The following is a 72,089-nucleotide window of genomic DNA, read 5'->3' on the forward strand; positions in this document are numbered from 1 at the left end:
AAACAGCAGCTACCACTAAGCTTCGGCTTATATCATTCTGCTATAGAACATGCAATAAAAACATTACTAAATATGATCAGTTATGCTTACTGTGGCAATTTTTCAAGTAATATAACTAACCAAAACTCCAATTTACAGTGCACCAGTTGCTGACTAGTGTTTGTACATATTAAAACCGAGTTTTACACAGTTACAGCCAACTGGCTGGTAGCACTGTCAAGCATTAAAATAGTAAAGAGAACCCACATAATTAGAAAATGTACTACCATTACTGTACTCTAGAGAAAGATTCTGATCTCATGATATGCATGATGGAGGTGGGAAGGAGTGGACTGCCTAACAGTGTTATCAGGGGCCAAGACAGTAGTATATATACTGTACATCAGGGGTGTCAAACTGCATTCCTCAAGGGCTGCAAACAGGTCATGTTTTCAGGATTTCCTTGTATTGCACAGGTGATCATTTAATCACCTGCACAGAATGATTCCAGCACCTTGTGCAATGAGAAGGAAATCTTGAAAACACGCATGGTCTGAGGCCCTCGAGGAATGCAGTTTGACACCCCTGCTGTACATCACATTAAAGCCTTAGGGGTGGTGTATACATCGGGAGAAGCTCCCATCGCATACAGCAGATAGGCAAAAACAAGCATCTTTTTGGCCTTCAGTGGGCTGGTGTACCATTTATTTTTGTTGTAATGAAAAGTAGTCTACTATGCGTTTCTGCGCCTTTTAGCAAGGAGGTTGGTCTATAGATCACATACAGCTGTACACGCTTACAGTAGTATATCTTGTAGGTACATATCAGCAAAACTCTGGAAGTTCATGTCTGATGGAAGGCGTTAACTTGATGTTAACAGGGCGATATAGCTGTTCCATCAGGTTTTCATAACCCCTGGTATGGTGCTTAAAATGTCCCAGAATTTGTTTTTGAAATAACTAATATTTAATAACATTAAGAGAAGCAATAAAATGCGAACAAACTGAAGTTTATTTTGATATTCAAAATAGAAAGAAGGAATAGAATAAACACGTAAAAACCCAATATTATTATCATGTTACAACAGGAAATATTCTTGTTGGGAAAAAAAAATAAAAAAATCTACAGAAGTTTAGAAAAAACAAATCCGGTACAACTTCACAGTGATTAGTAAAATTTTGGAATGACAGATATGCTTAGTAATAAGGCTTTATGAGGTGGTCAGTAAATTTTCTATTATTGGATCCTTTTACATGGTCTTCACTGTGCATGGACTAGTGCTCCAGCTCCTTGGCCATATCCAAAACCTTTAGGTCCAAAATTCTTTGCATAGCAAGCTAAAAAACAAAATTCACTTAATTTATTATCTTTTCGCCCAATTGTCTGCTGCAAACTGAAAAACAATGCATGACCCAAGACTGGTGACCCAGTAAGGTACAAAGTGGGAGTGTGAGGGACGAAGACATTAAGTTTGCTCTAAGAGCATCTGAGCAAGTCATAGATGGTGTCCTTCCTATGGTATATAATTGTAAGCATCACAGTCATCAGTAAGGCAAGAAACAAAGTTTATAAGCATGCATACACAAAAATTAGAGAAGGTGTATCCCATGTATTTCCCCCATGCCCAGCTTCCTTTATAAGCCATTAACATCCTGTGTCTTCTTTTTATAGCCTTGAGTTTGACAACACAATAGGAGGCCACAGCAATCTTCCAGGAAGCGGACAGGTTATTCACAGCAGTCACTATAGAGCAGGATCCTTTGCCATAATTAAAGTGTCAGAACACCAGCCCTTCCTCAAGAAAACAACAGGCTCAGGACAAACACCAATAAAAATAATTCACTCCACACAGGCATTACCCGATAACTTGTCTGTACCACTTAAGCTCTAGTTTCCTTGTGCGGTCCATTCATACAATGGTAATGGCATGCAAACAATGGGAAAATATAAATGCTGACATTCACGCCATCTCACCTTTGCAATAGATTTCCCCATCCTTTTCAGTCAAAGTTGTAGATTCTAGACTCTTGCCACACTTTGCACATCTGAAACAATTCTTATGCCATGGCTGCAAGGGAGAAAGTGATTAGTGAATGTAAAAATGGAAAAGGAATTATGAATAAATACTAGATCTATGAATAGGACAAGTGAGAGACCAGCTGCTCAGATGCAAAACCCCAGATACAGTGCCTTGCAAAAGTATTCGGCTCCCTGGAACTTTTCAACCTTTTCCCACATACCATGCTTCAAACAAAGATACCAAATGTAAATTTTTGGTGAAGAATCAACAAGTGGAACACAATTGTGAAGTTGAACTAAATTTATTGGTTATTTTAAATTTTTTGGGAAATTCAAAAACTGAAAATAGAATTAGACTTACCAGTAATTCGGTTTCTAGGAATCTTCCACGACCGTCACCTTGGAGGATGTCTCCCCGCCCTAATGGGGAACAGGAACACAAAGAGGTTAAATAACCCTCCCCTTCCTGCTAACTCCAGTGTTTTTTCTGGCCATAGTAGCGTGAATAGTTACCACTAAAGTGCAGGAATCATCCAGTGAAATATCAGATAGGGAGGGAAATTAGTGCTATCGTGGAAGGTTCCTAGAAACCGAATTACCGGTAAGTCTAATTCTATTTTCTCTAGTCACCTTCCACGACAGTCACCTTGGAGATATACCAACGGTAATTTCTTTAGGGAGGGACCACGGCCTGTAGAACACGTCTGCCGAAGGTCAGATCCCTGTCGAAATTCAGCCTGTAATGTCTGGTGGAGGTATGAACAGAAGACCATGTGGCAGCTCTGCATATCTGTTCTGATGAGGTGTTTCCTCTTGCTGCCCATGACGTGGAAACTGACTGGATAGAATGGGCCTTCAGAGAGATCGGCGGAGGGAGATCTTTGGCCGCATATGCAAGACAGATAGCTTGTTTTATCCAGCTTGCAATCGTTCTTTTAGCCGCCTTCTTCCCTTTATTTTGTCCTGAGAATTGGATAAATAGATTCTGGTCGACCCTCCAAGATTTGGACTGCTCCAGGTAATGGAGAACTACCCTGCGGACATCCAGGGTATGGAAGTTTTCCTCCTTCTCGTTGGAAGGGTTTGGACAAAATGAGGGCAAAACCACATCCTGACCCCTATGAAAATCTGAAACGACTTTGGGCATAAAGGCAGGGTTTAGTCGTAGGATTAAGCTGTCAGAATTTATGGATATGAAGGGTTCTTGAATTGACAAGGCCTGCAATTCTCCTACGCGCCTAGCTGTGGTAATAGCGACTAGGAACACCGTTTTAAGTGTTAGGATTTTAAGGGGTAGGGAAACCAAGGGCTCAAAGGGTGGCTGAGTTAAACTATTGAGTACTAAATTTAGATCCCAAGGAGGGATCCGACTAGGGAGACTAGGACGTAGTCTACTTGTTGAAGTTATGAATTGCTTGATCCAGTGGTGGCCAGCTAGATCCTGGTCAAAAAAAGAACTAAGGGCAGATACCTGAACTTTCAGAGTATTCGGGGAGAGCCCAAGATCTAAATCCTTCTGGAGGAAGTCTAAGATTTGAGAGATGTTGGGGTGGAAGGGAATTTCTTCCATACTTTGTTATAGATGGCGTTAGTCACCGGTTTCCTACTCTTTTGGAGAGTTTGGATAACCCTATCGGAGAGACCTCTGGCTTTTAGAATGTTGGTCTCAGTAGCCAGGCAGCTAGATTCAATTTTTTGAAATCCGGATAAAGGAGGGGACCTTGGAAGAGAAGATCGGATCTTTGAGGAAGAAGAATGGGACCTTCCTCGGTCATTCCCCTCAAGGTGCTGTAGCAGCTCCGCCTTGCCCACAATGGGGCAATCAGGATTGTTCTGACTGTCTCACCGGATTTTTTGCAGTGTCTTTGACAGCATCGGAATTGGTGGAAAGGCGCAAGCCAAGTTGAAGGTCCAAGGATGAATGAGAGCATCCATTCCCAGAGCACCCTGCACAGGGCTGAGGGAGAAATAAGTTTCTGACTTTGCGTTCTGGGCATTCGCAAACAAGTTGACCTCCGGGGTTACCCATCTCGAGGTTTAAGTTAGGAAAACCTCCTGGTTCAGGCACCATTCTCCAGGATGTATGTCTTTCCTGCTGAGGAAGTCCGCTTTGGTGTTGTCTGAACCCTTCAGATGTACCGCGGAGATTGAAAGGAGGTGTTTCTCCGCCCAGAGAAATATCCGAGCTGCCACTAGTTTCAGACTGGTATACTTTGTGCCCCCCTGGTGACAAAGATAAGCCACAGTCGTCACGTTGTCGGAGTAGACACGAATATGGTGGCCTTGGATTAGAGGTGAGGCAGCTAGCAGCGCTTCCTCTACTGCCTTTAGTTTCCTCAGATTGGAGGATCTGGAACTTATGTCTGCGGGCCATAGACCCTGAAAATATGTTTGATCGACCACGGCACCCCAACCTCTTCAGCTGGCATCTGTGTGGAGCACTTTCAGAGGGAGCTGATCCCAGCTTACCCCTCGCCGAAGGTTCCAGCCTTTTAGCCACCATGACAGGGCTGATTTCACATGTCCGGGAAGAGGGATTCTCCTGGACAGAGTGTTCTGATACCTCAGAGAATGTAGGATAACGCGAGTCTGGAGGGTCCGTGTGTGTGCCTGGGCCCAGGATACTGCCTGAATGCACGAAGTTAGGGATCCTAGAATAGACATGGATTCCCTCAGGGTTGCGGGATCTTTGTTGCTTGAATCGTGAGATTCTTTGGCAAAGGTCGTGCTGACGATCTTTGGGAAGGAAGGACATCCTTTTCTCTGAATCCAAGATAATCCCTAGGAATTTCTTCCTCGTGGAAGGCTGTAGGTCCAACTTTAGGAGATTCGGGATCCAGCCCAGGGACTCGAGAATATCCAGAGTTTTTGATACATCTTGGTTCAGCTGAGATATTGAAGGAGCCATAATTAGAAGATCGTCTAGGTAAGGGACCAGGCAGATTCCCTGATGACGGAGGAAGATGACTGCTTCTCTCATGATTTTTGAGAATACTCTTGGAGCCGAGGATACTCCGAAGGGAAGGACATTGAATTGGTAGTGAGTGATCTTGCGGTTGTGGGAGATTGCAAACCTGAGGAACTTCCTGTGATCCGGATGGATTGGAACGTGATAATAGGCGTCCCTCAGGTCTATCGTTGCCATCACCCAGTCTTGTCCAATTAGCGGGATTGCGGTTTTGACTGACTCCATCTTGAACCTCCGATACTTGATGACCTGGTTCAAGGGTTTTAGATTTATGATCAGCCTGCACTTCCCGGAGGGTTTCTTTATGAGGAAAAGGCGAGAGTAATGACCTCTGCCCAAGTCCTGCTGGGGTACATGGATGATCACTTGCCCTCTCAGAAGTTCCTGGATTTGAAGGAGAAAGGAGTCAAGGAGGTCTGGGGGTTGTTCCGGGGTAATTCTCAGGCAATGGGGGGGGCTCTCGAATTCCAATTTTAGTCCGAACTGTAACGTGTGGAGGATCCACTGGTTCGCGGATATGGACCACCATTGGGAGAGAAACCGTGAGAGCCGGCCCCCGACCGAAGGGTCACTGTTTTTCCTGAGTCTGCTGCTGTTGAGGCACGAGGATGTTCCTGCCTCTACCCCCTTTCGGATAGCTCCAACGACCCATTTTTCCTTTTCCCCTAAAATCCTTCAGGGAGGACTGGTCACGAGGGAGACTAAAAAAAACGCTTTCTAGTAACTTTTTGTTCCAGAAGCGATTTCTTCCTATCAGAGGCCTTATCCAGGATATCATCCAGTATTGGCCCCAACACATGGTGACCCTTAAAGGGGATGGCGCAGAGTTTGGTTTTAGAGGTAATGTCGCCTCCCCAAGATTTCAGCCAAAGAGCTCTCCTGGCTTAATTTTAGAGCACTAGGGACCGTGAGGCCACCCGAACGGACTCTCCTGAGGCATCGGCTAGGAATCCCAAAGCCTTTTGGAGAAGGGAGTCCAGGATTTCCTCTCTGGAAGTACCCTGGGAGAGATGTTCCTCTAATTTGCGAAGCCAGAGGACCAGGGCCCTGGTGACTCAAGTAGAAGCAATATTTGCCTTAAGAAGATTCGTAGAGGACTCCCAGGATTTCTTTAGGTGACTCTCGATCTTTCGATCCATTGGATCTTTTAATTGAGAAGAGTCCTCAAATGGGAGGGACGTCTTTTTGGTGACTTTAGAGACCTGAACGTCCACTTTGGGAACCTCTCAAATAGAATTATCACCCTCTAAGGGAAACCGGTTTTTAAAGTCAGAAGGGACACTAAGGCCCTTCTCTGGGGAAGCCCACTCTTGGAAAATGAGATTTTGAACATTTTCGTTTATAGGGAGCCCTTTTTTAGGCTTGGGTCTCAGGCCCCCAAACATTACATCCTGTACAGAATGTTTTTCCTCTACTTCCTCAACCCCCATGGTGCTTCTTACTATGGAGACTAGCTCATCCATATCCTCCATATCCGCTTTAGGGGTGATGTGGAGCCCTCATTGTCCCAATCGTCTCCTGACTCAGAAGACTGGACCTCTCCTGAGTCAGTATCAGTATTAACTGGGACCATCTTCCGTTTTTTGTTTTTTTTGGGGGGGAAGGATGCGACGCTTGAGCTTGGGAGAAGGTCGCCATGGAGGACTGTACCTCCTGTTTAATCAAGCTTTTAATACTGTCCAGAAGGGAGGGCTGTTCAGCACGTAATATGTCATCCGTACACGGTTGACACAGGGTCTTATAGGCAGAGGGTAGCCGGGAGCCAAAAACACCACACTTGCGGCTAGGTTTACTCTTTGGGGCAGAGACCTTTTCTCCCTAAAAGAGAGAGAGGTATACTAAGTAACCCATAAAAGACATGCCAGAACAGTAAAGGGACCAGCCCGGCTACTCACGGCAGGAGGGTGAACGCTGGGATCTGAAGATAAAGCAGAGGGTTTTTGTTGCTGTCCATGGTCAAGCTGTATACAGTCACAGAGACAGGGAACAGCGTCTTACCTGGAGGCCCAGACCAGGATATGTAGGTATTGAGGTCCCCAGCGATATTGTGTGCTCCTCCCCCTTCGATCCATAGGGAGGCTTGAACGACCCTATCTGGTCGGCGATTCCCCGCGGTGGCCACCGACCTCATGGAACGCCAGGACCGTGTGCGCTCCAGTGCAGAGCCCCAGGCCACGAACCGGAAGTGCAATGACGTCACATCCGGCACGCGCGAACCCGGAACTCCACACAGACGCCGGAGAGGGAGGACGCAGGGGATCTCAGCGAGGACCCCGGCAGCACGTCACCACCCCGCTTTGCCCCGGACAGTGCAGGAGGGGCGGGAAGGAGGGCCCGAGTCCACTGCAAGGGTGAAGACGGAGCGCAGCACATGGAGGAGGAGGAGAGGATACCGCCCGACCTCAGCTGCCCATTGGTAAGCAAATCCAGGTGCTCTGTTCAACGGCCACGACAGCACCTGCAGGACCTCTTCATGCCCCACTGGGGGACTTGAAAAACACTGGAGTTAGCAGGAAGGGGAGGGTTATTTAACCTCTGTGTTCCTGTTCCCCATTAGGGCGGGGAGACATCCTCCAAGGTGACTGTCGTGGAAGGTGACTAGAGAAAAGTGGGGCATGCAACCAGAAGTTCATTGTGGATCTCTGAATGATCCAATGTTGTTCTATATGCCTAATGATAAATATAATCCACCTGTGTGTAATCAAGTCTCCGTATAAATGCACAGAGAGCATCATGAAGACCAAGGAACACAACAGGCAGGTCCGTGATACTGTTGTGGAGAAGTTTAAAGCCGGATTTGGATACAAAATTTCCAAAACTTCCCAAGGAGCACTGTGCAAGCGATCATATTGAAATGGAAGGAGTATCATACCACTGCAAATCTACCAAGACCCGGCCATCCCTATAAACTTTCATCTCAAACAAGGAGAAGACTGATCAGATGCAGCCAAGAGGCCCATGATCACTCATGCCCATGAACTGCAGAGATCTACAGCTGAGGTGGGACAGTCTGTCCATAGGACAACAATCAGTCGTACATTGCACAAATCTGGCCTTTATGGAAGAGTGGCAAGAAGAAAGCCATTTCTCAAAGATATCCATAAAAAGTGTCGTTTAAGGTTTGCAACAAGCCACTTGGGAGTCACACCAAACCTATGGAGGAAGGTGCCCTGGTCAGATGAAACCAAAATCAAACTTTTTGGCAACAATGCCAAACGATATGTTTGGCGTAAAGGCAACACAGCTCATCACCCTGAACACACCATCTCCACTGTCAAACATGGTGGTGGCAGCATCATGGTTTGGGCCTGCTTTTCTTCAGCAGGGACAGGGAAGATGGTTAAAATTGATGGGAAGATGAATGGAGCCAAATACAGGACCCATTCTTGAAGAAAACCTGTTGGGAGTCTGCAAAAGACCTGAGACTGGGACAGAGATTTGTCTTCCAACAAGACATTGATCCCAAACAAAGCAAAATCTACAATAGAATGTTTCACAAATAAACGTATCCAGGTGTTAAAATGGCCAAGTCAAAGTCCAGACCTCAAACCAATTGAGAATCTGTGGAAAGAGCCAAAAACTGCTGTTCACAAACGATCTCCATCAAACCTCACTGAGCTCGAGCTGTTTGCCAAGGAAGAATGGGCAAGAATTTCAGTCTCTCGATGTACAAAAATGATACAGACATACCCCAAGCGACTTGCAGCTGTATCGCAGCAAAAGGTGGCGCAACAAAGTATTAAGTTAAAGGGGCCGAATAATATTGCAATCCCCACTTTTCAGTTTTTGAATTTCCCAAAAAATTTAAAATAACCAAGAAATTTCCTTCAACTTCACAATTGTGTTCCACTTGTTGATTCTTCACCAAAAATTAGCATTTTGTATCTTTATGTTTGAAGCATGATATGTGGGAAAAAGCTGAAAACATCCAGAGAGCCGAATACTTTCACAAGGCACTGTATCTGTAGACAGTCACCAGACCCACTCCCCTCCGGATGGGAAGTGTGAGCAGAACCGGATTACCCCTTTAGTTCCTTCACGACCTTGGGAATCATTTTTTTTTGCTCTCTTCCCGGAGCCATAACTTTTTTTAATTTTTCTATCAATTTGGCCGGGGGGGGGGGGCTTGTTTTTTGCTGGATGGACAAGTTGTACTTTTCAACAAACCATTGTTTTTTCTATATCGTGCAATGGAAAACAAGAAAAAAAATCCAGATGTGGTGAAATTGCAAAAAAGTGCAATTTCACTTTTTTTTTTTTTTTTCTTACTACGATCACTGAACACTAGAACTGACCTGCAAATACGATTCCCAGGTCATTACGAGTTCACAGATGCATAAGAAGAGAACATATACATGTTGGCAAGTGGTGAAAAAAAGTGTCACTATTTTCCACGATATTTTGATCACTCGTTATTGCATTTTTATGCAATGTTACAGACACCCAAAAAATTATGATTTTTTTAAAATTGTCTTGTTACGAAGCAGGGCTTCAGAATTGACCATTGCTATGAACGTGGGCCACATGGCGGTGCTCAAAACATCAGAAACCACAGGTTGTCATGTGCTGGAAAAGATGCAGGCTCAGCACCGGAGCCCGCATGGACACGATCTGTGACGTACATATACGTCATAGGACTTAATCCCTTCCTGCACCAGACCATTTTGGCTTTAACACCTACGTTTTAGTGGCAAAAAAATACCGTATTTTTAAAACTGACGCACTGGACCATAAGACGCACCCCAAATTTTCAGAAAGAAAATAGGGGGAAAAAAAAAAAGTGTCAAATGGGGGTCCGTCTTAGTCCGAATTCAGCTTACCGAGGAGGGGTTTCGGCACTGATGGAGTAGTCGCAGAGGTTGTTTGGTGGTCCAGGCTGGTGCGGTGGCCTCCGGGAAATCCCATGCCAGGCTGGTGCTGTTGCTGTGGGGCTGCCGGGGCTCCACCGGCATTTCGTCAAAGCCCCCGCAGCTCCGTTCCTGCGAAGCGGAGGCCTCCGGAAAGATGGCCACCGGTGGCCTCTGGAAAGATGGCTGCCGGGGCAGCGCATGCACAGATTCAGATCTCTGCAATGCCCCCCACGCAGCCCAGAGCCCCGCTGTCGCCACACCACAGAGCCCCGACACCACCGCACCACAGCTACAGCCGCACCAGCTGCATCAGGATCTCCGCCACTGGGACCGCCTCCAGTATTTGTAAGCATATTGCGACCACAAGACGCACCTGCATTTTCCACAAACATTTTTGTGGAAAAAAGTGCTTCTTATGGTCCAAAAAAATACAGTATATAGAAAATTGTACAACAAAACAAAGGGTTTGGGTTGCCATTTTCTGCGACCTGTGTGAGGGAGTGGTGAGCTGATATTCTTGGTGATACCATGTTGGGGGTATCTGCTCTCCAGGTTTATCCTTCAAACGATAAACTGTTCAGTATCAGCATATCATCAGGGTGAGAAATAAGCCAGCGCCATTATGTTACGCCAACACCCCGACAGTGCTGGTTTAGCTACTGAAAAATCAGCCAGCACCCCACCCCGCTCACACACAACGTTCAAATGACAAATTGGAGTACAGATGCCAGTACCTGGACAACTCATGTTGTCCGATGACCAAGGAAACTTTTTACAGTACAAAAACATTAGATGTAAATAAATACCTTTCTAAAAAAAAAAAAAATTCTTTTTAACTGGACAATTATTTACCCTTACATACAGCCATATTAAATGCTTTGGACTCAAAAGACTTGTATTATTCATTCAGAGCATGCTAAAACTTAAAACTACACACTTGTTCAGTCTCCTACCTTCCCAGCTCCCATTACTTTCTCTGCAGCATATACGGATTCACCACATCTGGGACACTTATCAGATCCTCCAAACTTCTGGGCAAACTTTGAAGGGTTAGCAGAGGCACTGGAACGCGATTGTTGTGATCTGCAACAGTCCGAAATTTTTTTATTTTTTTTTCTTCACAACTCGACTATACATTTTTTTTAAGGGAGTTAAGGAATAGTGCAACACATATACACACACCCAATACTTATTTATAATGTGGAGAAGACAGAATAAGCAATGTATTTTTCAGATTATCAGGTGCGGTTGGATTTTTTTTTTTTTTTTTGCATTTTGCCTGTCACGGTACTATCAGGGTCGCAATGAAACTCCTTTGACCTGTAGTATATAGCAATTTAGCAAAGACACCTAGCAAAACTTTGGATGCATTGCAACTGTCACTGCCAAAATCGACATGTCCTATTATCATACATCATATTTGTCATTCCATGACAAACCAGAATGGTGCCTTAGTGATCTAATGAGGAGCATCATGTAACGTGTGGCCTTCATTTCATCTTCTCCCCTTCACTCACTTTGGATGCAGTACGTGTGGCTTCAGCAATCAACATTCAGTGGATGGTGACAATAGTATGAAACAATAGTCATGGTGGGCAAGATGGTCAAAGAAGCAATCAAGGAATAGGCAAGGTCACAGTCGGTACTGGGAGGTTACACTGCTCCTTAATCCCTTATAGACAGGGTGATGATTAAAAAGGAGAAAGAAAGGAAAAAAAAACAAAACTATGCAACAGGCATTTAACCCCTTAGTGACGAGGCCGAATTTCAAAAATCTGACCAGTGTCACTTTATGTGATAACTCTGGAACGCTTCAACAAATTCCAGTGATTTTGAGACCGTTTTCGTGACATGTTATACTTTATGATAATGGTAAATTTGGGTTCATATGTTGTGTTTATTTATTAAAAAAATAACTGAAATTTGACAAAAATGTAAAAGAAAAAAAGATAGCAATCGTCAAACTTTGAATGATTATCCCTTTAATCCAGATAGTCACCCCATAGAAAAACATTAATACATATTTCCCACACGTCTGCTTTATATCAGCACCATTTGTAAAATGGTCTTGTATTTTGTTAGCATTTTAGAAGGTTTAAAAATGTACGGTCTCCTTTCCTTTCAGTACCCGGGGTTTACAGGCACGAGCGAGTGCTTTAGAACAGCTCCTGGCTGTAAAATGATTTAACCCCTTCAGATGGATTTACTTCGTGGGACGTGACAGATCATCTGAAGGTATGTATATTGTTGGTTTATTATTTTTCAGAGCGAGGGTCTTCAGGTGGATTGAGAGAGCAATAAAATATTAAAACAACCTGTGTGTTTATTTCATTAAAATACTTTTTAATAATGTGTGGTTTTTTTAACCCTTTCATACAATTGGATTAATAATGGATAGGTGTCATAATTGACGCCTCTCCATTATTAATCTGGCTTAATGTCACCTTACAATAGCAAGGTGACATTAACCCTTCATTACCCCATATCCCACCGCTACACGGGAGTGGGAAGAGAGTGGCCAAGTGCCAGAATAGGCGCATCTTACAGATGTGCCTTTTCTGGGATGGCTGGGGGCAGATGTTTTTAGCCAGGGGGGGCCAATAACCATGGACCCTCTCTAGGCTATAAATATCTGCCCTCAGTCACTGGCTTTACCACTCTGGCGGAGAAAATTGCGCGGGAGCCCACGCCAATTTTTTCCGCCATTTAACCCTTTATTTTAGCAGCTACAGCGCCCAAATTTTGCACATACACACTACTAACATTAGTAGTGTGGAATATGCAAAAAAAAGGGGATATGAGATGGTTTACTGTATGTAAACCATGTCTCATATCCTGTCGAGTTTGGGAAGGAGAAATGAAAAGCCAGCAATTGAATTACCGGCTTTTCAAATATATTGCGCTGAATTAAATATAAATACAGAAATAAATAAATATATAAATATATATATATATATATATATATATATATATATATATATATATATATATATATATATATATATATATACACACACACACACACACACACATACATATACACACATACACTGTATATATGTTTTAACGAACATTTGAGCACATAAATCCATTAGATGTCGGTTTTGCAAGCCTGCGAGAAAATATCACAGTATGGATGCCATACGGATTACATACGGAGGATGCCATGCGCAAAATACGCTGACACACCCTGCCTACGGATGACATACGGATCACTATTTTGGGGACTTTTCTGCGTATTACGGCCGTGAAATACAGACCGTATTTTGATACGCTGAGTGTGACGCCGGCCTAAGAGGTAGAGCTGTGCCCTGACTGCTTTGTTCTCCAACTACTCAGTCCACAGTAACAAGATTTAAATACTGCTAAAGGGGTTGTCCACTAGTAGGACAATCCCTTCTCATCAGGAATGTTTTCACCTGTGAAAACAACAACAATTATACCTCCCTCCTGTGCCACTGCTGTTCCAGTGATGTCGGCACTCGCATTCCTGGGGCTCTTATATGGTTATGACACATTAGCCCTGCGCCCAATTGGCGACGGCGTCACACTCCCCTCCTTCGAACGTAAAAATACTCAAGAGGAAGTGACCGCTGCGGCTGGCTACTCACTTCCTCTTAATTACTAGTACGTCCAAATGTGGAGAGTGTGACGCCAACACTGAATGGGCACAAAGCTTGTGCGTCAGAGGCAGCACAAGCGCAAGCCCCAGGAGCGGCACGGGAGGAGAGCAAGTGTTTTTATTTTCATAATATTCAGATTGAGAAGGGATTGTCCATTGTCCTAGTAGTAGATAACCCCCCTTTAGGCTATGTGCACACATTGCGGATTCGGCTTAGGAATTTCTGGTGCGGATTCTGTCTCTCCTGGCAGAAAAAGCACCTGCGGTTTTTTGTGCGGATCCGCAGCTTTTTTTTGTGCGTTTTTGCTGCGGTTTTCTTGCGGATTTGCTGCGTTTTTACCCCTGCGGTTTTCTATAATGGAATGGGTACAAAAACGCTGCAGATTCACAAAAAAGAATTGACATGCTAGTTCTTTAAAACCGCAGCGTTTCCGCAGCGGATTTTCCGCAAAGTGTGCACAGCATTTTTTTTTTTCTCATTGATTTACATTGTACTGTAAATCAATTGCGGATCTGCAGCGTTTCTGCACCGCAAAAAAACGCTGCGGATCCGCAGAGAATCCGCAACGTGTGCACATACCCTTAGAGAGAAAAAAAGTTAATGGGAGTGCTTCTTTAAAATGTCCCCATACTGAGTGTTTTATTTTTTTGTGGAGTAGATGGCTCCAATAAAAGGTCTTATGGGGAGGGGTGAAAAAAAATTGCTAGTAGGACTTTTAACATTCATTTCTATTATAGAAATACGTTACTGTACAGTCTTTTGGGGTTTCTTTTGTGTTTGCCTTGAGTTTTCCACTTCAAACTAGGCAAATCAAAAGGCTGCAAACCACCACATAAAGAAAAAAAAAAACAAAAAAAAAAAACAACTCCACACCCTCTTCCAAAATGTTTTCAGGAAATGCAAAAACTCCCTAGAAAGGAGGAACATTTCAACAGTTTCCACTAGAAAGTTGGAGTATGTGCTCGCCTCAAAATACTCCGTGTGCACATATCCTTCATGAACAATTCTGTCTGTAATTTGTATGCATTATACAATGAGCATGTCAGGTTGTGCATGCCTCTTTTTCCAAATATTGAAGAAAGATTTAGTAGTAGACAATTTAATGCATCCAGGGACCTGTGCAATAATGAAATATTGACTTACTCTTCAGGTCTAATGCCCAGTCGTTCACCCCGGTCCATATTCAGTGTGCCAGCACCTTGCCCGTAGCCATAGCCTTTGGGCCCATATTTTTTCCCGTAACAGGAACGGCAGTAAATCTCATTCTCATGATTAGCCACTGTTGTGCTATCAAGATTTTTTCTGCAAACCACTGAAATGAAAATCAAAAACTTTAACTATTTAAACAAAACATTGTGGTTTACTAGAAATGGGAAATGTAAAAGTGTTGTCCTATCTGGACAACCCCTTTTTAAATAAAGCAATCTATGCAAAATAAGCACAATATACTCACATCCTGCACTGGCTTGCATGACACTGCTGAGCTAATCAAGGCTGCTGTGTGCTTTCTACATTCACTTGTCTGAGGGTCATCTGAAGGCATGAACCTGGGACAAATGGAAATCTTAAGCGCAGACTGGCTGCAGGGCTCATGTGGCATAATGTCACGCTAGCCCCAGGAGACCTCAAGCAAACATCCCTAGACGTGCGCACCTAATGCTTCAACAAAAAATACGCTTTTAACACTGATCAACAGTGGGATATATATCCACACAAGGTGCAATATAACCAGACACCTAGAAATTACAATAAACCAACTACAGTAATAATAACAATTAACCATAGAGCAATAACGGTCAATATCATATGATAGTGGCAACAGAGTATATGATGAAAAAAATGGTAATCACTATATATAATAATGATATATAGGGAAAAAAAAACACAACAAAAATCCAGAGCTGGGTAAGCTCACTCCTAAGACATGAGAAGTTACCATATAGGAAATAAATTTTGCTATAAGTGTTTAGGCCTATAGAATGCCCCTAAACTTCATGGGGCTGGTGATCACCTGGATCAACAGTATATCACATAAAGAGATGGGCAGTGTGCATAAATGGGTGTCCCCATTAAGATTCAGAATGAATGATTACACATAAATAAATGAAAAAAAAAATTAAGTCGATATATAGCATATACGGTAATACACAATCTGATCCAATGTGTTATTTATAGCCCACCTGACCCCACAAATCATGATAACTGAATGAAGCAAAGGCTATAAAAAGGTAAAGGAAAGCTGTTGGTAGAAAGAACACAAGAGCCCTGACGAGTATGCCTGATCCCATGGGAGCAGGCTGGGAATAAAATGAAAATATTGCCAATACAGGGAATAAGCAGCCATGGTGGTTGGTAATGAGGAGGAGGATAGACCCGCTCCCCTCCTCGTTACATTATTGATGTATGCTTAATTGTCGTTACTGTGGTTGGTTTATTGTCATTTATAGGGGTGTAGTTACATTGCACCTTGTGTTGTTTCATATCCCCCTGTTTATCAGGGTTAATAAAGGCATATTTTTTATTATGTATTGGGCTCTCTTTCTTCTGACATTACTTTCTCCATACATGATGTAGCACACTTATACCTAAATTGATATTGTAGTGCGCCCTATTCACATCCATACATTGTGGAATAAATATGGACACTAAAATAGTTACAAATAGGATGTATTAAAATTAGGCATGGCAGTGAAGCAAGAGTTAATGGGTGTGGGTGGGTCAATGACTGCTGGATAACAGGGCGCCTGAAGAAAAAAAAAAAAAAAAAACTAGAAATGCATAAATCTCATTGAGGACTATAGAGATGCCAGCAATTCTACTGGTTGTAAAAGGCTTTGGGTTGGAGGGGGAAAATTCTACCCAGAACATGGACTGCAGCCTGGTTGGCTGCGGCCAGGTATATCATTCTCTGAAATGCTGCATTTCAGAGAAGTTTTAAAGATCAGCCGTAGCAACCTACCTCGTGTATATATAGGGAGAGACCCCTCAACGTTCTGCGGCACTAGGAAGAGCGGGCCGCAGTTGGCCATAGACTAGTCTGGTCTCTGGCCGGATCTTTTAAGCATAATTACTTGGAAACACTGGGAAAAATATAGATGCAAACGTACAAATTCCTTTGTGGGCAGCATAAGCCTAAGACAGAATTTGAATGGAAATGTTTCTGCTCCTTGACAGCAAGTAGAGATTTTCAAGACAGAGAAACTGGACCATAAAAAGATTAGAACAGTGGATACCTGTTAATTACACTAGGTTTCAGCGTTACATACAGCACCCATGTTATTTTATGCTGAAAATGACAAAAATAGTCAGACCCCAGAAATTCCCATATTGTACATTCAAGAAACAACAGACTTCCTTCTCTGTAGATGGACCTAGACGTTTGGTTCACAGTTAAGCAAGTTCCGTCATGCTGGTTAGGAGAATTTCATAGATTAAACTACATTTTTATGACAGTGGAAAAAAAGCAACCAACAATTATGGTTGTGAGCGCCGACCAGTATAATGGTGATATTCCACAAGTGGAAAATGTGTGCAGTTTTCGTTGAGCAGTCAGCAGAGAGCACTGAACGTTCTGCTTCCAGCAACATTTTTTCAGTGGGAAAATTACAAGTTTGGAGTCATTATAAACAAAATATAATTGTGCTAGGAGTGCCAAGTAGATGCCATGGCTCCTCACTGGTTTCACATTCCACCCCTTAAGCAGGCCTAATCCTTACAGGCCGATTGTATTAGCAGCCCACGGAACACATTACAATTCATGGTGGGAAGAGAATCTTGAAAACTTCTTTAATAAAAGAGTGTCATTTTGTGACATCATTGTAGAACTTTGTCCTTTTGCTCTTTTATCTACAGAATTGTCAATAACTCTATAGCAACAAATCCCATAAAATGATCGCATGTAGATACACACAAAGCCATGATAAAAAAGACTTACTGCAAAGGAAGCAGCACTTATGATAGCTCTTGCCATCACACTGCACCTCTTCAGCATGGTACACAGTTGAGCCACAGGCCCCACATTTGTTTCCACCTCCCCAGTTAGGCATCTTGGAACTGTAAAAAGACAAATGTATGTAAAAACCAAGCAATCGAGTACATTAAATATGCAGTAATGTTCAAAAGTTTTAGGCATGTATTGAAAAAAAAAAATGCTGCAAAGTAAGAATAGAAGGGATCGTCCACTATTCTGACAACCCCTTGTCAATCTCTAAGTTTTCAGCCAGTAAAATGACACCACCTTATACTCACCACTGTCGCCACTGGCTGTCACGCGATCCCAGCCGCCAACCAGCGCTGGCTTCACTCGCCCTTCCTTCAGACAAATCAGACATCCGGAGAAAGTAAGGTGCAGCTGCTGTCTCACTCCCTCCTGATGTTGGTTTTATCTGAAGGTGGGAAGAGTGAAGGCAGCGCTGATGGTCACACGAGCCCTGAAAAAGCCGGTGATGACATCGGAGGAGAGTGTAAGGCATTATTATAATGGGGGAAAACATGGATTGAGAAGGGGTTGACTGAGTAGTGGACAACCCACTTTCATAGTTCATCAATTAATAAAACGCAAAGTGGCTGAATATTTGATGTGCCCATCTTTTGCCTTCAAAACAGCAAAGAATCAATTCCTCTAGGTACACTTGCAAATGTTTTGAAGGAACTCAGCAAGAGGTTGTTCCAAACATCTTGGGAGCACTGATTACAGATTTTCTGTAGAATTAGGTTTGTACAAACCCTTGTCTCTATGAAATCCAAGAAAGATTTGATAATGTTGGCATCAGGGGAGTGTGATCGTCGGTTCAGGACCGCTGCAGAATCGCCTGACTCCTGCTGCCGCCACAGTATTTGTCAGTATATTCCGTCTATAAGACGCACCACCATTTTACCCCAAAAATTTTTTGGGAAAAAGTACGTCTTATAGTCCGAAAAATACAGTACACACTTAGTACAAAATAAATGTGGAAAGATTTTCCTGCAATAAGCTTTGGCTTTCTGGTACAGAATGTTATCACCAATTAAGTGGTTAGGATGGCTGCCTTGCAGCAGTGCCTTGGGGCATTGGCAGAGTTTGTATGCTCTCCTTACGTTGGTTTCCTTCATGTACTCCAGGTTTTCTCCAAAAACACACCATAGGGTTAAATGCTAGAACCTAGATTTTGTGCGAATCAATATGCTTGATGACAATCTCTACATGGTGCTGCACAATAGGTTATTCCCATAGGAATAAAGAAATTGTATACATGAATTATATTGAGTCCAAATACTGGAATGTTTTGGAAGGTGGATGAAAACCTATAAAACTTAAAGGTGACTTTGTCTGGGTTTATAGGAGTCTGGTAAAATGTAGATCACACTTCAGTTTCCACAGTACTGTGACCAAATATGTATGGTTGCGTCATGTTCAAGGGGGATTGAACTGGTCAAAGTGCAATGTACAAGATACTAATTAAAGGGAACCTGTCACCACGTTTTTGGAAGATGGGATAAAAATAGCGTTAAATAGGGGCAGAGGTGGGCGTTACATTAGTGTGTGTGTTATGCGTTTATTACCCACCTAAGTTGCCGAAATAACTTTGCAAAGTCTCCGTTTTCGCCTGTCAATCAGGCTGGTCAGGTCGCATGGGCGTTGTCTTCCCCCAGATTTGGCGTAGTTTTCCGTTGGTGGCGTAGTGGTGTGCGCATGCCCAAAGTCCGGAATCCTCTTCCAGGGGATTTAAAATAGCGCGGTGTTCGTTATTGCATTGGTGATCGGTGGGCGCGGCCATCTTCCTTTGGCCGCGCGTGCGCAGAAGCGGCGCTCTGCTGGCCGCGGCTTCAGGAAAATGGCCGCCGCGATATCCATCTGCGCACGCGCGGCATCCCGCGGCCATTTTCCTGAAGCCGCGGACAGCAGAGCGCCGCTTCTGCGCACGCGCGGCCAAAGGAAGATGGCCGCGCCCACCGATCACCAATGCAATAACGAACACCGCGCTATTTTAAATCCCCTGGAAGAGGATTCCGGACTTTGGGCATGCGCACACCACTACGCCACCAACGGAAAACTACGCCAAATCTGGGTGAAGACACCACGCCCATGTGACCTGACCAGCCTGATTGACAGGCGAAAACGGAGACTTTGCAAAGTTATTTCGGCAACTTAGGTGGGTAATAAACGCATAACACACACACTAATGTAACGCCCACCTCTGCCCCTATTTAACGCTATTTTTATCCCATCTTCCAAAAACGTGGTGACAGGTTCCCTTTAAAAAAAGTTCTGGTTAGATTGTTAAATAGAAAAATATGTCATCAATAGCACCAGTGGAAGCCTCTACACGCAGAAAGCTGAGAAGTGGATGTTGCCAGTAGGACTTTTAAAAGGGGCAACATCCAGTGCATTTTTTTTCTGTAGCAGACTTTTTTTTTTTTTTTATACCCAATATGGGAAAAGATTCCAGAGGATCAAAGGAAGACCAAAAAACCTCAGGCCACAATTAGGTCATATGCTAGTTCCACTGTTGCAATACCAGAAGCACTAATGTTAGGTTACCTCATTTGTTTAATACTGTAGGTAACATGTAAAAGGTAACTAAGCAATATAAGACATTCTCCATAAATCCAAGGAGATAACAGCCATAATAAGGACGTTTACACCATTGTCCTCTGGTGAATGGGAGTCTACGAGATTTCCCAATGCAAAGTGGTAAACAAGTCCTAATAATGATCTCCTTATATAAGGCACAGGGACCAGGTGACAACCTGCGAGGCAGGCATATATTTCGCATTAGTACGATTTGTAAGTGTATCATATACACAAACCTTAAAGGATCTTAAAACGCAAAAATTGTTGGAAACTCTATCCATAGTTCTTCACGTATAATTTCTGGCAGGCACGCTTTTTCCCAGATTAACATTCCTTTTCTTTTATATAAGCATTTGGACGATTTACTAAACAGCAGCTGACGGAGATCAGGGAAAATTGATTTGATTTGTTTTAAATATAACTAGCTCCAACTCTAAATCAAGTAGAACCGCCATGTAACTTCCGCAAGGATAAAGTATGGTAAACTTTAATACAGCTATAAACCGTATTTTATACAAGCACCACAATAATATGCATAGCTGCTAAAATATGGGATCCACAAAAATAAAAAAGGAACAGTGACCAAAACATTAACAAAATAAATATCCCACTGATGTATTTTTTTCCCAATTCCATTTTGTATCCTAGTTTCCTAGTTAAAATTGAAACAAACAAAAAAGTTCTGTGTCTCAAGCTCGGCCATGTTCCCTCTCCACTTTCTCACTGTTCTGCGTATGGCTGTAAGGCAACTGGCAGCAGCAGCAGAAGTCTCCCTGATGTGTCCTATGTACAACAGGATAAGAGCAGTATCCTTCAGTCGGATTGCCTTTATTACATGTAGGATATCTACTAGACGGTTTCAAAATCATGCGAGTATTGCTGCAGACTAACCGTTCCAAAAATTGAAATACAAAATCATTTGATGTGACTTTGGTCATAAACATCTAATTCAGGAACTAGCAAAAGGGCATCAGAAAGATGCCAAAATCACCAGTACACAGCCCATTGCAAGACTTAACTGCGGTGCTAGGCATTGCCATATATTTAAAAAAAAACAAACACGTAACCCTTATTCTAACTGGGTATATTTACTAGTATTGTCTAATTCGTAGACTGTGCAAACAGACTAGACCATCCAGGTTTGTTAAATTGGTTGCGTTTTTTAAGTGTCTAGTCTATAATCAATCTATCTATCTATGGCATCATGATTACCCCCTAATCCCGCCCCCTGCACAGTAGCTCCGCCCCCCACACATCACCACACACAATCCCGCCCCCCACCCCATCATTACACACAATCCCGCCCCCACCACATTACCACACAATCCCACCCCCACCACATTACCACACAATCCCACCCCCACATCACCACACATAATCCCGCCCCCCCACATTACCACACATAATCCCGCCCCCCAACACATCACCAAACATAGTCCCGCCCCTCCACCACATCACCACACACAATCCCGCCCCCCACCCCATCATTACACATAATCCCGCCCCCAACACATCACCACACATAATCCCGCCCCCCCACCCCATTACCACACAATCCCACCCCCCACCACATTTCCACATAATCCCACCCCACCACATTACCACACAATCCCACCGCATTACCACACACAATCCCACCCCCCACCTCATTACCACACATAATCCCGCCCCCACCACATAATCCCGCCCCTCTACATTACCACACAAGGCTCTGTCCCCACACATTACCACACGAATCCAGTTTGCTTTTGATTTTACACTGTGAATAAAATGTATTAGTATTATTCTGATTTTTGATTATTATTATTGTTATTAACTTCATTTTAAGTTAATTTACCACCTGCGTAAGCGCTATTGAATGTTGTCATTATTTACTTTAGTTTAATCACTAGCAGCGTTAATTAGATAGCAATGAGCATGCCGAGCGTTAGCTGGCTGGAAACAGCTAGTAATCTTTATATAGTGCTAACATTCTGCAGCGCTTTACAGTTTTGCACACATTAATTGCTGTCCCCGATGGGTCTCACAATCTACCATATTTTTCCAACTATAAGACGCACTTTTTCCCCCCCAAAAAAATTGTGAGGAAAATGGGGGGTGAGTCTTATAGTTTGAATGCAGGCTTACCGGCAGTGTGGCGGCGGCAGAGGTGCGGGGATGGTGAGGCGCGGTGAGCGGTATGGTGTGAGCAGGGTCCCTTCCACAGGTGAGGCGACGCCGCGGCCCGGTATCCAAGGAGAGCAGCAGAGCTGGGTGAGTCACGGCTTTCTCGGTGGCGGCGGCCATCTTCCTGAGGCCGCGCATGCGCAGATTGAGTTTTCTGCTTCCTGGGGCTTCAGGAAAATGGCTGCGGGAGGCCGAGCGTGCTCAGATGGAGATCGCGGCGGCCATTTTCCTGAAGCCGAGTTCGCAGATTGAGGTCTCAATCTGCGCACACGCGGCCTCAGAAAGATGGCCGCCGCCACCGAGAAACTGGTGATTAACACAGCTCTGCTGCTCACCTTGGATACCAGGCCACGGCGTCACCCCACCTGAGGAAAGCCATGGCGTCGCCCACCTAAGCAGGAAGCGACCCTGCTCAGGTGCACGCTGTACCGCCCACCGCATCTCTGCCGACACCATGCCTCCTGTGACCCTGCTCTGCCACCGCCTGTCCTCAGGTAAGATATCAAATTCGGACAATAAGACGGACCCCCATTTTATCTTTTTTTCTGCAATTTTCACCCCAAATTTGGGGTGCGTTTTATGGTACGGTGCGTCTTATAGTCTGAAAAATACGGTACATTCTCTATCAGTATGTCTTTGGAATGTGAGGAAACCCATGCAAACTTGGGGAGAACATACAAACTCTAGGTCTAAATTTATACCACTTATTAGTTGGCAAAGCCACACCCCTTTGTCATACGCACCTGGGGGTGGGCCAGTCCGATGGGTGTTGCAGGTTCGGGGCCTCCCATCTTCTTGCGATGCTGCCCTCCTGCTTGTGTCATGGCTCCCCGGCATCACGCTCCTGCGCAGGTGTACTTATCTCAACAGGGCAGAGCAAAATACTGCATTGTGCAGGCACTGGGCGCCTCTGAGCTTTCCCGATGCCTGCATCCCACAGTACTTTACTCTGCACTCAACAGGGCAGATAAGTACACCTGCACAGCAGCACGATGCCGGGGAGCGATGAAGCAAGCAGGAGGGCGGCAATCATAAGATGGGAGGCGCCGGACCCGCGACACCCATCGGACTGGCCCACCCCCAGGTGAGTATAAGTTATTTTTCTTCTTTAAGGTTGCATCGGGGTCTTATTTGCAGCATTATAGCATGCTGTAGATAAGCCCTGAAGGCAGTGGCCGTATCTTATATCGGCCAAACCTGGTGACAGGTTTGCTTTAAATGGCCACAGTGTGAATGCACACCCATGCATTGCACGTATATCAACATGTGCCCGGTCTCAAATTTTATTTGATTTTGGTTTCGTTTTTATATATTGTAGTAACTAGGGCGTGGCTCCCCCTTTCTGGGCAGTTCATTTTGTTTCTATTGCTTCCCATGGAAAGGCGTCTCAACAGTTGGCATCCAGGTCCTACTCTGCTCTTATCTGTTTTTACGTTTGCTGACACAGTGAGTTGAACTACAAGAGTTAGGTACACCTTGTCATAGTGAGATGGCTTTTACTTTTTTTTTTATCAAAAGAATATTAACCAAGTACCGATGTTATTTACATGTACTATTGCCATTTACTTACTACAGGGTATTTGCTCATTTTGTTTTTATCTTCAGTTCTACTTGTTAAATGGCCATCATGCATTGGACTTATACCAAACATGTGCTGTGGCTTAAATTGTTTTGCTTTTTGTCAGAGGAAGACATTCGCAGGCAGAAGTGGTCTGTAACCACTCAGAGCCAGCAGAGATTCGGCGCTGGGCAGAACAGGCAGGTAGTTAGCAACTACCTGCTTCTCATTTCTTAGCAAAAATAAAAACAGGCCTGCATAACCCCTTTAAGATCCACGTGAAGTACTGCACTTCACCAGAAACCATGATGGCAGATCCATTCAGCAACCTTAGTGGTACACAGAGGTTGTATTGGCTGGATGCAGGGAAAACAAATAAACACCAGTCATTAACCTGTATAATGTATACATTACATTCTCCTGCTTGCAAATAACTATTCTACCAAGTGCCACTTCATTTTAAAATCCTGATCCACATTGTAAACTAAATTACTGCCGTGTAGACAATATAGTTTGCAGCAAGGACGCCGTGTCATGCATACTAAAGGACTGATCACTTTGTTATGTAAAGCTCCACATAGCAGAGAACTTTTTACCAGGACTGCCACTCTGCAACAAGTGCTGGGGCTGTGCGGATACAGAAATTATTGTCAGCCATATCTGCAGCAGATATGTTATTCTGTGGGTCACAGTTTAGGACAGTTGTGATATTGATACACTTGTCACAGCCACACCCAACACATTCCTGACAACCCTACAGAAAGAAAAAAAATAAAAATAATAATAATCAAAAGCAAATAGCAAGTAACCAGCAACAGGTCTATATATAGCTAACCTGGGCTGTGGAAATAGTAAGCCATGGTTTTGCTACCTTGTCCCCACGCTCTCATGAATGGTCAATTAGTAACAAATTTACTGTATTTGAAAGAGTACATTTCCTTTAAAAAAAAAAAAAAAAAAAAGTGCCTTAGACTGGTAGACCATTAAATATATTTATTTCATATGAAAGGTAATAAATTAACCAATATTAATGATTATATATTTTTTTTCCATCTCCAACTTAGATCCCACAACCTTATGGAAAATACATGCATATTTTTGTGGCAAATTTGCAGCAGCTTCATCTACCAAGTGTGGATTCAATTTAGAAAAGAAAAAAAAAAGGGTGCTCAAGCTCTACCATTGTTTTTTCTTCAGTATTTCTTAATCTGTAAGTGATGCTGTTGTTACTACAAATTGCAAAATAAAGAAAAACCTACAAAATATATTTATTTGTATATACAGACTCTGAGGCAATGTCAAAACATAGCTAATCCTGCAGACCTACATATTTTACTGCGAGCAGTTTCCAGTTTGCGCTGCTGGTCACAGCAAGAAACAAATGGATGTTTTTGTTTTCATTTTTTACATTCTGCAGTTCTGTCCTCTGAAACCATAGGGCCAGGGTCAGCAACCTGCGTCACTCCAGCTGTCCTGATGCTCCCGAGCATGCCAAGTGCCAAAAACTGGGAGTTGTAGTTTTACAACAGCTGGAGTGCCACAGGTGGCTGACCTTGCCATATGGATTACATGTAGCACAATCTTTTGTTTTTATTCATATTGTGTATCAATGTCTCATCAAATAATCTGCAGTAATCCGAACTATAATTGTATACCTTATTGATGCTGTATGTGCGGTAAGCAGTTGTAAAAGGACCATACAATATTGAATGTTACCCAATAAGGAAGAAGGAGAGGAGGGGGGGGGGGGGGGGGGGAGGAGGTAAATAGTCATGAGCAACCAAAGTGGAATTTGTTATAATTACTGTCATGCCACCAAGTCATGAGGTTCGCTGTAGCCCCAGTAGCCATATTTTTAAAGAACAGCAACTGCGATGTAAAGAACAAGTGGTGTTCAGGCTACGGTGTGCAAACATGCTCAAGTCTTGAGACAACCCCTTTGAAGGATTGCACCAGAGAGATCACACAGTATCCCACTACAGCCCCCATTTGTGAAGAACCTGCATATTGCCACCCTGCCTGACGTTGCTATAATCAGACAGATCATGTAACGCGGTCTCCCCATTTTCACCAACGTGACGTTACGCACCCCTTGGGGACACGCAAGGTCAGCTTGGTACAGTTTTACAGACACACCCTGCCCACATGGGCCAAGGCAGGCACAGGAAGTAAGAAGATGTGGTGGACCACGCAGTCACTGGTGTGGCACCACCCTTACATGCCCCTTTCATTAGCACCAGTGAGACAGTGCCTGGTCAGCCCGGTAGGACTGCCATCAGTCCCGGTCTGTTAACGGGATTATATCTGGCTAGAAACCAGCCCCGGTAGCATGGAAAGTGAAACAGAGAATATGGACATGTGAAGCAAGATAAAAGAGCAGCCTGAGGTTAAAATATATTTAGACGCCTTAAGGGCACACTAGACAATACACTATATACACACACAATGGTTATACATATACAATGGGCAGATATGCAAATACAGGTAGTGGTAGGACAAGACATAACCAGATGGAAAATGTCAATTACCGGGTTGATGTTCACCCATGTGTGAGCTGGGCTGCAGGGGGCATGGGCTACCAACCTGGTTCCTAGGTCCTTTGCAGCATCTTACTTGACATGACCCCATTTTTGAAGTGGACCGCATGCATAACAGAGCGAAATACCACATGGCCTTACACTAGCCTTTATCCCCTCTGGGTTGAGCCTAAATCCCCTCCCCTTGCCTTTAGCAGCTAAAAATTCCAAGATGGGTCATAACGCCTTAATGGACCGTCCTAGGGAGGCGTTTTTGGCACCATTAGATCTGGCAGGGCCCCTGCTACATGTTGACACTAAACACATCTTTGCTATCTGATTCCTAATAGCCATGCTACGTATCTGCCCACCAAGTGCTGCTAGAACAAATCTGTTCCAGAGATCTCAAAAATGTAACTGGTGTATGGCCAGGACGTGTAAGTCCCTATTCTCCTTATGAAATCCTAGCTGTCAGAACAAAGAATTTAAGACAGCATGGTACCCACATGGCAGGCAAACCTTTTTTCTGAGCTTATCTGGCTCAAGGTCTGAGATCTGTCACTCGTAGCCTTTTGAGGCTTGACAACCCTTATGAGCTAGGTGTTCTCATACAGCTGCAAGCTGATGGAGATTTTATAATCCCATGCCAAATAGGATACAAATTATTATATGAAATTATATCTCCAATATTTTTCACAACCCCTATCAAGCATAATCCACTTAAGGACCAGCCATTTGTTGCAAGCCATATTGTAAGCAAAAACCAGGAAGCCCCAGCGAGCCAAACATTTCTCCTGCAGTAGCCACTACACAGAAAATGTAGTGATACAAGATGGCCATTCAACAGGATGGTTGTGTATGTTATCCAAGAATGTTTTGTGTGCACCACGAAAGGAAGCTCATATTCAATCAGGATTAGCATAAAGACCTTTTGAGGAATGCATGGATGCCAGGGTGCTCCCCAAGAGGTCTTTTTCATGCCCACAGTATAGCTAATAAGCGCTTGATCGCTGTGGGTCCTACCACATGATCACAAGAACAGGGGTCCCAAGCTCCAGTATGAATGTTTTGGTGGTGCACGCCTGCTAAGCCCCATCCTCTGTCTAGGACCGAGTAGAACAGTAAAGTACTAGCATACTTAGCATATTATAAATGGCCATGAACTGCTGATAGTTTGCTATAGGAGTAGTAAAGGACACAGGAAATGTAAATTTAATCAGGAGTCATTTGTGCACTACTTAAAAAGGACTTATTACACACAGTAGATGGGTTCGTTCACACTTGCGAATAAATCGGATGAACGCAATCAGACTAAAAAAAAAAAAAAAGTTGCATTTGGACCAATGTTATTCTTAGATTGTGTGTTCATTTGCATTTTTTTTTTTCTCAGCTCCGATCAAGTTCAGGCTGAAAAAAAAAAAAAAATGCAGCATGCTGCGATTGCATGCAACATTTGGATCCCATACACCCATACAAGTCTAAGGGAGTAGGTTGAACATCGCACTGCACTCGTAGGTCACCCGAGTGCAGCAAGATTCTCACCGACGCCGGCAACAGAGGAGACGGAGAAATTAATTTCTTTGTCACCTCGCACCTGTGTCTCTATCCTCGCATGTGAGAGGATCAGAGCACAGAGCACTGACACTCGGCTCGCAGCAGAGCTGGATCCGAGGGTCATTAGCATATCGCATCCCATGCCATACGCTAATGTGATTCTAGCATAAGGGTATTGTTGAATTTCTCCATACTACAGCCTGTGTCAGTGTATGCTAAAAAAAATTCTTGCACAAAGTATGCAGATTATAAAGCTGATTAAAAAGGAGAAAAAGTTTTCTTGATCCAACATCAATGTAATTAGGTGTACGCCACAAATCTGACCACTGCCAAGGAAAAACTGAACAATAATGTGCAAATTAATCATGCAAGACACGAAAAATGCCATAAAACACAACACAAAACTGCCAGATAGAATTAACTCACAAAGAGCTACTCTGTTCAATGACCTTTTTATTTCCCAGTTCTCCAGAGGACACAGTCTACTTTTTTCCTCTGGTATTATTTCTAAGTTGGACATAATGCTTTTCTATTGTGCTTAGTTATAGGAGGAACACCAGCTTGGCTTACTACTGGAAGCCAAGCTGGTGTTTCCATAGGTTGGCACAAATACAGTGATACCAAACAAATACAGCCTTTCCATTTTGTGCTTATGGTCAATTAAAAACACTTTTTTTTTTTTTTTTTTAATAAAAGTGATGTTTACAAAGCGGCATTTCAGGAGCCATTAATTTATTTTCCCACAATATAGCCCAGATGTGAAGGCTTGAACTTCTGTGGATACTTTTTAACATTAATCATATTGCTTAAGGCCACATTCACATGTTCAGTATTTCACATCAGTATCTGTAAGCCAAAACCAGGAGTGGGTGATAAATACAGAAGTGGTGATGTGTTTCTATTACCATATTTTTCAGACTATAAGACACCTCAAATTTTCAGAAGGAAAATAAGGGGGGGAAATAATGTGTCAAATAAGGGTCCGTCTTAGGGTATGTTTCCATGGGGCATATTGGCAGCGCATTGGACGCTGCAGATACCCCGCTCTGCCCAAAGCACCGCCCCGTTGTATGCGCGGTGATTCCGGATGTGTTCATTGAACACATGCGGAATCACCGCATGGTATTCATAAACTTATTTATCTTGTGGTGAAGGAGTGTCTCCACAAGATAAATAGACATGCTGCGGTCTAGAAAGACGCACTGCATGTACGGATACGCAGGGCAGCCGGGTAAGGCCCTGCACACATACTGGAGATGGGATTTCATAAAATCCCCTCCACTATGCTGTAACATCTGGATGCTGCAGATTGGACTCTGTGGATGTACGCAGCGTCCAATCTGCAGCGAATACTAAAGGTTTCCTGACTGTGGAAACATACCCTTACAGTCAGAAATCAGCTTACCAGGGAAGGGATCGGCACAGGTTGGGGAGTGGTCACAGTGGGAATTCCACCCCAGGCTGGTGCGGTTGCGGGGCTCTGTGTTAGGGCGGCTGTGCTCTGTGGTGGTGGCAGGGCTCCGACGGCATTTTGTCAAAGCCCGGAAGCCGCCGCAGCTCCATTGCTGCGATGCAGTGGCTCCAGGAAAATGGCCGCCGGGAACGGCGCATGCTCAGATTCAGATCTCTGCAACAAGATCTCGTCGGACAAGATCTCGTTGCCGAGATCTGAATCTGGCCCTGGCGGCCATTTTGCCAGAGGCCACCGCATCGCAGCAACGGATGTGTGGGGGCCAACGGGCTTTGACAAAATGCTGGCGGAGCCCCACCACCACACCACAGAGCACCGCCACACCAGCCTGGGAAGGGAGGCTGCATCGGGACCGCCGCCACAGGATTTGTAAGTATATTCCTACCATAAGTCGCACCCCCATTTTTTTTTTAATCAGATATTTTTTTATTGAACAATAAGGATAATACAAGAATATTGCATTACTGTTTACAGTAAACATGTATAATTTTTAGAACATTTTAACCCCATAACCCCAACCCAAACTCCAACCCCCCCCCCCCCCTTCCAACCTTTAGAGACCTATCGTGCACCGTCACCATTTGCAACATAATACAAAAAGGAAGATGACATAACAATAACCCTCCCAAGAGAGCCTAAGACCCAAGTGGGCAAATAAAGGTCCATCTTATTTCTCTTGAAATAATACTTTTCTCCAAAGCAAGAATATGGTCCACTTGCATCAGAAAATCTCCGCACCCCCATTTTTACCAAAATTTTTTGGGAAAAAGAAGTGCGTCTTATGGTCTGAAAAACGGTTATTACATACCGGTAATAGGATTTTACAGAGTCCACGACAGCACCCCACGAGAGAAGGGAACCGCCCACCAACAGAACAGGAACCTACAGGTTAAAAAGGGGGCGGTCCCCCTCGCCTCCTCAGTTGGTTTTAAGAGTATGAGAGGAACCACCCATCGCATTAGTACACAAACATGTTATTTACACTATACAATACCTATATATATATATATATATATATATATATATATATATATATATATATATATATATATATATATATATATACACAGTGAATATCTATATGACACACCTTCCTTCATAGTGCAGGAAACCAGTGCTCAATAACAGGAGGGAATGTGCGGGTGCTGTTGTGGACTCTGTAAAATCCTATTACCGGTACGTAATAACCGGTTTTCCTAGCACCCCACGAGAGACTTTCAGAGACGATCACCTGGGGGGGACCACAGCATTAAGAACTGATCAGTCAAAGCCTAAACTGGAAGAGGACTAAAGATCAAGACGGAAGGGTCTATAAAAGGTGGAAGGTAACGACCACGTTGCCGCCTTACAAATTAGATCAATGGAGACGCATGCCTTTTCCGTCCAGGATGATGCCATGGCTCGCACCAAGTGAGCTTTTATTCCTTCCGGTGGAGACTCCCATTTGGCCGAATAGGCTAGGCAGATCGCATCTCTTATCCACGGAGCGATAGATTTTTTTCGTGACACTCGACCCCCTCCTCTGACCCTGGAAAGAAACAAAAATGTCCTACTCTGCCTCCAGGACTGAGTTTTTCCTAAATACTCTAGTACTGCTCTTTTCTAGAATATGGAACCCTTGTCTTCCACAGTAACAGGGCTATCATAAAAGGATGGAAAATCGATCTCCTGGCTTCTATGAAATTTAGAAGCAACTTTCGGTAAGTAGTCTGGGTCTGGTCTTAAAACTATCTTATCATTATAGACCATCAGGAAAGGGGGAGGAGAAATCTACTGATAACGCCTGAATGTCACTGACCCATCTCGCAGAGGTTAATGCTACTAACAGCACTGTTTTAAGGGTCACCACCTTCAGTGAAGCCGAATCTCAGGGTTCAAAGGGAGGCCCTGTCAATGCATCTAGTACAAGGTTTAAATCCCATGGGGGCAATCTAGCAATATGAACTGGGTTACTGCGCTCACAGGCCTTGATGAACCTAGTGATCCACCTGTTCCCTGCCATGTTCTAGTTATACAATGCCGAAAAATGCCGACACCTGTACCCTAAGTGTATTGACTGATAATACCAATTCTCGGCCCTTCTGCAAGAACTCCAGAATCGCCTGAATTGGAACCTGATCCAACAGGGGAGCTGAGTGGAACCCTAAAAACTTTTTCCAGGTTTTACAATAAATCTTTGTAGTGACTTCCTTCCTACTCTTCAGTAAAGTAGCAATTAAGGTCTCTGAGAACCCTCTACGCCTCAGTAGCTCCCTCTTAAATTCCACGCTGTCAAGTGGAGACCCTCCGTCTGAGGACAGAACAGGCCCTGAGAGAAAAGCCCCGAGCTCATTGGCAGCACCCACGGGTCGGTCACGGACATAGCCCTTAGCCAGGAGAACCATGGCCTCCTGGGCCAGAAGGGGACAATCAGTATTACCCTCGCCCCTCCTCCCTGATTTTCCTGAGGACCAACGGAATCAAATACAAATACATCGGGGGAAATGCACATGCCAGAGTATAATCCCACTGGACCTTAAGGGAATCCACCATATCTGGCTGGTCGGATGCCCGTAGCGACGCGGTCTATAATGGGAGACTCCATAGATGTACTATCTGCTTGAAAACATGCCGATCCAGGGACCATTCCCTGTGTCGGCTGAGATAGTCCATCTGAAACCTGTGCTCCCCCTTATGTGGAGTGCCGATAGGGAGAGGTGATTTTCGGCTAAAGTGAGAATGTCGCCTGCAGTGGACAGTGATTGTGACCTTGTCCCCAATTGATAGTTTAAATAGGCCACTACTGTCGTGTTGTCGGTGTATGTGCACATGGAAACCCCGCAGAGATGGTAAAAACTGTAGAAGCGCATATTTTACTGCAGTAAGCTCCTTTAGATTTGAAGAACCCTGAGCTTCCCTGACAGTTCACTTCCCTTGGGCTAGGCTGTCTCCCTTGTGAGATCCCCACCCCAAAGGGCTAGCATTGATAGTAACTATAATGTCCAGCTTCATCCCCCATGGTACCCCCCTGGATAAATGTAGCGGATCTAGCCACAAAACTAGACTGTTGACCGTGGCGACCGACAACCGTAATTTTCCTCTCCGAGGGCCTTGCAGACTTTTTTCTGCTACGAGCACCTCATTCTGCAGTGTCCTGGTGTGGAACTGAGCTCATCGTACAGCCGGTATGCATGACATCATGGAACCCAGCAGAGACATTGCGTCTCTTAATGTTAGATCCAGATCGTCTCTTACTCCCCTGACCTTGCGGATGATGGCCAACTTTTTGCCCTCCAGTAGAAAACAATGTTGGTTTACGGAGTCCAAAAGAATGCCCAGGAATAAATAGATAGATAGATAGATAGATAGATATCACCAGGCACTACACTGAACATCTGACCTCCCCACTAATAGGAAATCGCCCAGGTATGGTATGGCCAGGGTATCCTGTTGCCTTAAAAAAGGCCATTATTTCCGCAATTACTTTAGTAAATACATGCGGCGCCATGGACAAACCGAACAGCATAGCGGCGAATTGAAAATGGCTAACCTGGTCACCTAGCTGTACCACCACTCAGATATTGCTGGTGATCCTGGTAAATAGGCAGATGGTAATAGGCATCCTTTAAATCCAGGACTGTCATGAAACACCTTGGAAACAGAAGTTTAGTTGCAGACTTGATGGATTCCATCATAAAAAGTATGACACTGCAGGAATCTATTTAGCTTTCTCAAATTTATAATGGTTCTAAAAGAACCATCAGGTTTGGAAATTAGGAATAAGGGAGAATAAAACTCTTTACCTTCATGGCCCCAAGAGACTTCCACCAGGACTCTCTTATCACTTAACTGTAAAGTTTCCATTTCCAGGGCCCGTTGCCGATCAGGGGAATTTTTGAAAGTTGATAACAGGAAGAAGTCCGGAGGAATACTCCAAAACTCCAATTTTAGACCGGATGATATAACACCAAGGATCCAGGTGCTGGATGTTATATGGACCCACTGATTAAAATATTTTTACAATCTACCGCCCACCGGGATACTAAGGCTAGCAATAGTTGCACCTACGCTTGGACGATGAGGCCCCACCAAAGTAAGCACCTCTCCGCTTTGGTTCCGCCGGTTCCCAGTCTCGGTCTGCATATTTGCTTCGGAAGTACGACCTCTTCTTAAAGGGGTTTCTGAAAGCAGGAGTAGACAAATTAGGGAACCCTCTTTTTCTGTCAGTTGCCTTCGTGAGGATATCATCCTGCATGGAGCCAAACAAGAACTCACCCCAGCATGGAATGGCACATAATTTTGGTCTAGCATGTGCGTCCCCCTTCCAGCTCTTCAACCAGATCGCTCGGCGGGCAGTGTTCGACAGGCTAGCAGATCTAGCAGCCAACCGTAGAGAATCCACTGAAGCATCCGCAAGGTAAGCCACCCCTGCCCGGATTTGAGAGAGGGAATGTAGCAACTTGTCTCTAGGGACCTTAGAACGTAACTGATCCTCCAGCTGGCCCAGCCAGACCATTATGGAACTGGCGGTCCAGGTACTTGCAATTGCTGGCTTAAAAGCCCCAGCTGATGACTCCTACACCCACTTCAGGAGTGTGTCTGCTTTTCTGTCAGTCAGATCCTTCAGAAGACCCCCGTTATCCAGCGGTAGTGCAGATCACTGATGAAGATGCCACGGCCGCATCCACTTTAGGAATCTTAACCCATTCCGCCAGTACATCATCCTCAAATGGGTATCTCCATTTTGCGGCGGATGGCAGGAATCCCTTATCCTGCTTGTCCCATTCCCTTTTAATGAGGCTTTTAACTGTGTCAATTACTGGAAAGGACCTGCAAGTCCTCTGACACAAGCCTGCAAACATGAGATGCTGAGCCGATTTGGGCTCTCTACTATGCTTGACCCCCATAGTGGCTCGCATTGACCTCACCAATGAGTCCATATTTTAACGTGGAAGCAAGGCCTCCCCTCCTCGTCCGAAGATGAAGGGGACTCTGAGGACTCAAATTGCTGCCCCCCCCCCCCCCCCCCATCAACAGACTAGATTCTGAGCTCACTCCAATGCTAGCTTGTTTATGGGCCTTTCCCTTAAGGGAGCCTCTAATTTCTTCCCTAATGACAGCCCTTAGATTTCGATGTACGAATAGGAGCCTCCTCCTCCAGGGTCTGGCATATGCAGGATTGACAAAGCCTTTTAGCATAGCTGTCAGGCAGGGATACTGTGCACAAAGCACATTGCTTTTGATTAGTCTTTGCTGATCTCTTAACCTGGTAATAGAGCATAGAAGTAAGAAGTCAGCTTTTACCAGGTGATCATACCACACTCACCACCCGAAGCTGTATCTCAGCGAGTAACGGTTCCGGAGAAGGGGATATGGTGCACAACGTAAGCGTTCACCATTCTTGCTAGTGGTTTTGCTCACCCTGGAGCATTCGCTGCCCTTTATGTGCTGCTCGGACACCTCCACAGGCGGTGCCTCCATATCCCCTCACAGCTAAGTTATCACGCTGTCTTTTGCCAGTGTGGGAACCGTGGCTGTCTGACCAGAGGGGATAATTTCACCGCTGATCCAAAGCGGTGTTTGCAGCGCTGTCATGCACATGACAGCGTGACAAACACCCGGTGTTCAGGCATCCGAACCCAAACAGTAACACAGACTTCCTGGTGAAGTCCGTGCCCGAACAGAAGATGGTCAGTACGGATGCCGAACTTTACTGTTCGGGTTCGCCCATCTCTACCACTGACAACCGCCGTGGGGTGGGTGACAGCAGCTGTGATCCACTATGGGTAAGCAGATAGGCACTTTGTATTAACCTTTGACTGTTGGATGCACACTATGCACTTTACTGCTGCTATTTCTAGACTGTCGGGTCTTTATTGTTACTTTCTTCTGATTTGCTTTCCTAATCTGATTAGGTACTAGGTGCTTCCTTGTATTTCCCCCCTGCCTACCTCCACATCTCCTCCATATGTTTCCATGCATACTTCTGGATTCATATATTTTTTGTCATTTTAATATGTGCGTTCTATATGAATTAATAAATTTGATGTATTTTGTATTCAAAATTCTTGGTGGCTTGTTCTTATACTCCACTGGTTCAGTTTGACACTGATATAGCTCAGGCAGCAACAATTCCTGTGCTGACCTTGGGTCTCCTGACAAACTAAAAGCATCATATGCATTATAGGCAGAAATTAGATCAGAAGAAAGGTCAGGCAGGAAATTGCAGATTTAACATATGGTGACTAAATGTTTGTTTGAATATACAAATAGGTGAAACTGTTGTCACTTACTGAAGCATCTTAAGCGGGTGAAATCAAGCCAACTTTATTGGAGTATCAGAGTCCTCACAATAAATGTGAGGAACATCGTATTCTTTTTATGCACCACATTTGATACATTTGTCTCTTTAATCACACGGTACTCCAGGGTCCTCATGAAGCAGAGAGACTTTATATATCCCATTTTTGGAACAAAAACACGTGCGCTTTTCATACATTTCTCTAAAGTCTGAAAATGAAGTAAGTCATGTTTACTACATTTTACTTACTAACGTGTATGATTAGATCATACTGGCAGAACAAAAAATACAATAAAAAAAATTTAAGAAAAAAAAAAAAAAGTGTGAGTTAACTGGGTCCTACATAAACTAGAGGATCAGGAACACTCAGATATTAGAGACAATGCAGTCAGTGGCATTTTCGGGTCAGTGTGACCAGCGTTGCGCCCACATTGCCCTTTACTGGTAGCATAGCAAGATCATAAGCTCAGACAAAGAATAAAGTGATTGTATTTCTAGAGAAAGGTTACACAGGCCGCTTTATTATTATTAGTGAAGACAATATATATGGGATTCCTCCAGGGACCCGCCCAAGTGTAATGGGACAAGACGTTCTCCCACATCCCCGCACACAAGGAACAATGCGAGATTACTGAGCAAAACGTGCCACAAAGTGGAGAATAAGCCCGGCCTATTAAAAAAATAAAAAACAATATTTTGTATAAATCTATACTAAAACAAATTATCTATTTTAGGGTTACATTTGGATATGTGACCTCATTTCCACATTACAATAATTGGGATTTCTTTGTGAACACAATCATCCCTTACAGACGCCCATTCACACCACATTTGCCGATCACCTGGGTAATAAGTATTGAGAACACCCTTTGGGGCAATCACCAGCCCCTACAACCACCACGCAGTGCCCACAGCTCCCCACTATAAGCTCTGCTCCAGCCTCTCACAGGTGATGTCCTCCTGCTGGGCCCGCCACTGCCTATCCCCCGGTGCAGGAGGCGGCCGCTCCCACAGCACTCGCTACACTAACTCTCCTCGTTTCATGTTTTGCTAATCTGTGAGATGTCAGACGTTATGGAGTCCGGTCCAGGAACTGACACTTCACCAGAACAATGGCGCTACGAGGCAAACGCAAGGTAGAAAGAACCGTCCGTGACATCGCTGGGCGCTGGCCAGGACTAGACGGCTACAGCAGCACTCACCAGTCCGCGCTCACCAGCCGCCTCCCCCGAGCACTGCTGTGTAGACTGAGGCGCTAGGTGGCCGTGCAGCCTGTAAACCGTGCGGAGGGTGGGCGGGGCCAGGAGAACTGTGTGAAGGAGAGGACGTAGTGGGAGAAGTGAGCGCTCAGGCTGTGCCACATACTCTCAGGTCTCGGCGGCTCCTGACGTCACCGCGTCCTCCCACATGGCGCGAGCCCCGATTCTCAGCCGTCAACTCCGTCCTCACCTCACAGTTAGTTATGACGTACTTGTATGAGGCTCTGCACTAACGTGTCCTGAGCATGAGGCATAGGGCTGGGAGGTAGTCAGTCACCCGAGAGGAGGAAGCAGGACCGTGCTGCGTCCACACACCCTGATAACAGGAGAAAGCTGCCTCCATGACACCCTGATAATAGGAGAAAGCTGCCTCCAATGACACCCTGATCATAGGAGAAGGCTGCCTCCACACACCCTGATAATAGGAGAATGCTGCCTCCACACACCCTGATCATAGGAGAATGCTGCCTCCACACACCCTGATAATAGGAGAATTCTGCCTCCACACACCCTGATAATAGAATTCTGCCTCCACACACCCTGATAATAGGAGAATTCTGCCTCCACACACCCTGATAATAGGAGAATTCTGCCTCCACACACCCTGATAATAGGAGAATTCTGCCTCCACACACCCTGATAATAGGAGAATGCTGCCTCCATGACACCCTGATCATAGGAGAAAGCTGCCTCCAATGACACCCTGATCATAGGAGAAAGCTGCCTCTGACACCCTGATCATAGGAGAAAGCTGCCTCCATGACACCCTGATAATAGGAGAAAGCTGCCTCCATGACACCCTGATCATAGGAGAAAGCTGCCTCCATGACACCCTGATCATAGGAGAAAGATGCCTCCATGACACCCTGATCATAGGAGAAAGCTGCCTCCATGACACCCTGATCATAGGAGAAAGCTGCCTCCATGACACCCTGATCATAGGAGAAAGCTGCCTCCATGACACCCTGATCATAGGAGAAAGCTGCCTCCATGACACCCTGATCATAGGAGAAAGCTGCCTCTGACACCCTGATATTAGAATTCTGCCTCCACACACCCTGATAATAGGAGAATTCTGCCTCCACACACCCTGATAATAGGACAATGCTGCCTCCACACACCCTGATCATAGGAGAATGCTGCCTCCACACACCCTGATCATAGGAGAAAGCTGCCTCAATGACACCCTGATAATAGGAGAAAGCTCCCTCCAATGACACTCTGATAATAGGAGAAAACTGCCTCTGACACCCTGATAATAGGAGAAAACTGCCTCTGACACCCTGATCATAGGAGAAAGCTGCCTCCATGACACCCTGATAATAGGAGAAAGCTGCCTCCAATGACACCCTGATCATAGGAGAAGGCTGCCTCCATGACACCCTGATCATAGGAGAAAGCTGCCTCCATGACACCCTGATAATAGGAGAATGCTGCCTCCACACACCCTGATAATAGGAGAATGCTGCCTCCACACACCCTGATAATAGGAGAATGCTGCCTCCACACACCCTGATAATAGGAGAATTCTGCCTCCACACACCCTGATAATAGAATTCTGCCTCCACACACCCTGATAATAGGAGAATTCTGCCTCCACACACCCTGATAATAGGAGAATTCTGCCTCCACACACCCTGATAATAGGAGAATGCTGCCTCCATGACACCCTGATCATAGGAGAAAGCTGCCTCCAATGACACCCTGATCATAGGAGAAAGCTGCCTCTGACACCCTGATCATAGGAGAAAGCTGCCTCCATGACACCCTGATAATAGGAGAAAGCTGCCTCCATGACACCCTGATCATAGGAGAAAGCTGCCTCCATGACACCCTGATCATAGGAGAAAGATGCCTCCATGACACCCTGATCATAGGAGAAAGCTGCCTCCATGACACCCTGATCATAGGAGAAAGCTGCCTCCATGACACCCTGATCATAGGAGAAAGCTGCCTCCATGACACCCTGATCATAGGAGAAAGCTGCCTCCATGACACCCTGATCATAGGAGAAAGCTGCCTCTGACACCCTGATATTAGAATTCTGCCTCCACACACCCTGATAATAGGAGAATTCTGCCTCCACACACCCTGATAATAGGAGAATGCTGCCTCCACACACCCTGATAATAGGAGAAAGCTCCCTCCAATGACACTCTGATAATAGGAGAAAACTGCCTCTGACACCCTGATAATAGGAGAAAACTGCCTCTGACACCCTGATCATAGGAGAAAGCTGCCTCCATGACACCCTGATAATAGGAGAAAGCTGCCTCCATGACACCCTGATCATAGGAGAAAGCTGCCTCCAATGACACCCTGATCATAGGAGAAGGCTGCCTCCATGACACCCTGATCATAGGAGAAAGCTGCCTCCATGACACCCTGATAATAGGAGAAAGCTGCCTCCATGACACCCTGATAATAGGAGAATGCTGCCTCCACACACCCTGATAATAGGAGAATGCTGCCTCCACACACCCTGATAATAGGAGAATGCTGCCTCCACACACCCTGATAATAGGAGAATTCTGCCTCCACACACCCTGATAATAGGAGAATGCTGCCTCCACACACCCTGATAATAGGAGAAAGCTGCCTCCATGACACCCTGATAATAGGAGAAAGCTGCCTCAATGACACCCTGATCATAGGAGAAAGCTGCCTCCATGACACCCTGATCATAGAAGGCTGCCTCCATAACACCCTGATAATAGGAGAAAGCTGCCTCCACGACACCCTGATAACAGGAGAAAGCTGCCTCCACGACACCCTGGTAATAGGAGAAAGCTGCCTCCATGACACCCTGATCATAGGAGAAAGCTGCCTCCATGACACCCTGATAATAGGAGAAAGCTGCCTCCATGACACCCTGATAATAGGAGAAAACTGCCTCCATGACACCCTGATAATAGGAGAAAACTGCCTCCATGACACCCTGATTATAGGAGAAAGCTCCCTCCTTGACACCTTGATAACAGGGTACTGCTGCCTCCAAGACACCCTTATAATATACTACTGCCTCCATGACACCCTGATATTAAAATACTGCTACCCACATGACACCCTGATAATAGGATACTGCTGCCTCCATGACACCCTGATAATAGGATATTGCTGCCTCCATGACACCCTGATAATAGGAGAAAGCTTCCTCCATTACACCCTGATAATAGGAGAATGCTGCCTCCATGACACCCTGATAATAGGATACTGCTGCCTCCATGACACCCTAATAATATTATAAAGCTGCCTCCAGACACCCTGTAATAGTGTTCATCACAATTAGTTTATGCAGAGCTGTGCTTGGTGCTAGTCTAGTTCCCCAGTTCCTGAGCACTGTTGTGCATGAGACTCTGCATCTACACAGTCTGTACTACACACAATGCTAAGAATGCTGTAATTGTACATGTTCACTTAGGGTATGTCAGGTTCGCACATCCATATTTTACAGCCAAAGTACTGATTACAGTGTCTGAACTCCACGGGTTTCCATCCCCAAACTTTGAAACTTCCTAGGCATGTATGAGTCTACAACTCGATCTTTACTCTGACCATAAAACTCAGATGGTGAGCCTGGCCTTAGGCCTCATTCCGACGACCATGTTTCACGCATGTGATCTGTTTTTGATGAAGAAAACACATACCCATTGCAGTGTACAAGCTGTTCTCATGTCTGTGTCTTTGTTTTAAACTAAGTATTCACTCCAAAAATCGGAATCATTTTATTTTTTCATTTAGGGATCAAACTCACCAATAGTCTATGGGTCCGTGAAAAAAAAAAAATCAGGCACGCAGATGGCATCCTATAGTTGCATCCTAGTGCTGTCATTTTTTGACTGACTGATGGTAGAAGATTGAGAATCGTACATCAGTTTTTTGCATGCAAAAAATCCTCAAAAAACTGATGGACGACAAACTACAGTATAATAACATTGGCCCCGATTCATTAAAGCAATTTTGCTATAATTTGCTATAAATTGCATTGAAATGTCGCAAAATGTTGTCCAACTCGAACTTAAAGCCAAGTTTCACTCCAGTTTCTTCATATTGGTGTAGCTAGGGCGAGATGGGGGCGTGACTGGATTGTGATGCCACAGCTTGTCTAATTCTTGATGAGCTTGTTGTCATGACATCAGAAATCTTACTCCAGTCAGCGACTAGAGTAAGATTTGTAGCGAGGTGCACACGGCTTGTCAGATGCTTCTGATACATGCTTCCTCTAACAGGATTTCATAACTCTTTTTTTTATTCCTAATCTGTTAAAATGTGTCAAATCACCAGAGTGGATTTCCATAGAATTTCGAGATGCTTCTGACAGGGATCATTTTGAAACTTTACCTCGTTGCTGGGAACTAAAGTTATGATATGCGGTTTTTTTTTTAAAGGTTTCAAGTGGTACTACCAGTCTATTGTTTTTTACATGCCTAACAATGGCATAAACAAAGTGTTTTGTGTTGCAATTTATAAATTAATTGATGTTATAGATTTTATTAGAAGTATAGGATTTAATTTCTTTAGATTTTTTTTATTTAAACACGTGGTCAAAATTGTTGGTATCCCTCGTTTAATGACAGAAAAAACCCACAATGGTCACAGAAATAACTTGAATCTGACAAAAGTAATAATAAAAGATCTATGACAATGAACAAATGAAAGTCAGACATTGCTTTTCAACCATGCTTCCACAGAATTTAAAAAAAAAATGAAACTCATGAAATCGGCCTGGACAGAAATGATGGTACTCCTGAAAATAATGTGACAAAAGGGACATGTCAAATGAAGGCGTGTCCACTAACTAGCATCACAGGTGTCTACAATCTACAATCAGTGAGTGGGCCTGTATATAGGGCTACAGATACTCACTGTGCTGTTTGGTGACATGGTGTGTATCACACTCAACATGGACCAGAGGAAGCGAAGGAAAGCGTTGTCTCAGGAGATTAGAAAGAAAATTATAGACAAACATGTTGTTAAATGTAAAAGTTATAAGACAATCTCCAAGCAGCTTGATGTTCCTGTGACTACAGTTGCACATATTATTCAGAAATGTAAGATCCATGGGACTGTAGCCAACCTCCCTGGACGTGGCCGCAGGAGGAAAATTGATGACAAATCATAGAGACGGATAATACGAATGGTAACAAAAGAGCCCAGAAAAACTTCTAAACAGATTAAAGGTGAACTTCAAGCTCAAGGAACATCAGTGTCAGATCGCACCATCCGTCGTTGTCTGAGCCAAAGTGGGCTTCATGGGAGACGACCAAGGAAGACACCATTGTTGATAAAAAAATCATAAAAAAGGCAGACTGGAATTTGCCAAACTACATGTTGACAAGCCACAAAGCTTCTGGGAGACTGTCCTATGGAAAAATGGAACTTTTTGGCAAGGCACATCAGCTCTATGTTCACAGATGGAAAAATGAAGCATATCAAGAAAAGAACACTGTCCCTACTGTGAAACATGGAGGAACCTCTGCTATGTTCTGGGGCTGTTTTGCTGCATCTGGAACAGGGTGTCTAGAATCTGTGCAGGGTACAATAAAATCTCAAGACTATCAAGGGATTCTAGAGAGAAATGTGCTGCCCAGTGTCAAAGCTTGGTCTCAGTCACAGGTCATGGGTCTTGTAACAGGATAATGACCCAAAACACACAGCTAAAAACACCCAAGAATGGCTAAGAGGAAAACATTGGAGTATTCTGAAATGGCCTTCTATGAGCCCTGACCTAAATCCTATTGGGCATCTTTGGAAAGAGCTGAAACATGCCGTCTAAAAAAAAGGCAACCTTGAAACACGAGACAACTGGAGCAGTTTGCTCTTGAGGAGTGGGACAAAATACCTGTCGAGAGGTGCAGAAGTCTGACAGCTACAGGAATCGTTTGATTGCCTCAAAAGGTTGTGCAACAACTTATTAAGTTTAGGGTACCATCATTTTTGTCCAGGCCTATTTCATGAGTTTTATTTATTTATTTTTTTAATCTATGGCAGTATGGTTGAAAAGCAAAGTCTGACTTTCTCTTGTTCATTTTCATAGATCTTTTATTTATTATTACTTTTGTCAGATTCAAGTTATTACTGTGACCATTGTGGGCTTTTCTGTAATTAAACGAGGGGTACCAACAATTTTGACCACTTGTGTATCTACAAATGGCTCATTGTGATACTGCATATGGAAAAGATCACTTGGTGGTAAGTTATGTATGTTTAACCCCTTAATGACCACCAATACGCCTTTTTACTGACTTTGTAAGAGAATAGCATCTCCATACAGGTGACAATCCAGCAGCTGTCGGCTGTACACTATAGCTGACAACTTGCTGCATTAGCTACAATCAGTGTTGGCACCGACTTTGGCTATTTAACCCCTTATATGCTGCTGTCAATAGTGACTGCACTACCTAAATGGTTAACAGAGTGTGATGGTTCCCTCTTTAACTCCATGATCACCCTGAGATTATGATTGTGTGGTCCTGATGTTTCCCATGGCAGTTCTTGGCCAATTGTCTGCCTTAGAGTCTGTCGGCTACAATAGCCAGTTCAGACGTTAACGACATTTGAATGGTAAAAATAAACGTCTTCATTCCTGTTATGCAACTTTGCATTAATTCCTGAAAAAGCAAATGAAGGGTTAATGAACTATCTGAAAGCAATTTTGAACATGTTAAGGGGTGCGTTTTTTTTAAATGGTATAACTTTTGAGGCTTTCCAATATGTAGGACCCCCAAAGTCACTTCAAATCTGAATAGTTCCCTATAAAAATAAATTTTGTAAATTTCCTTGAAAAATTAAAAATTACTTCTACATTTTTAAACCTTGTAAAATACTAACCAAATTAAACAACATTTTACAAATAGTGCTGATATAAAGCAGACATGAGGGGAATGTTACTTATAATTGCTTTTTTTGTGGTATGACTATCTGGATTAAAAGGATAATCATTCAAAGTTTGGACATTTCTAATTTTTTAAAATTGTTGTCAAATTTCTGATATTTTTACAAAATAAAGCAAAACATATCATCCTAAGTTCACCATTATCATAAAGTATAATATGTAACGAAAAAAAAACCAGTCTCAAAATCAATGGGATATGTTCAAGCATTCCTGTTATTTACTACATAATAACACTGGTCAGATTTTAAAAAATTGGCCCGGTCACTAAGAGGTCAAAATCTTTGTCCGGATTATATAAATTAGATTAAATAATTTATCTAAAGAAAACACTATCTGACTACTCACTTGATTCCATAATGATTAGTGCTAAGTTAGGATCTTGATATAAAATGGGAAGATGACGTAGTATGCATTTTGTTATAGCCTAAGCATTTGTACTGTAAGCGGTGGAGACCACAAGGGTATTATTTTTAAGGGATTTTTTAAGGTGTGGTGGAAAGTAATCAGCGTGTTTTAAGGTCTACAATGTTTTTGGATTTGTTTAGGGTTTTGTTTTTGTAACCACATTGTTCAAGTAACTTGTTGTTCATATGTAGCATTCTCTGTGCAAGCACATTTTGCTCTAGTATATTCAGAATTGGTACATTTTTGGTTGTGTGTTCAGGATGACAACTATTGGCACGTAGTGTTGGCTTTCTAGTGGCTTTAATGGAACCATATTTTAGGTCCCCATGTAAAGATATACCTAGAAAAGACACATGATCTTCATGATGTTCGGCTGTAAACTTAAGATTTAAATGATCATTAAGGTATTTCAGAAATAGGAAACAAAAGATTTTGGTCTCCTTGCCAGATAAGAGGAGGTCATCTATATTATGAAAGTAGCTCCTGATGAGGTGAAGGCATGGATTAACGGTCATATACAGATGACTCTCCTCCCACCATGTAGAGGTTGCCCAATGAGCGGGAGAATTTCTGCCCCAATCGTGCAACAATCTATTTGCAAAATGAATTCACCCACAAATATGAGAAAAATATTCAGCAAAAGAAAATGTGTTTCAGATAATATATAAGAACATAGTCCTTGGAGAAATACTCATGTTTGCCGAGACAAAAAGATAATGCTTTTCTAAATAGAAGATGTGGAAAAGAAGTATGAATAGAAATGATATAATCTGTGAACTACGTGAAATTTTTCCCCAATGTAAATCCTATACTATGGGAGGAAGTTCTTTGGTGTCCTTGGTGTAAACAGGCATAGATATTACCATTGGTTGTAAAAATTGTTCTGCCAGAAAGTATTCAGATAGCCCTAAGGAAGCACCCTCTTCCAGGAGATGTGACAATTTTTTATATGTGGTGTGGGATCAGAGGATGAGTTGTGCTATGTTTTAATTCATTGGTATCCCCTTCCTTTTTTTCCAGTCCCCTGTATACTAGTCCTCCATAAAAATAAAAAAAATCACAAAAAATTAAAATCCTTTTTTTCCCCTTTCTTTTCCCTTCTTTTTCTTTTTTCCCTTTTCTCCTCTAAAATCCAACAACAATGCATGATTCCGTCAGCATTATATTAGCTAAGAGCTAGAATGAATGGTCATCGCCATAATACTAAAATTGGTTTTGTCCAACACAGTTTATCTAGACATTTATTAATTAAACATCAAAAAAATGTAACATCACTATCATTCCTGTAGAATCCATCCCTGAAAATGTACTGAATCGCAATCAAGTGCTGAATAGGAAAGAATCCTTTTGGATTTACCAACTCCAGACTTTATTTCCCAATGGTCTGAATGATGTGGCTGAAAAAGTTTGATCAATAATGCCGACTGAATCATGCATTGTTGTTGAATTTTAGAGGAGAAAGGGAAAAAAGAAAAAGGGAAAAGAAAGGAAAACATTTTTTTTTTTAATTTTTTGGGATTTTTTATTTTTTTTATGGAGGACTAGCCTCCCTTTCATCTGGTTGGGTATGGGTGTTGGGTGTCTATAGAGCTCCCTCAACATTCTGCTCCTTTAGTTTCTTGTGAAGCAAGGTATATATAAAGTGAATGTGGTATACTTTTTTTATATATATGATATACATATTTTTTAAATAACCTAAAGAAGACTCCTGGATGTTTGGAGTTGAAACGCGTTGTTTTATCCTGTAACTCCTAAATAAACTATTCTATTTCATTACCACGAGAATCTTGTGCTTGTGACGGAAGCGCCGACAACTATCTGGGTATTTCTCTGTCTATTGATTGCTTTCACCACAGTTGTCTGAAGCCTCCCGTGAGCCCAGCTGGTCGAGCTGCAGTCCGCCTCCTCGGGATTCCTGTGGGATCCTGTTTATGCCTCAATTCTCCGGTTTCTGGTGAGTGCAACTATTATAGCGTGCAATTTAGCAACAGTTTTTACACTTAGATCGTGCGCGGCGTTTGTTCCCCTTTTTTCTCTCCCTATCTCTTAGGGTCAGTTTGATTCATACATCCTCTCTTAGGCCGGCGTCACACTAGTTTTACGGACATATGAGCGCAGAAAATACGTCCAGACAATACGCGTTGCACATGGCCCAATGATTCTCTATGGGGCAGCTCCTATCTGCCGTATATTACGCATCCGTAATATACGGTATGTTACGGGTGTAGAAAATCGCAGCATGCCGCGTTTGTCAGCGTATTGCGCAAAAAATACGCCAATGAAAGTCTATGGGGGCGAGAAAATTACGGATTACACATGTACCATGCGTGTGACTTGCGAGAAATACGCACCGGTGTTCTATAGAAAAGCCGGCAATTCAGTGCGGTGTACAGTAAAATCACACTGACAGAATAGAATAGGTAGAATAAATGTGTACACATAGAATAGGTATATATACACTACAGTCATATGAAAAAGTTTGGGCACCCCTATTAATCTTAATGTTTTATAAAAATGGTTTATTTTGCAACAGCTATTTCAGTTTCATATATCTAATAACTGTTGGACACAGTAATGTTTCTGCCTTGAAATTAGGTTTATTGTGCTAACAGAAAATGTGCAATCTGCAAACAAAATTTGACAGGTGCATAAGTATGGACAATACTCCTACCTACTTTTTACTGACTTACTAAAGCACTTTTTTGGTTTTGTAACCTCATTGAGCTTTGAACTTCATAGCTAGGTGTATGCAATCATGAGAAAAGCTACTTAAAGTGGCCACTTGCAAGTTGTTCTCCTGTTTGAATCTCCTCTGAAGAGTGGCATCATGGGCTCCTCAAAACAACTGTCAAATGATCTGAAAACAAAGATTATTCAACATAGTTGTTCAGGGGAAGGATACAAAAAGCTGTCTCAGAGATTTAACCTGTCAATTTCCACTGTGAGGAACATAGTAAGGAAATGGAAGAACACAGGTACAGTTCTTGTTAAGGCCAGAAGTGGCAGGCCAAGAAAAACATCAGAAAGACAGAGAAGAAGAATGGTGAGATCAGTCAAGGACAATCCTCAGACCATCTCCAGAGAGCTGCAGCATCAACTTGCTGCAGATGGTGTCACTGTGCATCGGTGCTACGGCTGCGGCCACAAACGTGGCCGAGCCGACACCTCCATGTCGCCAGACCATGACGACGTGGGCAAGCGTCCCAAAAAGGAACACAATGTGGACCCACTGGACCACATAGAGTAACCTGGACCTACCCAGACTAGGAAAGGGCAGCGAGCAGGGTCTGTGGCAGCTGAGCATGCGAACAAGATGTCGATATGCAGAACTAGACTACACCGCACAACTTCAGGTATGAAGAAACAAAGTTTACTTAAATGACAGCACAGTACATAACAAAACATAATGATGTCAGGATCCCGATTCCACATGTCAAGGAAGGGTACACGACACAGACGTCAGACGATGGCAGGAGTCATCACGGGTTGATGCAGTCCAGGTTATCTGGCACGGGCATACTAGGACGGCCTCTCTCTCAGGCCTCAGGCGTAGCACAGGCTCAGCAGGAGAACATCAGACACCGATCCCAGAAGGACGTCATCACTGGGTGAACCTCAGGACATCAGGATCACAGGCAGGACATCAGGATCACAGGCAGGACATCAGGACCACAGGCTTAGATGGACGTCTGATGATGGCAGAAGTCATCACGGGTTGATGCAGTCCAGGGTCATCTGGCACGGGCATACTAGGACAGCCTCTCTCTCAGGCCTCAGGCGTAGCACAGGCTCAGCAGGAGAACATCAGACACCGATCCCAGAAGGACGTCATCTCAGGGTGGACATCAGGACACAGGCAGGACATCTGGACACAGGCAGGACATCTGGACACAGGCAGGACATCTGGACACAGGCAGGACATCTGGACACAGGCAGGACATCTGGGACACTGGCATGGCAGCCCAGGTCATCGGCTGGGACACTGGCGTGGCAGCCCAGGGAATCAGGACATCGGACAAGGAAAGGACATCGGGAATACCGGAAAGACATCTGGGACACTGGCGTGGCAGCCCAGGTCATCGGCTGGGACACTGGCGTGGCAGCCCAGGAATCAGGACATCGGACACCGGAAGGACATCAGACACAGGCTGGACATCAGGAATACCGGAAAGACATCTGGGACACTGGCATGGCAGGCCAGGTCATCGGCTGGGACACGGATGGCACAGGACCAGGTAGCGGAGGTCATCAGGTTCATAACTATGGCCGTCAGGCTCCGGGCATCAGACCTAGGAAGGAACTCAAGCGTGATGGTGCTAGCTCCGCTGGACTGGAACTGGGCCAGACGGGGTTAGCACCGAATGGAAGGCTGAGCACAGAATAGTAAGAGCTCAGCAAGAACACCGAACTCCATCTTTAAATGATGAGCCCGGAAAGTTCAGTCACTGGGTGCGGGGTGTCAGACACAATAGGACTTCAGAAACATAACACAGGCAGGTTCAGACAGGATCAGGTACTGGATATGCAGCCTCCAGGATAGGCGGATCTGGGTACTCTGCCCCCAGAACAGGCTGGTAAACAAGACACAAACAGATCTGGATATACAGCCTCCAGGATAGGCGGATCTGGGTACTCTGCCCCCAGAACAGGCGAGAGACAGGTATCAGATCTCCCAGAACATACTGCAGACAGAAAGGGAGCTGGATACCTCACAAGGCAAGACACAGAAACACAATGCAATGCTCTGGCCACGCCCAGCAGCAAAGAGGAAGTTTATATAGGAGCTGCTCCTCAGCAATAGGCTGAGGAAGCAACACAGGTGCACACTCAAACCCTGATAAAAGCAGGGTAGGTGTGGCCGCGCGCACCCTAAGCACAAACAGAAACCATTACAGCACTGACAGCACAGGAACTGTGGCTTAGGGCACCTGGCAGCGGCTGCTAGCCTGGACACACGCGGAAAGCCATGCACCAGCTGCAGAGGACCTCGCAAGCCGTGGCTAGCTTCCAAGCAGCAGCCAGGGACAGCACAAGCGAGTGGCCATGCAGCAGAGCAAAGTCATCACAGCACATGTACAGCTACGCAGCGGTGGCAGGGAACTGAGCAGAATCCATACAGGTAACAGACAACAGTATCCCTGCACATTAGGGGGAGAGGAGCAAGGGTTAAAGCAGAGACATGCAAAAGTAACGCCGAAGAAACAAGGTATAAACCCAGCGGTGTTACAATTGGTCAACTATACAACGCACTGTGTTTTTTTGCCGCCATGCATAACGCCTTTTTGTATTACCAAACAACTCAATCTTGGTTTCATGAGTCCACAGGACCTTCTTCCAAAAAGAAATTGGCTTCTCCAAATGTGCTTTTGCATACCTCAGCCGACTCTGTTTGTGGCGTGCTTGCAGAAACGGCTTCTTTCGCATCACTCTCCCATACAGCTTCTCCTTGTGCAAAGTGCGTTGTATAGTTGACCGATGCACAGTGACAACATCTGCAGCAAGTTGATGCTGCAGATCTCTGGAGGTGGCCTGAGGATTGTCCTTGACTGATCTCACCATTCTTCTTCTCTGCCTTTCTGATGTTTTTCTTGGCCTGCCACTTCTGGCCTTAACAAGAACTGTACCTGTGTTCTTCCATTTCCTTACTATGTTCCTCACAGTGGAAATGGACAGGTTAAACCTCTGAGACAGCTTTTTGTATCCTTCCCCTGAACAACTATGTTGAATAATCTTTGTTTTCAGATCATTTGACAGTTGTTTTGAGGAGCCCATGATGCCACTCTTCGGAGGAGATTCAAACAGGAGAACAACTTGCAAGTGGCCACTTTAACTAGCTTTTCTCATGATTGCATACACCTAGCTATGAAGTTCAAAGCTCAATGAGGTTACAAAACCAAAAAAAGTGCTTTAGTAAGTCAGTAAAAAGTAGGTAGGAGTATTTAAAACAAGAAAATGATAAGGGTGCCCATACTTATGCACCTGTCAAATTTTGTTTGAATGCAGATTGCACATTTTCTGTTAGTAAAATAAACCTCATTTCAAGGCAGAAACATTACTGTGTCCAACAGTTATTAGATATATGAAACTGAAATAGCTGTTGCAAAAAAAATCATTTTTATAAAACATTAAGCTTAAGATTAATAGGGGTGCCCAAACTTTTTCATATGACTGTATACTGTGTGTATATACAGGGGCGTAACTACCGCGGTCGCAGCGGTCGCCATTGCGACCGGGCCCCGCAGGTCAGGGGCCCCGGGCCGGCAGGTCTGAGCAGGGCCAGGCTGGCCATCGGGCACTTCTGGCAAATGCCAGAAGAGCCGATGCCAGTAGTGGGCCGCTGCACTGTTCCTCCCCCGGAACCCCCCCAGTGCCGCCGCCGCCGCCGCATTTAACTATACCGGCGTCTATGACACCGGTATAGTTCAATGCAATGATGGGAGGAGAGAGCGTCACCTGACGCTTCCTCTCCCATCATTCCCCGCTCTGCCTCTGACAGTACACTGCGGGTGCGCGATGACGTCATATCATCGCGCACCTGCAGTGTCCTGGGCAGACTGCAGCCGCCAGGAGCAGCGCGGGCAAAAGGAAGGGTGAGGAGAGTTTTTTTTTTTTTTTTCTTTTTAACCGGACTGTGGGGCCATTATCGGGGGGGATGAGATGAGATGTGGGCTGTGCTCTATATACCCCTGTGCGGGCTGTGCTGTATATACCCCTGTGGGGCTGTGCTGTATATATCCCTGTGCGGGCTCTGCTGTATATACCCCTGTGGGGGCTATGCTGTATATATCCCTGTGCGGGCTCTGCTGTATATATCCCTGTGCGGGCTCTGCTGTATATACCACTGTGCGGGCTCTGCTGTATATACCACTGTGCGGGCTCTGCTGTATATACCACTGTGCGGGCTCTGCTGTATATAACACTGTGCGGGCTGTGCTCTATATACCACTGTGCGGGCTCTGCTGGATATACCACTGTGCGGTCTGTGCTGGATATACCACTGTGCTGTCTGTGCTGGATATACCACTGTGAGGGCTGTGCTGGATATACCACTGTGCGGTCTGTGCTGGATATACCACTGTGCGGTCTGTGCTGGATATACCACTGTGCGGTCTGTGCTGGATATACCACTGTGAGGGCTGTGCTGGATATACCACTGTGCGGTCTGTGCTGGATATACCACTGTGCGGTCTGTGCTGGATATACCACTGTGCGGTCTGTGCTGGATATACCACTGTGCGGTCTGTGCTGGATATACCACTGTGCGGTCTGTGCTGGATATACCACTGTGCGGGCTGTGCTGTATATACCCCTGTGCGGGCTGTGCTGTATATACCACTGTGCGGTCTGTGCTGGATATACCACTGTGAGGGCTGTGCTGGATATACCACTGTGCGGTCTGTGCTGGATATACCACTGTGCGGTCTGTGCTGGATATACCACTGTGCGGTCTGTGCTGGATATACCACTGTGCGGTCTGTGCTGGATATACCACTGTGCGGTCTGTGCTGGATATACCACTGTGCGGGCTGTGCTGGATATACCACTGTGCGGGCTGTGCTGGCACCCAACACCATGTTGCAGTGCAGGAGATTCCTGCAACAGTCCGAGGCGTATCTAGGGGAAGCGGGGCGGGGGAAGGTGGGGGGGTTGCGGGGGCGGGGGAAGGTGGGGGGGTAGGGGGGGTAGGGGGGGGGCCCCATTTGGAAGTTCGCACCGGGGCCCATAACTTTGTAGTTACGCCACTGTGTATATATATATATACACACTCACCGGCCACTTTATTAGGTACACCATGCTAGTAACGGGTTGGACCCCCTTTTGCCTTCAGAACTGCCTCAATTCTTCGTGGCATAGATTCAACAAGGTGCTGGAAGCATTCCTCAGAGATTTTGGTCCATATTGACATGATGGCATCACACAGTTGCCGCAGATTTGTCGGCTGCACATCCCAAAGATGCTCCATACAAGGCAGGATGGATCCATGCTTTCATGTTGTTTACGCCAAATTCTGACCCTACCATCCGAATGTCGCAGCAGAAATCGAGACTCATCAGACCAAGCAACGTTTTTCCAATCTTCTACTGTCCAATTTCGATGAGCTTGTACAAATTGTAGCCTCAGTTTCCTGTTCTTAGCTGAAAGGAGTGGTACCCAGTGTGGTCTTCTGCTGCTGTAGCCCATCTGCCTCAAAGTTCGACGCACTGTGCGTTCAGAGATGCTCTTAGGCCTACCTTGGTTGTAACGGGTGGCGATTTGAGTTACTGTTGCCTTTCTATCAGCTCGAACCAGTCTGCCCATTCTCCTCTGACCTCTGGCATCAACAAGGCATTTCCGCCCACAGAACTGCCGCTCACTGGATTTTTTTTCTTTTTCGGACCATTCTCTGTAAACCCTAGAGATGGTTGTGCGTGAAAATCCCAGTAGATCAGCAGTTTCTGAAATACTCAGACCAGCCCTTCTGGCACCAACAACCATGCCACGTTCAAAGGCACTCAAATCACCTTTCTTCCCCATACTGATGCTCGGTTTGAACTGCAGGAGATTGTCTTGACCATGTCTACATGCCTAAATGCACTGAGTTGCCGCCATGTGATTGGCTGATTAGAAATTAAGTGTTAACAAGAAGTTGGACAGGTGTACCTAATAAAGTGGCCGGTGAGTGTGTATATATATCAGTGAGACACATCTATATATATATATATATATATATAAATATATATAATTGTCTAAGGGGTACTTCCGTCTTTCTGTCTGAAACTTCCGTCACGGAAATCCCGTGTCGCTGATTGGTCGCGGCAGCCATGACATGTTATATACCTCGTGGGCTGCTATATACTACGTGGGCAGTATTATATACTGCGTGGGCAGTATTATATACTGCGTGGGCAGTATTATATACCGCGTGGCTGCTATATACTACGTGGCCAGTGTTAGATACTATGTGGGCTGTGTTATGTACTGCGTGGCCTATGCTATATATTACGTGGCCACTGTTATATACTGCATGGCCTGTGTTATATACTACATCACCTGTGTTATATACTGCGTGGGCTGTGTTATATACTGCGTGGCCTGTTTTAACACATTGGATATTCTACAATATGTATGTATGTATGTATGTATGTATGTAGCAGCCACATAGTATATAGCACAGGCCACATAGTATTTGTCTGCTATATACTACATGGCTCCTATATACTACGTGGCCTGTGCTATATACTATGTGGCTGCTATATACATACATACATATTCTAGAATACCTGATGCGTTAGAATCGGGCCACCATCTAGTATATATATATATATATTTATATTTAATTCAGTGCTAGATAGCAGAAAAGCTCTGCTAATGAAGCGGTGCTCCTGCCTGTAAAACTTGGTGAATGAATGGAATGCAGGGGAATATACTGTAGTTACTTCGAGCGCAGTGATGCGCCCTCTGCTGGATGAACTCATATGAACTCGAGCGTGGGAAATTTTCAGAATATTTTCTTTACATTAGTAAAGAGGAATATGTAATAAAAGAAGGGATATGAAATGGTTTACTGTATGTAAACCATGTCTCATATCCTGTCGGGTTTGTGAAGGAGATAGCAAAAGCCGGCAATTGAATTACCGGCTTTTCTGCTATCTAGCGCTGAATTAAATAAATATATATATATATATATATGTGTCTCACTGATATATATATATATATATATATATATATATATATATATATATATATAAAATGTATATATGTTTTTAAGAATATTTGAGCTGATGGATCCATGTTATGTCCATTTTGCAAGCCTGCGAGAAAAAAATCGCCGTACGGATGCCATACGGATGACACACGGATAAATTTGTGCGTAAAAATCGCATCCTCGCATTGAATACGGAACAGTGTTTTGGGACAATTACTGCGTATTATGGCCGTAAAAAACAGACCGTATTTCCATACGCCTAGTGTGACGCCGGCCTTAGACTCACCTTTCATTACTTACATTTACACTAGCCTGTGCAGCTGAAGCCAGCTGGAACAGATGACGTCACCATGCTGGCACTGAGTCTTGATGACACACGCTGCACGGTGAGGTCATCACAATTTACTGAACAGCCAAACCAAGCAAACAAGGAAGTCACACTATCTATTCTGGCTACATGTGGAGCTGCTCCGCTGTCATCTTTTGATGGATCCCTTGTTTTTAGTGGAACTAACCTTTGCCCATGTTTGCTAGAAGCTGATGTTAGCCCTGATCCTTACATCCTGCTGAATCCACTACTCTTTGAAGTCCCAGTCACTGTTATATTTTAGCCATCCTGGTGTGTGCTGACCTCCTGTGGTATTTTTTTGACATTACAAGAAGAAATCATGTTTGGGTATGAAATTTCATAGCAATCATTGTATTGGTTCCTCCATCAAATAAAGAGTCATTGCCATGGGAAGACTGTAAATAATAATTGAAAAAGTCACAACATTTTTAATCTAAATTACTTTCAGGAATTCTGCATCTGATGTAGCATATCATTCCAGGCCTAAGATAATAATAATAGCCCTATGTGGCTCCATAGAAGCTGTATCACAGATTCATATGAGGTGAAGCTGTAAATGTACTGTGTTCTTGAGCCCTAACAATGTTACTTCACTCAATGCCGCTTGTAATAGAGCAAAAAACAGAAATTATACAGCAATTGTTCACACCTAAAGGGACGTTGTCACCAGGTATTCACTATTCCATCTGACAGCAGCTTGATGTAGGGGTAGAGATCATTATTCCAGTGATGTATCTCTTATTGGGCTGCTTGTTGCAGTTTTGATAAAATCACGATTTCATCTGCTGCGGCTCTGAATGCTGATCTCTATATAACCCTGCCCACACTACTGGTGGCAGCTTTCACACTGTATATAAGCAGAAAGCTACCAATCAGTGGTGGGGGTACAGTTATACAGACCTCATAAATATGGAGAACTATAAGGTAGCAGATTTATTAGTCCTCTAGTGATAAACTCTTGCTGATAAAACATTGCATTTTATCAAAACTACAGCAAGCATCCCAGTAACCTCCTTGCTGAGTTCCTTCCAAAACTGTGTACATGTTTTGATGCTATGTAGAGAGCAAAGAGTGGTCGCACAAATATTGATTTGCTTTAGATTTCTCTTTTCTTCATTCACTTCGCGTAATATGTATACACTGTAGAGGTTTGTTCTCACTCAGCAGTCCATACAAACATACAGTGGGTCCGCCTGCTCATTATAGTGTCCAGTTCTTTAGGCCTTAGCACAGCCCAACACAAAGGGGATCCACACAGCTCCAGATCCAGCTACTAAATGATACACTCGGTCTCCATTTTATCTTCCAAACCACGCCCCTGGGGTAGGGATATGTGAGCCGTCATTCCCACCCATCTCTTATGACCACTGGTAAAACCCAGCCCTGGAATGGCCTGATAACTCTCTCAGCACTATGTGTGCTGGGTCTTACTTCCGAGCTCACATCACCGCATCTAATAGCCGCGATGACACATATCTCCCCTCAATGACTCTTCCTTCGGCCATCTTACAACACATTTATGTTAAAAAGTGTTTACCCCCTTCCTGGTTTCCTATTCTTTTGCATGTTTGTCACATTTAAAAATTTTAGATCACCAAATTTAAATATTAGGCAAAGATAACAGAAATAAACAAAATGCAGTTTTTAAAAAAGGGTCTTTATTTTTAAGGGAAAAAGAAACCCTATGGTTACCAGCAAGTGGGACCTAAGATGTAACTTTAATTAATAAATTTAAAAGGTCTAAATCAAAGACCGAACAAGAAAAAAACTTTTCGCTTTAAAAACAGATCAATAGATACTCATTAATTATTCAAAAAGAGGATATATACAATAAATCCAGTTATCTCAATGCCAGTCGCTGTCCAAAAATCAGCTGTCATGTTAGGACTAGTGCTGTATATTGTGTGTTCATTAATGAGTGAAACAGTGAGACAGAAACTGAATCCAATTATCTCAATAACAGTCACAGTTCCTCTCTATGTAATCTCAATGGAATTGGTGCTGTATCTTCCAGATGTCAGTCCCAATTTACATTCATTGTATTGGGTGTACGATATAAACAGTACAAATGCATTCAAATCACATCAAACCATGAAGTCAATCCACTTCATATTTGTAGTATAGCACAAGGATTGATCTCACCCAAACAGAAGGCCGATAACCGCAACAAATTCATCAGGGTATTGAAACGTGATTCTTGAGGAGTTATGACAAAGGCTTTGAGAATTCACCCAACGCGCTTCTATCCATTAGGTTTCATCAGGGGATCAGGAATACTTCATTAAAGGAAAAAGCCAATTGCTAGAGAAAAGTCCTGCCGCTGTCTGCGGTTAACAGGACATAATGTATTGGGTAAATCGTTCACCCAGTGTACCTTTTAAAAGAGCACGCCAAACTTGTACTGTCATTTTCAGGAGTTCTGGCATGTCACTTCCAGTCTGCGACACGCATGGTGGAACGCAGGTGCCGCCAAGCATCACTTCCGGTCTGTGACACGCGTGGTGGAGCGCAAGTGCCACCAAGCAATTCCCGTCCACCTCGTCACTTCCTGATTCAGGTATGCACTATAGAACATAACCAGACCACCTTCGGCGTGTCATATCCGGGTGGTGGAACACACAATGAAGCGCAACAGCTAAAGCACACTCTAGAACGTATGCACTCTATAGTATAACCAATCCAACATCAGTGGGGTGACACATTCAATGTATATAAATATCACTTATAGATAATAGTTAATAAGTATTAACCAAAAAGCATCAAGAAAAAAGCCACATTAGGCCCCCCCACTTAACCCCTTTCTGACATTGGACGTACTATCCCGTCGAGGTGGGGTGGGCCCGTATGACCACCGACGGGATAGTACGTCCAGCGCGAGCGGCGGCGCTCACGGGGGGAGCACGGCCGGGTGTCAGCTGACTATCGCAGCTGACATCTGGCACTATGTACCAGGAGCGGTCACGGACCGCCCCCGGCACATTAATCCCCGGCACACCGCGATCAAACATGATCGCGGTGTGCCGGCGGTACAGGGAAGCATCGTGCAGGGAGGGGGCTCCCTGCGTGCTTCCCTGAGACCCCCGGAGCAACGTGATGTGATCGCGTTGCTGCGAGGGTCTCTTACCTCCTCCTCGCTGCAGGTGCCTGGATCCAAGATGGCCGCGGCATCCGGGTCCTGCAGGGAGGGAGGTGGCTTACCAAGTGCCTGCAGTGCTGTAAGTCAGATCAGTGCTGTGCAAACTGTCAGATCAACGATCTGTGATGTCCCCCCCTGGGACAAAGTAGAAAAGAAAAAAAAAAAAAAAAAAAATCCTAAATAAAGAAAAAAAAAAATTATTATTCCCATAAAAACATTTCTTTATCTAACTTTAAAAAAAACAAAACAATAAAAGTACACATATTTAGTATCGCCGCGTCCGTAACGACCCCACCTATAAAACTATATCACTAGTTAACCCTTTCAGTGAACACCGTAGGAAAAAAAAAAACGAGGCAAAAAACAACGCTTTATTATCATACCGCCGAACAAAAAGTGGAATAACACGCGATCAAAAAGACGATTTAAATAACCATGATACCGCTGAAAACGTCATCTTGTCCCACAAAAAACGAGCCGCCATACAGCGTCAAAGAAAAAATAAAAAAGTTATAGTCCTCAGAATAAAGCGATGCCAAAATAATTATTTATTCTATAAAATAGTTTTTATCATATAAAAGCGCCAAAGCATAAAAAAAATGATATAAATGAGGTATCGCTGTAATCGTACTGACCCGAAGAATAAAACTGCTTTATCAATTTTACCAAACGTGGAACGGTATAAATGCCTCCCCCAAAAGAAATTCATGAATAGCTGTTTTGTCATTCTGCCTCACAAAAATCGGAATAAAAAGCGATCAAAAACTGTCACGTGTCCGAAAATGTTACCAATAAAAACGTCAACTCGTCCCGCAAAAAACAAGACCTCACATGACTCTGGACCAAAATATGGAAAAATTATAGGTCTCAAAATGTGGAGACGCAAAAACTTTTTTGCTATAAAAAGCGTCTTTTAGTGTGTGACGGCTGCCAATCATAAAAATCCGCTATAGAAAATGCTATAAAAGTAAATCAAACCTTCCTTCATCACCCCCTTAGTTAGGGAAAAATAATAAAATTAAAAAAATGTATTTATTTCCATTTTCCCATTAGGGTTAGGGCTAGGGCTATTGTTGGAGCTAAAGTTAGGGTTGGGGCTAAAGTTAGGGTTAGAGTTGGGGCTAAAGTTAGGGTTTGGATTACATTTAGGGTTGGGATTAGAGTTAGGGGTGTGTCAGGGTTAGGGGGTGTGGTTAGGGTTACCGTTGGGATTAGGGTTAGGGGTGTGTTTGGATTGGGGTTTCAGTTAGAATTGGGGAGTTTCCACTGTTTAGGCACATCAGGGGCTCTCCAAACGCGACATGGCATCCGATCTCAATTCCAGCCAATTCTGCATTGAAAAAGTAAAACAGTGCTCCTTCCCTTCCGAGCTTTCCCTTGCGCCCAAACAGGGGTTTACACCAACATATGGGGCATCAGCGTACTCGGGACAAATTGGACAACAACTTTTGGGGTCAAAGTTCTCTTGTTACCCTTGGGAAAATATAAATTTAGGGGGCTAAAAATCATTTTTGTGGGAAAAAAGGATTTTTTATTTTCATGGCTCTGCATTGTAAACTGTAGTGAAACCCTTGGGGGTTCAAAGTTCTCACAACACATCTAGATAAGTTCCTTGGGAGGTCTAGTTTCCAATATGGGGTCACTTTTGGGAGTTTCTACTGTTTGGGTACATCAGGGGCTCTGCAAATGCAACGTGACGCCTGCAAACCAATCCATCTAAGTCTGAATTCCAAATGGTGCTCCTTCCCTCCCGAGCTCTGCCATGCGCCCAAACAGTGGTTCCCCCCCACATATGGGGTATCAGCGTACTCAGGACAAATTGGACAACAACTTTTGGGGTCCAATTTATCTTGTTACCCTTGTGAAAATACAAAACTGGGGGCTAAAAAATCATTTTTGTGAAAAAGAAAAAAATAATTTTTATTTTCACGGCTCTGCGTTATAAACTGTAGTGAAACACTTGGGGGATCAAAGCTCTCAAAACACATCTAGATAAGTTCCTTAGGGGGTCTACTTTCCAAAATGGTGTCACTTGTGGGGGGTTTAATGTTTAGGCACATCAGGGGCTCTCCAAACGCGACATGGCATCCCATCTTAATTCCTGTCAATTTTGCATTGAAAAGTCAAATGGCGCTCCTTCCCTTCCGAGCTCTGCCATGCGCCCAAACAGTCGTTTACCCCCACATATGGGGTATCGGCGTACTCAGGACAAATTGCACAACAACCTTTGTGGTCTAATTTCTTCTCTTACCCTTGGGAAAATAAAAAATTGGGGGCGAAAAGATCATTTTTGTGAAAAAATATGATTTTTTATTTTTACGGCTCTGCATTATAAACTTCTGTGAAGCACTTGTTGGGTCAAAGTGCTCACCACACATCTAGATAAGTTCCTTAAGGGGTCTACTTTCCAAAATGGTGTCACTTGTGGGGGTTTCAATGTTTAGGCACATCAGGGGCTCTCCAAACGCAACATGGCGTCCCATCTTAATTCCAGTCAATTTTGCATTGAAAAGTCAAATGGCGCTCCTTCCCTTCCGAGCTCTGCTATGCGCCTAAACAGTGGTTTACCCCCACATATGGGGTATCAGCGTACTCAGCACAAATTCTACAACAACTTTTGGGGTCCATTTTCTCCTGTTACCCTTGGTAAAATAAAACAAATTGGAGCTGAAATAAATTTTGTGTAAAAAAGATTTAAATGTTAATTTTTATTTAAACATTCCAAAAATTCGTGTGAAACACCTGAAGGGTTAATAAATTTCTTCAATGTGGTTTTGAGCACCTTGAGGGGTGCAGTTTTTAGAATGGTGTCACAGTTGGGTATTTTCTATCATATAGACCCCTCAAAATGACTTCAAATGAGATGTGGTCCCTAAAAAAAAAAAATGGTGTTGTAAAAATGAGAAATTGCTGGTCAACTTTTAACCCTTATAACTCCCTAACAAAAAAAAATTTGGGTTCCTAAATTGTGCTGATATAAAGTAGACATGTGGGAAATGTTACCTATTAAGTATTTTGTTTGACATATCTCTGTGATTTAAGGGCATAAAAATTCAAAGTTGGAAAATTGCAAAATTTGCCAAATTTCCATTTTTTTCACAAATAAACGCAAGTTATATCGAAGAAATTTTACCACTATCATGAAGTACAATATGTCACGAGAAAACAGTGTCAGAATCGCCAAGATCCGTTGAAGCGTTCCAGAGTTATAACCTCATAAAGGGACAGTGGTGAGAATTGTAAAAATTGGCCCGGTCATTAACGTGCAAACCACCCTTGGGGGTAAAGGGGTTAAAACGTAAATTAATCGTGGCTTATCACATTTGAGAAGCGGAGTTTAAATTCCCTAGCCACACCCAGGCCTGATTATTGCCGCACCTGTTCTCAATCAAGAAATCACTTAAATAGGACCTGTATGACAAAAGGGAAGTACACCAAAAGCTCCTCAAAAGCTAGATATCATGCTGCGATCCAAAAAAATTCTGGCACAAATGAGAAACAAAGTAATTGAGATTTGTCAGTCTGGAAAAGGTTATAAAGCCATTTCTAAAGCTTTGGGACTCCAGCGAATCACAGTGAGAGCCATTTCCCACAAATGGCAAAAACATGGAACAGTGGTGAACCTTCCCAGGAGTGGGTGGCTGACTTAAATTACTCCAAAAGTGTAGTGACAAATCATGCACGAGATCACAAAAGTCCCCACAAAAGCATACAAAGAACTACAGACCTCACTTACCTCAGTTAAGGTCAGTGTTCACAACTAAACCATAAGAAAAACACTGGGCAAAAATGGCCTAGATGGCGGAGTTCCAACATGAAAACCACTGCTTACCAATAAGAACATAAAGGTTCGTCTCAATTTTGCCAGAAAACATTTTGATGATCCCCAAGACTTTTGGGAGAGAACTCTGTGGACAGACAAAAGTTGAACTTTTTGGAAGGTGTATACAGCATTTCAAAATAGGAACATCATACCAACAATAAAATATGGTGGTGATAGTGTGATGGTCTTTGGATATTTTGATGTTTCAGGACCTGGAAGACTTACTGTGGTAATTGGAACCATGAATACTGTCTACTAAAAAATCATGAAGGAGAATGCCAGGCCTTCTGTTCGTGACTTCAAGCTGAAGCACACTTGGTTTATGCAGCAGGACAATTATCCAAATGTCCTCCTCTGAATTGCTTGGAGTGGCCTTGTCAAAGTCTTGACCTTAATCTGATTGAGATGCTGTGGCATGACCTTAAAAAGGTGCTTCACGCTTGGAACCCTCGAATGTGGCTGAATTACAACAATTCTGCTAAGATGAGTGGGCCAAAATTCCTCCAGAGAGTTGTAAAACACTTATTGCCAGTTATTGCAAACTCTTTATTGCAGTTGTTGCTGCTAAGCGTGGCCCAACCAATTATTAGGTTTAGGGGCAATCACTTCTTCACACAGGGCCCTTTAGGTTTGGATTTCTTTTTACCTTAATAATAAAGACCTTCATTTAAAAACTGCATTTTGTGCTTAATTGTGTTATCTCTGGCTAATATTTAACTTTGGTGACCTGAAACATTTAAGTGTGACAAACATGCAAAAGAATAGGAAATCAGGAAGGGAGCAAACACTTTTTCACACAATTGTATATAGCCTAAAGGCTGAGTCACACATAACGATATCGTTGCAACGTCACGCTTTTGGTGACGTAGCAATGATCCCGCTAACGATCTTGTTATGTGTGACAGCGACCAACGATCAGGCCCCTGCTGGGAGATCGTTGGTCGTTGGGGAATGATCAGGACCATTTTTTGGTCGCTGATCACCCGCTGTCATCGCTGGATCGGCGTGTGTAGCGCCGATCCAGCGATGCGTTCACTTGTAACCAGGGTAAATATCGGGTTACTAAGCGCAGGGCCGCGCTTAGCAACCCGATATTTACCCTGCTTACCATTGTACAAGTTAAAAAAAAAACCAGTACATACTCACATTCTGATGTCTGTCACGTCCCCCGGTATCCACAGGGTTAAAACTGCTTTCGGCAGGAGCGCTGCTAATATGCACGCGCTGCTGCCGAGAGCTTCCCTGCACTGACTGTCAGCGCCGGCCGTAAAGCAGAGCGTCAACGCTGTGCTCCGCTTTACGGCCGGCGCTGACACAGTCAGTGCAGGGAAGCTCTCTGCAGCAGCGCGTGCATATTAGCAGCGCTCTTGCCAAAAGCAGTTTTAACCCTGTGGACGCCGGCGGGGGATGTGACAGACATCAGAATGTGAGTATGTAGTGTTTTTTTTTTTTACTTTTACAATGGTAACCAGGGTAAATATCGGGTTACTAAGCGCGGCCCTGTGCTTAGTAACCCGATATTTACCCTGGTTACCTGGGTGCTGCAGGGGGACTTCGGCATCGTTGAAGATAGTTTCAACGATGCCGAAGTCGTTCCCCTGATCGTTGGAGAGAGCTGTCTGTGACAGCTCCCCAGCGACCACACAACGCCTTACCAACGATCACGGCCAGGTCGTATCGCTGGTCGTGATCGTTGGTAAGTCGTTTAGTGTAACGGTACCTTAAGGGTACCGTCACACAGTGAAATTTTCATCGCTACGACGGTACGATTCGTGACGTTCTAGCGATATCGTTACGATATCGCTGTGTCTGACACGCTACTGCGATCAGACATCACGCTGAGAATCGTACGTCGTAGCAGATCGTTTGGAACTTTCTTTCGTCGCTTGATCACCCGCTGACATCGCTGGATCGTTGTGTGTGACACCGATCCAGCGATGTGTTTGCTTGTAACCAGGGTAAACATCGGGTAACTAAGCGCAGGGCCGCGCTTAGTAACCCGATGTTTACCCTGGTTACCAGCGTAAACGTAAAAAAAAACAAACAGTACATACTCACATTCCGGTGTCTGTCCCCCGGCGTCTCAGCTTCTCTGCACTGTGAGCGCCTGCCGGCCGGAAAGCGAGCACAGCGGTGACGTCACCGCTCTGCTTTCCGGCTATGGTGCTTACACAGTGCAGAGAAGCAGAATGCCGGGGGACAGACACCGGAATGTGAGTATGTACTGTTTGTTTTTTTTACGTTTACGCTGGTAACCAGGGTAAACATCGGGTTACTAAGCGCGGCCCTGCGCTTAGTAACCCGATGTTTACCCTGGTTACCCGGGGACTTCGGCATCGCTCCAGCGCCGTGATTGCAAAGTGTGACCGCAGTCTACGACGCTGGAGCGATAATCATACGACGCTGCGACGTCACGGACCGTGCCGTCGTAGCGATGAAAATGGCACTGTGTGACGGTACCCTAACACTATACATATATTATCACAAGGCTGTGATTGTCAGGGGCATGTAGTGTGCATGGTATTCCCAGGCACACAGAAATCTCCTTACTGTGTGCTTATCTCATCCATCTTTGTGTCCAACCTCTTGAACACTAATATCTTCGGTGTTCTGCTTGCATCCTGATCCTGACCCTGGTTCTGGCTTGTTTATTTCCTGCTTGTCCAGGTCCTGCTTGTTCATCCGGACCTTCTTATTTTTGATGTTCTTCTTGTGGCTTAGGAAGACAACTTGCTCTGATGTTATTAATGAGCTTGTGGATAGTTTGGGGCTTTTCAGCTGATATTGGAAAATGAACACTCCGTTTATAATGCCAAATGGTCTGCTGAGAGGGCTGAGTTGTTAGCCTCTGCTACTTTCAGTATTTGGAGATTGAATGGTCTGGAGCCATGCTGGATGTGGCTTGTTTATAAGAGAAAAAAAACAGAAGGCGGTGATTACATGAGAACAGTAGATGGTATAGTTCAGAAAGACTAGAAGCCCCCTACATGTTATATAAATGTGAATAAAAAACCCTATTTTGTCACTATCTGCCAATCATTTAACATGTATGGTGTCTTGCCATGACTCCAATGACAAATGTGACCCCAGATTCATTACCTTCATGGAGGAAATATTAGTGGTCTAAGCCTCATCTCAGCACAGTAGAGGGGCATAGACCAGCCACCTTTACACTTATTAGTAGCATTATGAATTTGGAAAAATAGATTAAAACTATGTGAAGCTATTATATTATGAGTCTGTATATAATATCTCCTCTAATATTTACTGGCACAGGAATATGTGGCGGACACATTCTAAGGGATTCCACCGAGTCCCAGTCAATACGCTGGAAAAACTTATGGGCTCTGATGTTATCATTGACTCCAAAGCGCCTGGCAAGATCTTCCCAGAAGAGCTACAAAAGAAGTAAAAAAATATTTAAAATTTAATAACTTAATAAATATTTAAATATAAAATCAAATGTTACATTTTATATATTTGTGTTTTTATACTGAAATCTACAATAATAAATGACCGGTAATATACTGAATAATATTACTACATCCCTACACACTGGACCTGCCAAGATATTGGGACATTTTTATCCCTTCCACCAACGGAGCTGAATATTATAGTAAATTACCACTAACATCACAATAACAAAATAACATAGCTGTAATATAACTTATATCATGTACTGACCTTTTTAATGATGTTCTTGCCCTCCTTGCTGGAAGCATTGAAGAGTCCTCGTTAGTATTTGGACCTGCTGGTAATCATGATGCTCAAAATGATGCCAAATGCGTACCAGTCCACTCCAGCATTGTACTCCTCCACAGCCAGCTCTCAGGAGCAATGAAGCCTGGTGTCCCAGCATATTCGGTGGCTGTCCGGTCTCCAGACCGAAGTCGGCAATCTTTATATGGCCCGTCGCAGCCAGTAAGATGTTCAAAGGCTTGAGATCTCAGAGAAGAAGCCACATGGATTCCTATCAGTGTCTGTTGTATAATTACACAGGCCAACAAAAAACAACTTTTTTTATGTTTCTTTGATGAAAATAGGCAAATATTACTAATTTTGGGTCGAGAAACTCAAATATACCCACAGAATTGTTTAATTAGCTCTCGTTTTTTAGATACACGCCATGGATGTATGTGCTGTAGGTAGCGAGAAGCATTCATTACAAGAGTATAAATTGCACACAAATGTCATGTTCAAACTTGAAATATTGTTTAAAATATGATTAAAATAGCAAGAACACAATACATTAACTGAACACAACAGTTCAGACAAGACCTATTCACGAGAACGCTTTCTTTTTGCTTGTCTATTGAAGTTTTCTTCTGGTACATCTCTGATTAATGTCCAACAGTAGTCTGCAAGCATGGAAGCATTCCACTTGCCCTGATATCTTTGTTCCATATTTAAAATATCTTGGTGGAATCGCTCACCATGCTCATCGCTTACTGCACCACAATTGTCCGGGAAGAAATCCAGATGAGAGTCCAGAAAGTGTATTTTTAATGACATGTTGCAGCCTAATTTATGATACTTCGTAAGAAGGTTATTCACAATATCAACATAGTTATCAACTCGTCTGTTTCCCAAGAAGCCACGTACAACATCTCTGAAGGCTTGCCATGCCGCCTTCTCATTGCCTTGTAGGATCTCGTCAAAATTTCCATCCCTAAGTAGGTCACGAATTTGAGGACCAATGAAGACACCTTCTTTCACTTTAGCATCACTGAGTTGTGGAAACTTCCCTCTGAGGTACTTAAAAGCATTTCCTTCTTGGTTCATTCCCTTAACAAAATTTTTCATAAGACCAAGTTTAATGTGTAGCGCCGGCAGAATGATTTTACTGCGTTCAACAAGTGGACAGTGTTGAACATTCTTAATTCCAGGACACATTTTGTCCCTTGTAGGCCACACTTTTATATTGTAGTGAGAAGATCTAGCACGGCTGTCCCACTCACATAGGAAACAGCAATATTTTGTGTATCCCAACTGCATGCCTAACAATATTGCAACCACTTTCAAGTCTGCACAGATCTGCCATTGGTGGTCACTGTATTTTATTGCGTCCAGAAGCAGTTTCATATTGTTGTAGGTTTCTTTCATGCAAACAGCATGGCCTACAGGAACGGAAGGAAGAACATTTCCATTGTGCAATAGTACAGCTTTTAAACTAACCTTTGAACCGTCGATGAAAAGTCTCCAATCTAGTGGGTTGTACTGAACATTCATAGCGGACATTAAACCATCAACACTGGTGCAGAAAACGAGATTGTCTTGCTTTTTAAAATAAACATGTAAATCTCTTTGTCGATGCCTATAGGCAGTCACTTTAACATTGTACAGTAGAAAGTTCCATTGTTTTAATCTTGAAGCCAGAAGCTCTGCCTTTTCTTTCGACAGGTCCAGGTCGCATATCAGATCATTGAGTTCACCCTGAGAAAGCAAATGTGGTTCATTTGATGCAGACTGTGAATCATATTCAAGATCTTGTGATGAACTTCCGGGCGATTCTTCCTCCTGATCTGATTCCAGTACATATTCCTTTGGAGGGCGAGGAACGGGAAGATCTTTCCCATGTGGGACTGGTCTTATAGCCGAGGGGATGTTAGGGTACTCAATAGTCCCCTTCTTTTTTCTTGACATGCCATGCTGAAGAGGAGCAACCATGCAGAAATAGCAGTCGTCTACATGATTTCTTGGCTCCCTCCAAATCATTGGCACACCAAAACGCATAGAACGTCCTTTATTCTTCAACCATGCAACCAGATTTACTGAACAACTATTGCAGCAAATGTGTGGAGCCCAGGGCTTCTCCTGATCACCAACCTTTACACCAAAGTAATGATGGTAAGCAGTCTTCACAAGTGGAGTAATTGGTCTTCTTTGGTTGGCAAATGTCACATAACCACACACGTAACAAAAATTGTTAACAATATTTGCACATTTACGAGGCATTTTCAAAGTGTAAATTCTCTCCACAAAATTACTGCAACAAGAGAAAGAGACTTCAATTAGTACAAACTATGCAGACACAATGAATAAAATGGCTGACATTGGTTCAACAGGTCTGTAATCAGGTTTACCAATACACATTTGTTGAAAATTCAAAATTTCCCTATTTTCCTGAATAATAATCTTAACCCCTTCCCGACATGTGACGGTATAGTATGTCACATGTCGGGACCCCCGCTTTGATGTGCGCTCCGGCGGTGAGCGCACATCAAAGTCGCGACATGTCAGCTGTTTTTTACAGCTGACATGTGCGCGCAATAGCGGCGGGTGAAATCGCGATCACCCGCCGCTATTAACTAGTTAAATGCCGCTGTCAAACACAGACAGCGGCATTTAACTACCGCATCCGGCCGTGCGGCCGGATATGAGCGCATCGCCGACCCCCGTCACATGATCGGGGGTCGGCGATGCATCAGGAAGGTAACCATAGAGGTCCTGGAGACCTCTATGGTTACTGATTGCCGGTGGCTGTGAGCGCCCCCCTGTGGTCGGCGCTCACAGCACACCTGCAATTCTGCTGTGTAACAGCGATCTTATGATCGCTGCTGCATAGCAGAGCCGATCGGGCTGTGCCTGCTTCTAGCCTCCCATGGAGGCTATAGAAGCATGGCAAAAGTAAAAAAAAAAAAAGTTTTTAAAAATGTGAAAAAAATAAAAAAAACATAAAAGTTTAAATCACCCCCCTTTCGCCCCAATCAAAATAAATCAATAAAAAAAACCCCCAACCTACACATATTTGGTATCGCCGCGTTCAGAATCGCCCGATCTAGCAATAAAAAAAAAGCATTAACCTTATCGCAAAACGGCGTAACGAGAAAAAAAATCGGAACGCCAGAATTACGTTTTTTTGGTCGCCACGACATTGCATTAAAATGCAATAACGGGCGATCAAAAGAACGTATCTGCACCAAAATGCTATCATTAAAAACGCCAGCTCGGCACGCAAAAAATAAACCCTCACCCGACCCCAGATCACGAAAAATGGAGACGCTACGGGTATCGGAAAATGGCGCAATTTTGTTTTGTTTTGTTTTTTGCAAAGTTTGGAATTTTTTTTCACCACTTAGGTGAAAAATAACCTAGTCATGTTAGGTGTCTATGAACTCGTAATGACCTGGAGAATCATAATGGCAGGTCAGTTTTAGCATTTAGTGAACCTAGCAAAATAGGCAAGCAAAAAACAAGTGTGGGATTGCACTTTTTTTGCAATTTCACTGCACTTGGAATTTTTTTCCCGTTTTCTAGTACACGACATGGTAAAACCAATGATGTCGTTCAAAAGTACAACTCGTCCCGCAAAAAATAAGCCCTCACATGGCCAAATTGACGGAAAAATAAAAAAGTTATGGCTCTGGGAAGGAGGGGAGCGAAAAACGAAAACGGAAAAAGCTCCGGGGGTGAAGGGATGACATGTATCTCAGCAACAAGAGCTAATAATGATTTTTAAGTAACATATTCGTTTTTAGGATGCTAAAATTATTACAAACCAGCTATTTTCATTTCAGACACATTTTCACTGTTGGCCAGTGTTATCAGTAATGCTGTATACAGTTCTAGCCATCCCTTGGGAGAATTAGATGTATTTCTAGTTACCGTGGATGATGCCCTTAGAATGCAGGTGTTGAATTCCACGCAAGTTCTGGTGTAGAATCTGTTGGAAAGAAAAAGGGAGAGAGTAGTATTTAGTGGATGAGAAACTCAAATACACACTGTTCAGTCGATTAGACAGGCAGAACTGTTCAGGATTTATATATATATATATATATATATATATATATATATATATATATATATATATATATATATATATATATATATATATATAGTGCAGTAGGGCAGTCGCACATATCTTACTTCTAGTGCAAGTTCACCTGAACCTGTTCATCTGAATACTAGAAACACAGGTAAAATTTTATTTTTACATTTAATGACCAATCCCAATATTAACCCCTTCCTGACATCGGACGTACTATCCCGTCGAGGTGGGGTGGGCCCGTATGTCCGCCGACGGGATAGTACGTCCAGCGCGATCGGCGGCGCTCACGGGGGGGAGCGCGGCCGAGAGTCAGCTGCATATCGCAGCTGACATCCGGCACTATGTGCCAGGAGCGGTCACGGACCGCCCCCGGCACATTAACCCCCGGCACACCGCGATCAAACATGATCGCGATGTGCCGGCGGTGCAGGGAAGCATCGCGCAGGGAGGGGGCTCCCTGCGGGTTCCCTGAGCCCCCCGCAGCAACGCGATGTGATCGCGTTGCTGCGAGGGTCTTACCTCCCTACCTGCCTGCTCCAGACCCGGATCCAAGATGGCCGCGGATCCGGGTCCTGCAGGGAGGGAGGTGGCTTCACAGAAGCCTGCTCAGAGCAGGCACTGTGAAGCAGCCTGCACTTCTCGCAGATCGGTGATCTGTCAGAGTGCTATGCAAACTGACAGATTACCGATCTGTATTGTCCCCCCCTGGGGCAAAGTAAAAAAAAAAATTTTCCAAAATAATGAAAAAAAAAAAAAAATATTATTCCCATAAATACATTTCTTTATCTAAATAAAATAAAAAAAAATAATAAAAGTACACATATTTAGTATCGCCGCGTCCGTAACGACCCGACCTATAAAACTGGCCCACTAGTTAACCCCCTTCAGTAAACACCGTAAGGAAAAAAAAAAAAAAACGAGGCAAAAAACAACGCTTTATTATCATACCGCCGAACAAAAAGTGGAATAACACGCGATCAAAAAGACTGATATAAATAACCATGGTACCGCTGAAAACGTCATCTTGTCCCGCAAATAACGAGCCGCCATACAGCATCATCAGCAAAAAAATAAAAAAAGTTAGTCCTGAGAATAAAGCAATACCAAAATAATTATTTTTTCTATAAAATAGATTTTATCGTATAAAAGCGCCAAAACATAAAAAAATGATATAAATGAGATATCGCTGTAATCGTACTGACCCGACGAATAAAACTGCTTCATCAATTTTACCAAACGCGGAACGGTATAAACGCCTCCCCAAAAAGAAATTCATGAATAGCTGGTTTTTGATCACTCTGCCTCACAAAAATCGGAATAAAAAGCGATCAAAAAATGTCATGTGTCCGAAAATGTTACCAATAAAAACGTCAACGCATCCCGCAAAACACAAAATCTCACATGACTCTGTGGACTCAAATATGGAAAAATTACAGCTCTCAAAATGTGGTAACGCAAAAAATATTTTTTGCAATGAAAAGCGTCTTTCAGTGTGTGACGGCTGCCAATCATAAAAATCCGCTAAAAAACCCGCTATAAAAGTAAATCAAACCCCCCTTCATCACCCCCTTAGTTAGGGAAAAATACAAAAATTAAAAATTGTATTTATTTCCATTTTCCCATTAGAGTTAGGGTTAGGGCTAGAGTTAGGACTAGAGTTAGGGCTAGGGTTATTGCTAGGGTTATTGCTAGGGTTGGGGCTACAGTTAGGGTTGGGGCTAAAGATAGGGTTTGGATTACATTTACGGTTGGGAATAGGGTTGGGTGTGTCTGGGTTAGAGGAGTGGTTAGGGTTACTGTTGGGATTAGGGTAAGGGGTGTGTTTGGATTAGGGTTTCAGTTATAATTGGGGGGTTTCCACTGTTCGGGCACATCAGGGGCTTTCCAAACGGGATATGGCATCCGATCTGAATTCCAGCCAATTCTGCGTTGAAAAAGGAAAACAGTGCTCCTTCCCTTCCGAGCTCTCCCGTGTGCCCAAACAGGGGTTTACCCCAACATATGGGGTATCAGCGTACTCAGGACAAATTGGACATCTTTTGGGGTCGAATTTATCCTGATACCCTTGTGAAAATTCAAAACTGGGGGCTAAAAAAATCATTTTTGTGAAAAAAAAAAAGAATTTATTTTCACGGCTCTGCGTTATAAACTGTAGTGAAACACTTGGGGGTTCAAAGCTCTCAAAACACATCTAGATAAGTTCCTTAGGGGGTCTACTTTCCAAAATGGTGTCACTTGTGGGGGGTTTCAATGTTTAGGCACATCAGGGGCTCTCCAAATGCAACATGGCGTCCCATCTCAATTCCAGTCAATTTTGCATTGAAAAGTCAAATGGCGCTCCTTTCCTTCCGAGCTCTGCCATGCGCCCAAACAGTGGATTACCCCCACATATGGGGTATCAGCGTACTCAGGACAAATTGTACAACAAATTTTGGGGTCTATTTTCTACTGTTACCCTTGGTAAAATAAAACAAATTGGATCTGAAATAAATTGTGTGAAAAAAAGTTAAATGTTCATTTTTATTTAAACAGTCCAAAAATTCCTGTGAAACACCTGAAGGGTTAATAAACTTCTTGAAAGTGGTTTTGAGTACCCTTGAGGGGTGCAGTTTTTAGAATGGTGTCACACTTGGGTATTTTCTATCATATAGACCCCTCAAAATGACTTCAAATGAGATGTGGTCCCTAAAAAAAAAAAAAAAAAAAAAAAATGGTGTTGTAAAAATGAGAAATTGCTGGTCAACTTTTAACCCTTATAACTCCGTCACAAAAAAAAAATGTTGGTTCCAAAATTGTGCTGATGTAAAGTAGACATGTGGGAAATGTTACTTATTAAGTATTTTGCGTGACATATGTCTGTGATTTAAGGGCATAAAAATTAAAAGTTGGAAAATTGCGAAATTTTCAAAATTTTCGCCAAATATTCGTTTTTTTCACAAATAAACGCAACTTATATCGAAGAAATTTTACCACTATCATGAAGTACAATATGTCACGAGAAAACAATGTCAGAATCGCCAAGATCCGTTGAAGCGTTCCAGAGTTATAACCTCATAAAGGGACAGTGGTCAGAATTGTAAAAATTGGCCCGGTCATTAACGTGCAAACCACCCTTGGGGGTGAAGGGGTTAAAGAAAAAAAAAGACAACTGCTCGTACAAGTAAGATAAATTAAAAAATATATATTTTATTAGATACAGATACATTTTTATTGTAACATGCCCACCAATCAC

General features: G+C 43.7%; 2 protein-coding genes across 3 annotated transcripts in view; both read right to left on the reverse strand.

Annotated features, from left to right (window-relative positions):
• Positions 1–972: 972 nt before the first annotated feature.
• On the reverse strand, positions 973–37,017 carry CSRP2 (cysteine and glycine rich protein 2). Of its 2 annotated transcripts, none has more exons than XM_077265339.1 (6): positions 36,740–37,017; positions 17,374–17,492; positions 14,583–14,751; positions 10,770–10,899; positions 1,954–2,047; positions 973–1,316 (listed from the first exon to the last, which is right to left on the reverse strand). In XM_077265339.1, the coding sequence occupies exons 2-6, from the start codon at positions 17,483–17,485 to the stop codon at positions 1,240–1,242; spliced, it is 582 nt and encodes a 193-aa protein (XP_077121454.1). In that variant the 5' UTR covers positions 17,486–17,492; positions 36,740–37,017; the 3' UTR covers positions 973–1,239. The 2 variants fall into 2 exon arrangements, with proteins under 2 accessions (XP_077121454.1, XP_077121455.1); XM_077265340.1 differs by lacking the exon at positions 36,740–37,017 and adding an exon at positions 18,985–19,168.
• A 26,794-nt stretch (positions 37,018–63,811) lies between these two features.
• Positions 63,812–72,089, reverse strand: part of LOC143773722 (uncharacterized) — a 25,853-nt gene continuing 17,575 nt past the window's right edge. Inside the window, exons 2-4 of the mRNA XM_077261086.1 lie at positions 68,695–68,752; positions 64,774–67,075; positions 63,812–64,486 (exon numbers count right to left, since the gene is read on the reverse strand). Of these exons, the coding sequence (XP_077117201.1) occupies positions 65,368–67,044 (1,677 nt within the window). The 5' untranslated portion in view covers positions 67,045–67,075; positions 68,695–68,752 and the 3' untranslated portion in view covers positions 63,812–64,486; positions 64,774–65,367. The remainder of the gene's footprint in view (positions 64,487–64,773; positions 67,076–68,694; positions 68,753–72,089) is intronic.

Source organism: Ranitomeya variabilis, chromosome 5, assembly GCF_051348905.1.
Source record: "Ranitomeya variabilis isolate aRanVar5 chromosome 5, aRanVar5.hap1, whole genome shotgun sequence".
NCBI lineage: Eukaryota > Metazoa > Chordata > Amphibia > Anura > Dendrobatidae > Ranitomeya > Ranitomeya variabilis.

What these genes read in the sequence shown, in the direction of transcription:
- CSRP2 (XM_077265339.1), bottom strand. Translation starts at nt 17,485, where the DNA reads ATGCCTAACTGGGGAGGTGGAAACAAATGTGGGGCCTGTGGCTCAACT. An exon ending in CTGGGCATTAGACCTGAAGA is followed by an intron (nt 10,900 to 14,582) that starts GTAAGTCAATAT and finishes GGACTGTTGCAG; the next exon opens with ATCACAACAATCGCGTTCCA. An exon ending in TGGGGAAATCTATTGCAAAG is followed by an intron (nt 1,317 to 1,953) that starts GTGAGATGGCGT and finishes TTTGTTTTTTAG; the next exon opens with CTTGCTATGCAAAGAATTTT.